This window comes from Coregonus lavaretus (assembly GCF_964263955.1).
Source record: "Coregonus lavaretus genome assembly, chromosome: 4".
NCBI lineage: Eukaryota > Metazoa > Chordata > Actinopteri > Salmoniformes > Salmonidae > Coregonus > Coregonus lavaretus.
Window position 1 is genome coordinate 73058791 of NC_139991.1, and position 72089 is coordinate 73130879.

A 72089-nucleotide genomic window follows, 5' to 3' on the forward strand; every position below is an offset into this window, starting at 1 on the left:
GAAAGCAGCTCCAAGTACAGATTGGAGAATGGAGATGGATTTGCAAGGGGTAAACAATAGTATAATTCCAAGGGCACCTTGTGTGCCTGACCCACATACTTTGTTGAACTAATTGAAACCCGAGAATGCTTATTTTACAGTGATAGATCTAGCTAATGCATTTTTTTAGCATACCGGTACATATACATTTACATTTACGTCATTTAGCAGACGCTCTTATCCAGAGCGACTTACAAATTGGTGCATTCACCCTATAGCCAGTGGGATAACCACTTTACAATTGTTTTTTTTGTTGGTACACCCAGATAGTCAAGGCTGGTTCGGCTTTACCTTTCAAGGTCAGAAATGGAAATATTTGCGTCTCCCCCAAGGATTTTCGGGGAGTCCCACGATATTTAGTCAGGCAATAACCCGGAATTTAGGCCAGTTTGACCCTCAGGAGGGCAGCCAAATGTTGGTATATTTGGACGACATATTAGTTGCGAACCCCACCCAGGAAGGTTGCAGGGCTAATACCATAGCACTGTTGCTGTTCTTGGCAGAGCAGGGTCGCAAAGTCAGTAAGAAAAGGTTACAACTGTGACAGGAGGAAGTAATCTATTTAGGACATACGCTAACTCAGGAGGGAAGGATTTTGAATGCCTCTAGGAAGATGGCTATCTTAGAAGCTCCAAAACCTATTAACAAGAAACAAATGATGAGTTTTCTGGGTATGATTAACTACTGCAGGGCTTGGGTGCCACACTTTGCATTACATACGGGGAAGCTAAGTGGACTGATCTATGGAAAAGCAATGGCTGCTAAGGATAAGATCGAGTGGACAGAGGTGGCTGAGGTACAGTTTGCTAACATAAATAAACTATTAACATCAAATACAGTTCTAGCCTTCCCTAGATATGACCGCCCTTTTACACAAACTGTAGATTGTAGACAGGGGTTTATGACATCAGTTCTTACACAAAAACATGGGGGGAAAAATAAGCCCATTGCATATTACTCCTCCAGATTGGATGAAGTGGCTCAAGCTATGCCTTTATGTTTACAATCTGTGGTAGCAGCAGCCCAAGCAGTGGAGGATTCGGCCTCAGTAGTACTTTACCATGACTTAACGTTAAAAGTACCACACGCAGTGTCCATTTTATTATTAGAGCATAAAATGGCCTATATGTCACCAGCTAGACACTTATCTTGTATGATCATTCTGTTAAACATGCCCAATTTGACCATAGAACGATGCACAACTCTCAATCCCTCTACTTTGGTTCCCATTGCAAAAGATGGGAGCCCTCATGATTGTGTAACCGAAACTGAGAAGCTTGTGTTGCCAAGACCGGACTTAACAGACATAGCCTTGCCCGATGGAGAAATAACTATGTTTGTAGATGGCTCATCCAGAAAAAACCCTGATGGCACTAATGCTACAGGATATGTGGTTGTAACAGAGAACAGACGTTCTAGAAGCTGAATCTTTACCTAGAAATTATTCTGCACAACAGGCAGAAATAGTGGCTCTCACTCGTGCATGTCATTTAGGTAAAGTAAAACGGGTTACCATTTATGCATTTAATACAGTCCACGTATTCGCTGCACAATGGATAAATAGGGGAATGGTAACTACTTCTGGCAAACCTATAACACAGGCTCAATTGATTTTAAACTTGTTAGACGCTGTTCTCTTACCAGACAAGATAGCTATTTGCAAGTGTGACGCTCATACTAAAGGGAAAGACAGTATTAGCAATGGTAACCTGGTAACCGGAAGGCAGATGAGGAAGCGAAGAAGGCAGGCAGCAAACCCCAAACCACTCAGCTACATCTGAAAGAGGAAGTGAGTATTGACACAGACTTACTGAGAGAAAGTCAGTTAAGAGCCTCAATGAAAGAAGTTACTAAATGGGAAAAGCTAGGAGCAGTTAATAAGGAGGGGATTTGGTATCAAGGTAAATTACCCATATTATCAACATCTCTGTTTAGATATGCAGCAATTTTGATACATGGCTAAACCATTTATCAACAAGAGGGATGGTAGAAATAATTAGAAAACACTTCGTAGCCTATGGGATAACAAAATTACTTTTAAAAAAATTGTTCAAGGTGTGTTATATGTGCACAAAGTAATCATCAAGGGAGACAGAGAGCACCAAAAGGGGAATATCCTAAGGCAAGATATCCATTCCAGCAGTTGGAAATTTACTTCATAGAGCTTACAAGAAGTGAAGGAAATAAATAGTGTTTGACCATAATAGACAAGTATACTAAATGGGTAGAAGCATTTCCAACCTCCTCTGCTGATGCACTAACAGTAGCGAAGGCTTTATGCCAAGAAATAATCTCTAGATTCGGATTGCCGGAAACTATATACTCCAATCAGGTAATAGATAATATTGGACAGAAGTTACATATTAATATGAAGAAACATTGTTCATATCATCCGGAATCAGCTGGTTTGATAGAACGCACTAATTATTCAATTAAATTACGCCTGAGAAAAACGCACATGAGTACAGGGAGAAATTGGATACAATGTCTACCGATAGTGTTAATGACGATTAGGATAACTCCAGATAAAGAGGGGCTATCCCCCTTTGCAAAGGTTTTTGGAAGACCATATAGAATGCCCGAGCTAGGAAGACTAGAACAGGCAGACATAGAAGTAGAAGACACTTTGGCAGAACATATGAGGAGACTGTTCGTTAACCAAACACGTATGTCAAAGATTTTGTGCCCAACAGGAGAACTAAAGGAGAAGGTAACCCACTCTATCCAACCAGGTGACTGGGTGTGGTTCCAATCCTTAAAGAAGAAAGACTGGAAGCAGCCCCGTTGGGAAGGTCCATATCAGGTCCTGTTGGTGACGGCCTTCGCTGTAAGAATCGCCGAAAGATCCACCTGGGTGCATGTCACACACTGCAAAAAGGTAAACCCAGCTACACCCGATGAACAAACACAGAGTTAGGAGAAAGAACCGATCACCATTGGGCTCGGGGGTTGGCTCCTTAACGAAGATTCCCCTACCCCTGTCTGATCATCCCTGTGTGAGTTCGATAGAAGGTGAAGCAATGGGTTGGCCTCTGGCGTCTGACATGTTCGCAGGGCGAGGGTGTGGATTCACAGGTCTCCTGATGGTAGGTAGCTGTCTGATTGTGGGGGCCATACTTCTAGCACACTCAAACCCGCCCGACCAGCCAGAAGTGGTAGTTAACCTAACTCAAGTCAGTAAGGACATGCCCGAGGAAGGCAAGAGCAGGCAAAAAAGGCAGCTTGACGCAGGGAAAGGGGAAGTACTAGTTACTGTAGGAAAGGACATCACCTTTGAGGTTTTTGCGGACCAGTTGGGGAGTTGGGGACTACTGGCTGGTAATATTGTAAGGGACGGTAGGGATATACAGTGAGGGAAAAAAGTATTTGATCCCCTGCTGATTTTGTACGTTTGCCCACTGACAAAGAAATGATCAGTCTATAATTTTAATGGTAGGTTTATTTGAACAGTGAGAGACAGAATAACAACAAAAAAATCCAGAAAAAGCATGTCAAAAATGTTATAAATTGATTTGCATTTTAATGAGGGAAATAAGTATTTGACCCTCTCTCAATCAGAAAGATTTCTGGCTCCCAGGTGTCTTTTATACAGGTAACGAGCTGAGATTAGGAGCACACTCTTAAAGGGAGTGCTCCTAATCTCACCTTGTTACCTGTATAAAAAACACCTGTCCACAGAAGCAATCAATCAATCAGATTCCAAACTCTCCACCATGGCCAAGACCAAAGAGCTCTCTAAGGATGTCAGGGACAAGATTGTAGACCTACACAAGGCTGGAATGGGCTACAAGACCATCGCCAAGCAGCTTGGTGAGAAGGTGACAACAGTTGGTGCGATTATTCCCAAATGGAAGAAACACAAAAGAACTGTCAATCTCCCTCGGCCTGGGGCTCCATGCAAAATCTCACCTTGTGGAGTTGCAATGATCATGAGAACGGTGAGGAATCAGCCCAGAACTACACGGGAGGATCTTGTCAATGATATCAAGGCAGCTGGGACCATAGTCACCAAGAAAACAATTGGTACCACACTACGCCGTGAAGGACTGAAATCCTGCAGCGCCCGCAAGGTCCCCCTGCTCAAGAAAGCACATATACAGGGCCGTCTGAAGATTGCCAATGAACATCTGAATGATTCAGAGGAGAACTGGGTGAAAGTGTTGTGGTCAGATGAGACCAAAATCGAGCTCTTTGGCATCAACTCAACTCGCCGTGTTTGGAGGAGGAGGAATGATGCCTATGACTCCAAGAACACCATCCCCACCGTCAAACATGGAGGTGGAAACATTATGCTTTGGGGGTGTTTTTCTGCTAAGGGGACAGGACAACTTCACTGCATCAAAGGGATGATGGACGGGGCCATGTACCGTCAAATCTTGGGTGAGAACCTCCTTCCCTCAGCCACGGCATTAAAAATGGGTCGTGGATGGGTATTCCAGCAATGACCCAAAACAATGACCCAAAACACACATGTGAATCTCCATACACAGTACAAGCACAGGTGGAGTATCGTGAAAGTAGGGAATTACCAGGGATGGCAGTGCGACCCATACAAGGGTAAGTACTGTCTGAAAGTCCGAATCACGCTAAAACAGGTAAAGGCTACTGATGTGGGTTTGTGGTATATTGGATTTGACTGCAAATGTTGTGAAGATCCATTAGTGGCTTTCCGGGTAGAGATCAACCCAGCGGATGTTACAGTCCTGACTAGTGAAATATCTCCTTCAACTGAGGTGAGTGAGACTGGGGCCGTGGTGAAGATCTGAAGGAAGTAGTGGAGGTGGAAACTGGGTATAGCGATCTGAACCTATGGTTGGAATGGATACAGTATACGGCAAGAACTATGTCCCAAGAGGACTGCAACGCCTGTGGGACAGCCAAACCTAGATTAACCACTACTCCGTTCCCCTTGACGGGCCTTAACTCTCCGTCAGGTTTATCTTGCATAGTTAAATTGTTAAAGTCACCTGGGAATGTGGTGAAGGAGTCTTGTATTAACTTGCACTATCTGTATCCCCCGGTAATGAAGTCCCCCCGACCTAGATTACCTCTGTTTGAAGTCTCAGGGGAATCTTATTATTGTTTTTATAGGATTGACAAGATAGGATACGGGGTAGGGCATCTTAGCTCCTGCTCCCACATTGAGAATGTCACAACTAAAGAGACCATGACCAATCGCTCCTCTTTGTGTCATGATTTAACTGGATTTGAACCCAAATGCAGACAACTACACCAAGCCAGAGAAGGTTTAACAGGTTTATTTACAATGTTCAATTAGTCCAGGTTTCCAATAATAGGGGAAGAGCAAGTCCAGGTTACAGGGAGGGTAACAGATCCAGGTCAGGGCATGTGTGGTACCGTAATGTCCTAGTGTCCGTGGTGAGTCCAAAAGGGAGGTCCGGTAGTGGAAAGCAGGATGGTGGTGGCAGGAGTGAAGCGGAGGCAGGAGTCAGGTTCCAATAATCTGTGGCACAGGAGAAAAGTAAATAGAACAGGCCAAAAACACAAAGAGCGAAAACAAACAGGTTGAGTCGACAGCGAGACTAACATGGTCGTCTTGACTATGATCTGACGATGAGTGACAAGTTTGACCGGGTCTTAAAGGCTGAGGTGATTATGGTGAATGAGCTGCAGCTGGAACCCTGACTCCCGCACACCAGACTTCACTCCTGCAATCAAGGACAGACAGAGGGGAGGGGGAGAGCAGAGAGAGAGCTACCTAGCAGCAGTAGGCCTAACAGTACCCCCCCCTCTACGGACGCCACCTGGTGGCCGACAGGGTTTATCAGGATGTAACCTATGAAACTCACGGACCAGAGCAGGATCCACAATGAAGCTCCTGGGCACCCAGGAACGTTCCTCAGGACCATAACCCTCCCAATCCACCAGGTACTGGAAACCACGACCCCGGCGGCGAACATCCAGAAGTCGCCGGACAGTGTAGACCGGACCCCCACCCACGATCCTGGGCGGAGGAGGGGGACGAGAGGGCGGGCACAGAGGGCTAACCGACACAGGCTTAATCTGGGAAACATGAAAGGTGGAATGAACCCGTAGGGAGGCAGGAAGCTGTAGCTTAACCGCGCAGGGGTTAACAATAGACAGTATCTTGAACGGTCCTATAAAACGAGGCGCCATCTTCTTAGACTCCACTTTCAATGGAAGGTCACGTGACTTAAGCCATACCTCTTGACCAGGAGAGTAACCGGGAGCCTGGGACCGGTGACGGTTGGCTTGCCTCTGCATGTACGCCGAAGCTCGGGACAGAGCTACCCTGGCCTTCCTCCAGACCTTGAAGCAGCGGCGCATGTGGGACTGCACCGAGGGTACCGCCAGTTCCCTCTCTTGAGAAGGGAACAGGGGAGGTTGATAACCCAGAGCACACAGAAAGGGAGACAAACCAGAGGAAGCGTTAGTCAAGGTGTTATGAGCATATTCCACCCAGGGGAGCATGGAGCTCCATGACCCAGGGTTAGACCCTGTGACACAGCGGAGAGCGGTCTCCATCTCCTGGTTCGCTCTCTCGGCTTGCCCGTTGGTCTGGGGGTGATATCCAGAGGACAGGCTGGATGTGATGCCCAAAGCTTTACAGAAAGCTTTCCATACCTGGGAGACAAACTGGGGACCCCTGTCAGAGACAATATCCGTGGGTAGACCATGAGAGCGGAACACATGTTCAACCAAAATATCAGCCGTCTCTCTGGCAGTGGGCAGTTTAGGTAGGGCCAAAAAATGAGCAAACTTAGAAAAACGATCAATCACAGTAAGAATGACAGTCTTTCCAGACGAGGGGGGAAGTCCAGTGACAAAATCCATAGCAATGTGCGACCAGGGCCGGCTGGGTATAGGTAGAGGTCGTAGATGACCAGCGCTGGCCTGGGTGGAGTTCTTACTTCGTGCACATACCGTACAAGCAGCAATGAAGGCTCGAGTGTCCGCCTCCATCGTGGGCCACCAGAACTTCCGTCGCACAAAGTCAAGGGTCCGCGAAACTCCAGGGTGACAGGTAAGGGGAGACGAGTGAGCCCACTGAAGTACCTGGGAGCGAGCAGACTCAGGGACAAACAACCGGTTAGGAGGACCCCTCCCAGGGTCAGCTTGATGATGTTGAGCCTGTCTAACAATCCCTTCGATGTCACATGTGATGGCCGCAATACTGAAGGTAGGAGGCAAGATGGGTTCAGGGTTACTACCAGTATCAACAGCCGAATGAACACGAGACAGGGCGTCAGGCTTGACGTTGCGTGACCCAGGACGGTAAGACAGAGAAAAATTGAATCTCCCAAAAAATAGTGCCCACCTGGCTTGACGGGGGTTGAGCTGCGTCGCTGACTGGATGTAAGCCAGATTCTTATGATCCGTCCAAACGATGAAGGGTTGTTCCGCCCCCTCCAACCAATGTCGCCACTCCTCGAGAGCCAGCTTAACGGCGAGCAGTTCACGATTGCCAACATCATAATTCCTCTCTGCCTGAGAAAGTTTCCTTGAAAGAAAAGCACAGGGATGCAGTTTGTTATCTTCAGGAGAACGTTGTGACAACACCGCACCTACCCCAGTGTCGGATGCATCCACCTCCACGACAAACTGGCGGTCGGGGTCCGGCTGCATCAGAATGGGAGCCGAGGCGAAGCGATGTTTCAGTTCTTCGAACGCTGATTCGGCCCCTTCATTCGAAGCGAACGGTCGTGAGATGGAGGTGAGAGCGGTGAGTGGCGCCGCAATGCGGCTGTAGTCCTTGATGAACCTCCTGTAGAAGTTCGCAAACCCCAGGAATCGTTGAAGTTGTTTGCGGGTGGAGGGGGCTGGCCAGTCCGTGACAGCAGAGATCTTAGCTGGGTCCATGCGCAACTCCCCCTGAGCTATGATGTAACCCAAAAAAGAGGTCTCAGACACATGAAATTCACATTTCTCCATCTTCACAAACAGTTTGTTCTCCAACAACCTTTGCAACACCTGGCGCACATGCAGTTCATGTTCCTGGGAGGACTCTGAGAAAATCAAGATATCATCCAGATAGACAAAAACAAACCGATTCAACATGTCCCGAAGGACATCATTGACTAGTGCCTGAAAAACAGCAGGGGCATTGGACAACCCAAAAGGCATAACTAGATACTCAAAATGTCCCAAGGGTGTGTTGAAGGCAGTCTTCCATTCATCACCTTTACGAATGCGCACCAGGTGATACGCATTTCGTAGATCCAGTTTGGTAAAGATAGTTGCACCATGAAGGAGGGGAAAAGCAGAATTAATTAATGGCAGAGAATATTTGTTCTTAATGGTGATGTTGTTAAGTCCACGGAAATCAATACAGGGTCTGAGGGTCTTATCCTTCTTAGCAACAAAAAAGAATCCCGCTCCTACAGGTGACGAGGAAGGACGAATAATACCTGCCGCTAAGGAGTCCCGAATGTAGTTCTCCATAGCCTCCGTCTCCGGGCGGGAGAGATTGTACAGGCGACTGCTGGGGAGCGGGGCTCCTGGCTGGAGGTCAATGGCGCAGTCGTAAGGCCGGTGAGGAGGAAGAGAAGTAGCTCTGTGTTTGCAGAAAACAGATGCCAGGTCATGATACACGTCAGGGACAGCAGAAAGATCAATGGACTCCAGTGGAGGTTGAGGCACAGTGCTGGCAGGGGTCTGAGCAGAACACAAACAATTCACATGACAAAATGTGCTCCATGAAACAATTCTACCTGTCACCCAATCAATGTGTGGATTGTGTCTTATGAGCCAGGGGATACCAAGGACCAGGGGGGTCTGTGGGCAGTCGATTATATGGAATTGAATGTTCTCCTGATGATTACCCGACACTCTGAGACAAACAGGAACAGTCTGATGAGTAATACGGGTCAACAATTGTCCATTTAGACCCTTAGCCTGCAGCGGACAGTCCATAGGAACAGTCTCCAAATCCATTTGTTGAGCCCACTCTCTATCCAAAAAGTTTCATCGGCACCAGAGTCAACCAGCGCACTAACAGAGAAATTCTGGGACTGCCACTGGAGGGATGCCTGGAGCAGAATGCGGGGAGAAGAGGAAGAATCCGCTGCTCGGCTCACCAAAACTTCTCCCAATAATGATGAGCCGGCCCTTTTCCCGGACGAACTGGGCAGGAAGGAACGAAATGACCAGCTTCTCCACAATACAGGCAGACCCGAGCCTGAATACGACGTGCACGCTCCTCTGAGGACAACCGTGCACGACCCACCTCCATGGCTTCGGGTTCAGTGCTCCTCGTATCGACTCGGGAAGACACGGCTCTCTCTGTAGGGAAGATGCGGGGAGGAGTTTGTTGACGACAGACAGGTTGCTCGGAACTAACACTCCTCTCCCGGCGGCGCTCCCGAATCCGATTATCCAACCTGATGGTGAGTGAAATAAGATTATCCAGCGTAGGCGATTCATCATATGACACCAATTCATCTTTTAAAGTCTCAGACAAAGCATTGATGAACACTCCTTGTAATGCCTCGTCATTCCAACCACTCACTGCCGCTAAAGTCCGAAACTCCACTGCCATCTCCGCCACACTGCGAGCCCCCTGCCGAAGAGAAAACAACCGTTTCGCAGCCTCCTTGCCCCGTACGGGGTGGTCAAAAACCTTCCTCATCTCAGTGGTGAAGGCAACGTAAGCGTTGCAAATGTCCGACTGACTCTCCCAGACAGCGGATCCCCAGGCACGAGCGGAACCACTAGTAGAGTTGATAAGGTAGGCAATACGGGCTCTTTCTGAGGCGTAGGTGAGGGGCTGTTGTTCAAACACTAACGAGCATTGAGTCAAAAAAATCGCCACAGGTTCCCATGTTCCCGTCATAGCGCTCTGGAGCAGGAACAAAAGGCTCTCTGATCTGGGCTGAAGGGGTAGGAAAAACAGGTGGAGCAGGAGAAGGAGCAGTTTGTATGCCATGCCCGAGGGGTGCATTATTAACTTGGGTAGTAAGGGCAGACACTTGATTGGTGAGTAATTGAACCTGATTAAGCAGCACCTGACTGTTCTCAGCAATAGTCTTAAACAGGGTATCATGTTGGCCAAGTAAAATGCCCTGATTGACTATGGCAGTCCGAATTTGAGTGCACTCTGGGGTGGTATCCGAGCTACTGTCTGCTGGGTTCATGTTGGTCAGATCATACTGTCATGATTTAACTGGATTTGAACCCAAATGCAGACAACTACACCAAGCCAGAGAAGGTTTAACAGGTTTATTTACAATGTTCAATTAGTCCAGGTTTCCAATAATAGGGGAAGAGCAAGTCCAGGTTACAGGGAGGGTAACAGATCCAGGTCAGGGCATGTGTGGTACCGTAATGTCCTAGTGTCCGTGGTGAGTCCAAAAGGGAGGTCCGGTAGTGGAAAGCAGGATGGTGGTGGCAGGAGTGAAGCGGAGGCAGGAGTCAGGTTCCAATAATCTGTGGCACAGGAGAAAAGTAAATAGAACAGGCCAAAAACACAAAGAGCGAAAACAAACAGGTTGAGTCGACAGCGAGACTAACATGGTCGTCTTGACTATGATCTGACGATGAGTGACAAGTTTGACCGGGTCTTAAAGGCTGAGGTGATTATGGTGAATGAGCTGCAGCTGGAACCCTGACTCCCGCACACCAGACTTCACTCCTGCAATCAAGGACAGACAGAGGGGAGGGGGAGAGCAGAGAGAGAGCTACCTAGCAGCAGTAGGCCTAACACTTTGTTGCAGCCAGAGGATTTTAGGAACCAAAATCAGGCCAGTGCTGACATCTGGTGGTTGTGTGGTGGTAACAGACTATGGGCTAACCTACATGCGAATTGGACCGGAACCTGTGCGTTGGCCCAGCTGGTAATGCCTTTCACTCTCATCAAACGATCCAACATGTCAGAAACTGGTGGGTTGTCACGTAGAAGGCGAGACCTCCTCCCAGGATCCTTTGATGAGAGAGTGTATATCGATGGGATAGGAGTACCTCGAGGGGTTACAGAAGAATTCAAAGCTAGGAATCAGATCGCAGCTGGTTTTGAATCAAGTATTTTCTGGTGGTCAACAATTAATAAGAATGTGGATTGGATAAACTACATCTACTATAACCAACAGAGGTTTATTAACCACACACGTGATGCAATAAAGGGATTGGCTGAGCAGACAGCGGCAACTAGCTTAATGGCATGGCAGAATAGAATAGCTTTAGATATGCTTTTGGCTGAACGGGGCGGGGTTTGTGTTTTGTTTGGATCTATGTGCTGTATTTTCATCCCCAATAATACAGCACCTGACGGGTCAGTGACCAACGCTCTCCAGGGACTCTCCACGCTGGCAAACGAACTGGCTGAGAACTCTGGCATTGACAACTCACTAACTGGTTGGTTTGATAACATGTTTGGAAAATGGAAACAGATTGTGGCAACAGTAGTGGGGGCAGTTCTGGTGGGAATGTTCAGTTTGGTGTTATGTGGATGCTGCTTAATCCCGTGTGTGCGAGGTCTTGTGTTAAGGTCTTTGGAAAAGGCAGTATCCCTGCAGATGGTGAGGTGTGGATCCGTTCCAAACTCAGATTGATGGAATGATGATCTATATCCTCCTGCTTTGGTGAATGATGTGGAAGATTTCAATCCTGAGGAACCTCAATTGAATGAGACTATTTTTAATGTCTAGTGTACTGTCTTTTTAATGAAGATCGTAACGAAAATCCTAACCAGAAGTGTTATGATTGGAAGAGAAAAAATTGACAGTATGTCAGACAATTTTATTTTTTGTAGTGTTGTTATGTACTGGTGATCAATTTCATATGTAAATCAACTTATATGCTTCGATATGTGTGTGTTTCATTTTATAACCATGTATGTTTTAGGGGTATGTGTGTAATATTTAGTCAAAGAGTGGATTGATAGAAGAATTTAGAAGTGACTAATTATTACACTCCGAAAACTGTGTGAAATGTGTTGGAATCCTAAAACTGTAAACTAGTAGTGTGTGTGCGTAGGACAAAGTTAAGATGAGGACATTGTGTTACTGTTTAGCAGTGTGAGTAGGAGTTAGGCTAGACAATGAAGGGGAAGGAGGACTGTCTACAGACAACTTGTGATAATGGTGAAACTAATAACAGGATGTAGGCCCCCCAACCCAAGGAGGGAAAAAAACATTAGGTTTGGAGGAGATTAGGGAACATGTTGCAGAATATGACAATGATTTTTATGTGTACAATGGGAAAATACAGCCCGCCTAAAGTGGGGTGGGATTCTTTTGCTGATGATTTGTGTGTATAAAAATGAATGTGCACCCATTCAAGGGCAGAACGTTCTCATGAATAAAACCTGATGATTGTATGCTGGGCGACTTGGTCTGATTATTAGAGATTTACAACCTCTGGGATACAGACTGAGTAATAAGTTCATTTTTGAAACATTGAGATAGAAATTCTCGTGACAGACGGAGGTTCACCTTCCAGCAGGACAATGACCCTAAGCATACTGCTAAAGCAACACTCGAGTGGTTTAAAGGGAAACATTTAAAAGCCCAGACCTCAATCCAATTGAGAATCTGTGGCATGACTTAAAGATTGCTGTACACCAGCGGAACCCATCCAACTTGAAGGAGCTGGAGCAGTTTTGCCTTGAAGAATGGGCAGAAATCCCAGTGGCTAGATGTGCCAAGCTTATAGAGACATACCCCAAGAGACTTGCAGCTGTAATTGCTGCAAAAGGTGGCTCTACAAAGTATTGACTTTGGAGGGGTGAATAGTTATGCACGCTCAAGTTTCTGTTTTCTTGTCTTATTTTGCATCTTCAAAGTGGTAGGCATCTTCAAAGTGGTAGGCATCTTCAAAGTGGTAGGCATCTTCAAAGTGGTAGGCATGTTGTGTAAATCAAATGATACAAACCCCCCCAAAAATCCATTTTAATTCCACGTTGTAAGGCAACAAAATAGGAAAAATGCCAAGGTGGGTGAATACTTTCGCAAGCCACTGTATGTCATTTAGTTAAGCATGTACTGTACCCAAGTAATGGATAAGAATGGCACACTTCATTTAGAGCTGTTGATGTCGTGAAAGTGGATTTGATAAGCTCCCGAGTGGATTTTAGTGGATTTTAGGCCTCCCGAGTGGCGCAGCGGTCTAAGGCACTGCATCACAGTGCTAGAGGCGTCACTACAGACCCGGGTTTGATCCCGGGCTGTATCACAACCAGCCGTGATTGGGATTCCCTATGGCGACGCACAATTGGCCAAGCGTTGTTAGGGGAGGGTTTGGCTGGGGGGGGGCTTTACAAGTAGGCTGTCATTGTAAATAAGAATTTGTTCTTAACTGACTTGCCTAGTTAAATAAAGGTTCAATAAAAAAAAGAAGCTAGCTAACGGTACTTGACCAGTTTCTCAGGAATTAATAAGCTCTATTACCACATTACACCCAGAATGTTCATACAATACCTTAACAATTTGTCACGCAACCAGTACATGTCTAGAAGGTATTGTACGTAGCTATGTCCATGGACAGTGTGTCATGGTAGATTAAAGTATTATAGACACATGAATCAAAGTCACCTCTGGAATCTGCCTGCTTGGCTCCTATAGGCCTGTCCTGTGCATGTTCTTTTGGGAGTTACAGAACAATGTGCAACACTGTCAGGCTTTCCTTTGGCACGCCACACGTATCCTCAGAGTAATGGAATGTGCTGGAGTTTTTAAAAAACACACAGGAAGCTAGAGAGGTTCTTTGCTGAGTTATAGCTACTGAACAGGCCACATTAATTCCATGAAGTAGCCTAAAGGTTAGAGAGGCGGGCCAGCATCCAGAGGGTTGCCGGTTTGAATCCCAGCTCAGACGCGGAAAATATAGTGCAGCGTGAAATGGCAACCGGAGGGTTTGTGGTTTCATCATCCTACATTCCACCTTCTGTTATTGAGCCTAACTGGTCCTGTAGCCCTTAGCTGCAGCTGGCCCTTAGCTGCCAGGCCCTCGGGTTCTGTGTGAGCAGAAACACACATATCCGTTCTCAAGATAATGGGACAATAACGTTTTCTTCATATTGAATTCTTCCTTTGCCTATTTTTGTAACTTCAAATCCTCTCTCATAAATAGCTTCACCTAGAGAAGCTTTCATTTTCAAACTATTCCAGGCTACTTGGAATGGTTTTGGAGATGGTGACTGAAGGAGCTGATTGAGTTTTGACACGTTCAGTGGTTTAACCTCAGCTGTGAGCATGGAGACAAAAACACCACTTTTAGAATCTTACAGTATCTTGTTCCAGCATGACTTTCCATGTGGTCCTAAAACAGAGAAGATGGACAACTCACACTCTGGCTCAGTTCTTGTAAAACAATAATATATATATATATATATATATATATATATATATATATATATATATATATATATATATATATATATATATATACAGTTGAAGTCAGAAGTTTACATACACCTTAGCCAAATACATTTAAACTCAGTTTATCACAATTCCTGACAATTAGTCCAAGTAAAAATTCCCTGTCTTAGGTCAGTTAGGATCACCACTTTATTTTAAGAATGTGAAATGTCAGAATAATAGTAGAGAGAATGATTTATTTCAGCTTTTATTTCTTTCATCACATTCCCAGTGGGTCAGAAGTTTACATACACTCAATTAGTATTTGGTAGCATTGCCTTCAAATTGTTTAACTTGGGTCAAACGTTTCAGGTAGCCTTCCACAAGCTTCCCACAATAAGTTGGGTGAATTTTGGCCCATTCCTCCTGACAGAGCTTGTGTAACTGTCAGGTTTGTAGGCCTCCTTGCTCGCACACGCTTTTTCAGTTCTGCCCACATATTTTCTATAGGATTGAGGTCAGGGCTTTGTGATGGCCACTCCAATACCTTGACTTTGTTGTCCTTAAGCCATTTTGCCACAACTTTGGAAGTATGCTTGGGGTCATTGTCCATTTGGAAGACCCATTTGCGACCAAGCTTTAACTTCCTGACTGATGTCTTGAGATGTTGCTTCAATATATTCACATCTATTTTGTGAAGTGCACCAGTCCCTCCTGCAGCAAAGCACCCCCACAGCATGATGCTGCCACCACCGTGCTTCACGGTTGGGATGGTGTTCTTCGGCTTGCGTACTATTGTTTGTACAGATGAACGTGGTACCTTCAGACGTTTAGAAATTGCTCCCAAGGATGAACCAGACTTGTGGAGGTCTACCATTTTTTTTCTGAGGTCTTGGCTGATTTCTTTTGATTTTCCCATGATGTCAAGCAAAGAGGCGCTGAGTTTGAAGGTAGGCCTTGAAATAGATCCACAGGTACACCTCCCATTGACTCAAATTATGTCAGAAATAATCTGTCTGTAAACAATTGTTGGAAAAATTACTTGTGTCATGCACAAAGTAGATGTCCTAAACAACTTGCCAAAACTATAGTTTGTTAACAAGAAATTTGTGAGGTGGTTGCAAAACAGGTTTTAATGACTCCAACCTAAGTGTATGTAAACTTCCGACTTCAACTGTATATATATACATATATATTTGTTATATATATATATATGTTTTATTGTCACATACACTGGATAGGTGCAGTGAAATATGTTGTTTTACAGGGTCAGCCATAGTAGTACAGTGCCCCTGGAGCAAATTAGGTTTAAGTGCCTCCCTCAAGGGCACATCGACAGATTTTTCACCTTGTCCGCTCGAGTATTCAAACCAGCGACCTTTCAGTTACTGGCCCAACGCTCTTGTGTTTAAAGTGGATAAATAGGAAACCAAGCGAGCTTTCCCATACATTGGACTAGCCCACACTATGGTTGCATCCCAAATGGCACCCTATTCCTTATAGTGCACTACTTTTGACCAGAACCCTATGAGCCTTGGTCAAAAGTAGTGCACTATAGAGGGAATAGGGTGCTATTTTGTATGCATACAATTAAACCATGAATTAATCAATGCCCTTTTGTCCTTAGAGGAAATTAGTCACAGATTGGGTTCCTATAGAAGATTAAACATATTATACAATCTGAGGAGTGGAACCACGAGCCTCTCTTGTCCCTGGCTGGCTGGTTGGTTGGCTGGCCTCTCTTGTCCCTGGCTGGTTGGTTGGCTGGCCTCTCTTGTGCTTGGCTGGCTGGCTGGCCTGTCTTGTCCGTGGCTGGCTGGCTGGCCTCTCTTGTCCCTGGCTGGTTGGTTGGCTGGCCTCTCTTGTGCTTGGCTGGCTGGCTGGCCTCTCTTGTCCCTGGCTGGTTGGTTGGCTGGCCTCTCTTGTGCTTGGCTGGCTGGCTGGCCTGTCTTGTCCGTGGCTGGCTGGCTGGCCTCTCTCGTCCTGGTCCCTTTGCAGAAAAACAGCCCCAAAGCATGATGTTTCCACCCCCATGCTTCACAGTACGTATGGTGTTCTTTGGATGCAACTCAGCATTCTTTGTCCTCCAAACACGACGAGTTGAGTTTTTACCAAAAAGTTCTATTTTGGTTTCATCTGACCATATGACATTCTCCCAATCCTCTTCTGGATCATCCAAATGCACTCTAGCAAACTTCAGACGGGCCTGGACATGTACTGGCTTAAGCAGGGGGACACATCTAGCACTGCAGGATTTGAGTCCCTGGCGGCGTAGTGTGTTACTGATGGTAGGCTTTGTTACTTTGGTCCCAGCTCTCTGCAGGTCATTCACTAGGTCCCCCCGTGTGGTTCTGGGATTTTTGCTCACCGTTCTTGTGATCATTTTGACCCCACGGGGTAAGATCTTGCGTGGAGCCCCAGATCGAGGGAGATTATCAGTGGTCTTGTATGTCTTCCATTTCCTAATTAATTGCTCCCACAGTTGATTTCTTCAAACCAAGCTGCTTACCTATTGCAGATCCAGTCTCCCCAGCCTGATGCAGGTCTACAATTTTGTTTCTGGTGTCCTTTGACAGCTCTTTGGTCTTGGCCATAGTGGAGTTTGGAGTGTGACTGTTTGAGGTTGTGGACAGGTGTCTTTTATACTGATAACAAGTTCAAACAGGTGCCATTAATACAGGTAACGAGTGGAGGACAGAGGAGCCTCTTAAAGAAGAAGTTACAGGTCTGTGAGAGCCAGAAATCTTGCTTGTTTGTAGGTGACCAAATACTTATTTTCCACCAGAATTTGCTAATAAATTAATTAAAAATCCTACAATGTGATTTTCTGGAGAAAAAAAATCTCAATTTGTCTGCCATAGTTGACGTGTACCTATGATGAAAATTACAGACCTCTCTCATCTTTTTAAGTGGGAGAACTTGCACAATTGGTGGCTGACTAAATACTTTTTTTCCCCACTGTACATGGTCCATGCCAGCTGGGGTTCATGTTCAGCTGACATTCCCAACTCTTCTCTAAGACATTCACACACACAGGCACCATATGTTGTCTATTTGATTCCCTGATCATACTGCGTATGTCTATATAAATGGTATGTGTAATACAGTAGATTATTTTTATTTTTTTAATGTTTAATACATAGAGGAACCGTAATATGTATAACAGTATAGGCATTTTACTGATGATTGACCCACCTAACAAAATCACACACTATTTTATATGACTTAATTTAACCACCATTTTGGTAGATTTGTATTGCACATAGTTAATAGATGGCATATGAGACAGACTTTATAAGAATATGACACATTAATTGTACATTTCAAGGTCCAATTGCACATCAGTATACACCATTGTGGAGAGGTGAGAAGGTAAACTACAAAACAACTTAACAGTATTAGTGACGAGTGTGAATACATTAGGGCATATATAGCAATAACAATACAATACTCATATAAAACACTTCCTGCATGATATCCAACACATACAATACAGCATAACACTTGCAGCTCTAGTACTTGTAACCAAGTGAACACCCTGGGAAAAAGTGATTTGACTTTCTTAATTGACAGTAAGTCAATTGTATTGGAGTTAGAACATTGACGGGTAGATTGTATTCATGAACATTTTTGAATTTTAACACCACAATTTTATAGAACACATTGTATACATTCCTACTTGTGGTAACTATAGCTATTATTCTGTACATACCATATACACATATTACATAGTTAAACCAACAAAAGACAAGGACATTCATTCTGAGCAAATGTCAAACTTGGGTTGAGCAATATGAATTCTCTTTCATCAATGTTTTAAAGACACGCTCCGGAACTCTGCCGACTACTAAGCATTTTTTAAACATCCCACATTGGGCTGGATGTGTCAATGTGTAGTTCATACATTCATAATCTATGAGCAGAATGACTGTCTTACCTCAATTTTCCATGAAATCCCTAGTTTGAAAAGCTGTGCTGGTCCATTTTCCCTACACGTGGGACAGTTTGATTTCAACCAATGAGCTTCAACCCCTCGCCATATTAGTGACAGCTAGCAAGAGGCACATCATGCACCACAGCAGAGCGATGACACGTTGCGCATACAGCATCTGCACATGAACTGACATAGTATGCCATTTTCTGGGACTTTTGGCTTGTGAGAGCTACTTTCAGAACTACTGGCTAAAAGGTATACAAAAGTACTGGAGAATCTCTTTAATTATTATTGAAAATAGTTTGAATATGGAATCTGAATAGGAATCCTTTCCAGTGACATCTATGCCTCTTCTTTAGTTGCTGGTTTGTAGATAACGTTCTGTCTGGAGTCCTTTTTGATACTGCAGAGAAAGGAAATACATACACTTAGTCTACAACACATGTACCTGCAGCCTGTGTCCTCTGCTTAACTCAGTGGCATAAGAGTGTACTTGTAGCCCGTATGAATGACATAACAATGGTCAATATTGACCAGTTTATATACACTGTATGTGTACGTATAGCTGTATGTATAGTATGCAGAGGGTCCAATCGTTAGAAAACATGACGAATCCCGGAATCAAGGGAACAGAGGGTCACGATACGACTTATTCTTATTTAAACAATCTTTGACAAAATACATTTTGGTCTTTGACAAAGGACATTTGGTCTTCAGCAATAAACATACGTTGCACACCAAAACAGAGGAATCTTTCCATGGATATTTGGTTTTATGATTGGACAGGCCAGCCAAAGACTGTCTTCATTCTGGAAAATGCCGGGAACAACACCAGAACTCATCATTCGTCAGAAATGAGAAGAACAGGAGTCTTACTTACACAGAGTATTTTTTACGCTGTTGGTATGCGTAGAGCGTGAATAGCAGCAAGGTGACGGCAAAGAGAGCTCCAAAGGCTATGGCCAAGATATCTCCTGTAAATCAAGAGATACATTTGATGTTTACCATGTAGATGTTACTTATGAACCTACCTTAATAGGGCAGTTTCAAACCAATTCTGAATTTTTAAAGTTTAACATAATCAGTAATCAATTACATATTCAGTGTTTAAATTCATTTAAATACTGTGTAAAAAGTGAATAAATTGGAAAGTATTTAGACCGTTTAAAAATGTATTTCTTAGATTTAGATAGAAGTTGTGCATGTTGGATTTGTATTACTGTTGAGCACAGCTTACCTCTTGCCAGGCCCTCTTCAGGAACATGAAAAAGAGAGGGACATGTATATTAAAACATGTAAAACTGACCTTACCCCCACAAGTAAACTGTCCTACACATAAACAGTCTGTGTTCTTGCCACACAGGTAAGGTCAGCATGGTGAACATATAACATCAGCTCAGAGCACAAGGCCTTGTTTAACTGATACGTACAATCTACATCTAAAGTTTCCCCTAGGCACAGATCTAGGATCAGCTTTCCCTTCCCCAATCCTAACCTTAACCATTAATGGGGGAAATGTAAAACTGGCCCAAGATCAGCGTCTTGGAGCAACTTCACTCTACTCCGATAACAGTGTACCTTTACAACTCAAAGCCAGTGACATCGATCACGTCAATAATGAAAAGTCAAGGTGCTGTGTACACACTACATAGCACACACAGGACTCCAGTTATCTGCATGGCAAACAGCCTAAGAGCATGTTCAATGAAACATTAAGACAAGGGAGCATGGCTACCATGTGCCACCTGCCCTTATAAAATCCATGTACGTCCAGACAATCCTTTTCCTATGCACCACCAGCGTTTTAGCTTGGTCCCAGATCTGTTTGTGCACCACCAGCGTTTTAGCTTGGTCCCAGATCTGTTTGTGCACCACCAGCGTTTTAGACTGGTCCCAGATCTGTTTGTGCACCACCAGCGTTTTAGACTGGTCCCAGATCTGTTTGTGCTCATGTCAGCTACTTGTTAACTCCTTGTCACTCTTTGTCATGCCAAACAATGTTGAAATGATAGCACAAACTGATCTGGGATCAGGCTACCATCTTTTTTTAAAATGGATGACAATTGGTGCCTGCATAGTCAACACGATTATCAAATCAAATCACATTTTATTTGTCAAGTGCCGAATACAACAGGTTATCCTTACAGTGAAATGCTTACTTACAAGCCCTTAACCAACAATGCAATAAAATAACAGTAGCGAGGCTATATACAGGGGGTACCGGTACAGAGTCAATGTGCGAGGGCACAGCTTAGTTGAGGTAATATGTACATGTAGGTAGAGTTAAAGTGACTATGCATTGATAATAAACAGACAGTAGCGCTTGCCGTGCAGTTGCAGAGAGAACAGTCTATGACTAGGGTGGCTGGAGTCTTTGACAATTTTTAGAGTCTTCCTCTGACACCGCCTGGTATAGAGGTCCTGGATGGCAGGAAGCTTGGCCCTAGTGATGTACTGGGGATTATTAGCCCACATTTAAACGAAATGGTTGTCCTTACATTTCTAGTCTCTCGGTGCTCCGCATGACAGCGGCTGTGAGAAGGGACTATTGTACATCATATAACTCCAGAGTCGTCAGAGTTGGACTTTTTAAAATCATACTAAAAATAGTCTTTGGACTTATAATACTTTGCTTACTGGATGGCCCAGTTGATGGCCCTTCACTGTTAGAGGCATCAGTCTCCGACAAGGTGTTGATAGAGATACTTGGACGTCCTGCAACTGCAAGCAAAAACAATGACTTATCTCAATGTCAACGGGAATAGATAGAAAGTACAATAATAATAATAATATTAATAACAATAATAACAATACTCTATCAATGTGAAAAGTGTAGTGGTGAGAAGAACATGAATGAATGAATAAATTACAGAATTCCCTAGATTCGACCACCTGTGGCCTCTCATGCAACCGTCACACCAATAATATGAGATGTATCATGTAGAAGGAATTTTCAGATTTTCTTGTGAACTGGTGCCGAAGGTTGTGTGTTATCACGCAATACCTCTGCCTTTGAGTGGTGAGTTTGTCTCTGAAAGATAAGTACTCCCAACCTTTACAAGGTCATGCATGAACCCACGTGACATGAAGTATGTACCTGACAGCGAGGTTGCCTAAGGTGGAACACACGTCAAGTGTACATAGGGGGGGACGATGTTTACTAACCGACTATGGTGGGAGTGTCCGTGAACGAGGCGAGGACGTGTCTCCCGTGTAGAAGCTGAGGTGCTCTGAAGTTCTTGGTCAGGTGCTGGTGTTGGCCTGCTTTCAGGGTGTCCTCCAGAGCAGCCAACTGGAGAACAACACAACATGGACACCGTCAACATGGAGATCCATTACCAGATTGTAGATTGAAGATAGATTCTACTGTTATGTTCAGCCCACATGACCCACACAGTTTTCAAACAGATTACCAGATCATTGAATTGAATAAATGACTAGAACAAATTAAAACAGTATCTAGTAGTGCTCTTTCTAAATGCTCTGTCTAAATCTCTCTTGTTTGAAGATCTATTTTTAGACATGAAAATACAGACATACAGTACTTGTAGTTGTGGATCGCTTGTACTCTCCAGGAGGTATACATGATGCAAGTCAATCTGTAACTCTCCAGGAGGTATACATGATGCAAGTCAATCTGTAACTCTCCAGGAGGTATACATGATGCAAGTCAATCTGTAACTCTCCAGGAGGTATACATGATGCAAGTCAATCTGTAACTCTCCAGGAGGTATACATGATGCAAGTCAATCTGTAACTCTCCAGGAGGTATACATGATGCAAGTCAATCTGTAAATCAATCTCCAGAGTCATAGTAGGTTGGTGACCGACCTGCCTCCTGGACACTATGGTGGTATCATTACTGACCTGCCTCCTGGACACTATGGTATCATTACTGACCTGCCTCCTGGACACTATGGTATCATTACTGACCTGCCTCCTGGACACTATGGTATCATTACTGACCTGCCTCCTGGACACTATGGTATCATTACTGACCTGCCTCCTGGACACTATGGTGGTATCATTACTGACCTGCCTCCTGGACACTATGGTGGTATCATTACCGACCTGCCTCCTGGACACTATGGTGGTATCATTACTGACCTGCCTCCTGGACACTATGGTGGTATCATTACTGACCTGCCTCCTGGACACTATGGTATCATTACTGACCTGCCTCCTGGACACTATGGTGGTATCATTACCGACCTGCCTCCTGGACACTATGGTGGTATCATTACTGACCTGCCTCCTGGACACTATGGTGGTATCATTACTGACCTGCCTCCTGGACACTATGGTATCATTACTGACCTGCCTCCTGAACACTATGGTATCATTACGGACCTGCCTCCTGGACACTATGGTATCATTACTGACCTGCCTCCTGGACACTATGGTGGTATCATTACTGACCTGCCTCCTGGACACTATGGTATCATTACTGACCTGCCTCCTGGACACTATGGTATCATTACTGACCTGCCTCCTGGACACTATGGTGGTATCATTACTGACCTGCCTCCTGGACACTATGGTATCATTACTGACCTGCCTCCTGGACACTATGATATCATTACTGACCTGCCTCCTGGACACTATGGTGGTATCATTACTGACCTTCCTCCTGGACACTATGGTGGTATCATTACTGACCTGCCTCCTGGACACTATGGTATCATTACTGACCTGCCTCCTGAACACTATGGTATCATTACGGACCTGCCTCCTGGACACTATGGTATCATTACTGACCTGCCTCCTGGACACTATGGTGGTATCATTACTGACCTGCCTCCTGGACACTATGGTATCATTACTGACCTGCCTCCTGGACACTATGGTATCATTACTGACCTGCCTCCTGGACACTATGGTGGTATCATTACTGACCTGCCTCCTGGACACTATGGTATCATTACTGACCTGCCTCCTGGACACTATGATATCATTACTGACCTGCCTCCTGGACACTATGGTGGTATCATTACTGACCTTCCTCCTGGACACTATGGTGGTATCATTACTGACCTGCCTCCTGGACACTATGGTGGTATCATTACTGACCTGCCTCCTGGACACTATGGTGGTATCATTACTGACCTGCCTCCTGGACACTATGGTATCATTACTGACCTGCCTCCTGGACACTATGGTATCATTACTGACCTGCCTCCTGGACACTATGGTATCATTACTGACCTGCCTCCTGGACACTATGGTGGTATCATTACTGACCTGCCTCCTGGACACTATGGTATCATTACTGACCTGCCTCCTGGACACTATGGTATCATTACTGACCTGCCTCCTGGACACTATGGTGGTATCATTACTGACCTGCCTCCTGGACACTATGGTATCATTACTGACCTGCCTCCTGGACACTATGGTATCATTACTGACCTGCCTCCTGGACACTATGGTGGTATCATTACTGACCTGCCTCCTGGACACTATGGTGGTATCATTACTGACCTGCCTCCTGGACACTATGGTGGTATCATTACTGACCTGCCTCCTGGACACTATGGTGGTATCATTACTGACCTGCCTCCTGGACACTATGGTGGTATCATTACTGACCTGCCTCCTGGACACTATGGTGGTATCATTACTGACCTGCCTCCTGTACACTATGATATCATTACTGACCTGCCTCCTGGACACTATGGTATCATTACTGACCTGCCTCCTGGACACTATGGTGGTATCATTACTGACCTGCCTCCTGGACACACGCTCTTGTTGGCTGGTCCTCACTACATGTTCGTCGTCAAACCCACTGGCTCCAGGCCATCTATAAATCACTGCTAGGCAAATCCCCGCCTTATCTTAGCTCATTGGTCACCATAGCAGCACCCACCCGTAGTCTGCGCTCCAGCAGGTATATCTCACTGGTCATTCCCAAAGCCAACACCTCCTTTGGCCGCCATTCCTTCCAGTTCTCTGCTGCCAATGACTGGAACGAATTGCAAAAATCTCTGAAGCTGGACACTCTTATCTCCCTCACTAACTTTAAGCATCAGTTGTCAGAGCACCTTACCGATCACTGCACCTGTACACAGCCCATCTGAAATTAGCCCACCCAACTACCTCATCCCTATATTGTTATTTATTTAGCTCTTTTGCACCCCAGTATCTCTATTTGCACATAATCTCTTGCACATCTAGCATTCCAGTGTTAATACTATTGTAATTATTTTGCACTATAGCCTATTTATTGCCTTACCTCCATAACTTGCTACATTTGCACACACTGTATATATATTTTCTGTTGTATTTTTGACTTTATGTTTTTTACCCCATATGTAACTCTGTGTTGTTTTTATCGCACTGCTTTGCTTTATCTTGGCCAGGTCGCAGTTGTAAATGAGAACTTGTTCTCAACTGGCTTACCTGGTTAAATAAAGGTTAAATAAAAAAATAAAAAAAACACTATGGTGGCATCATTACTGACCTGCCTCCTGGACACTATGGTGGCATCATTACTGACCTGCCTCCTGGACACTATGGTATCATTACTGACCTGCCTCCTGGACACTATGGTGGTATCATTACTGACCTGCCTCCTGGACACTATGGTATCATTACTGACCTGCCTCCTGGACACTATGGTATCATTACTGACCTGCCTCCTGGACACTATGGTATCATTACTGACCTGCCTCCTGGACACTATGGTGGCATCATTACTGACCTGCCTCCTGGACACTATGATGGTATCATTACTGACCTGCCTCCTGGACACTATGGTGGTATCATTACTGACCTGCCTCCTGGACACTATGGTGGTATCATTACTGACCTGCCTCCTGGACACTATGATGGTATCATTACTGACCTGCCTCCTGGACAGTATGGTGGTATCATTACTGACCTGCCTCCTGTACACTATGGTGGTATCATTACTGACCTGCCTCCTGTACACTATGATATCATTACTGACCTGCCTCCTGGACATTATGGTGGTATCATTACTGACCTGCCTCCTGGACACTATGGTATCATTACTGACCTGCCTCCTGGACACTATGGTATCATTACTGACCTGCCTCCTGGACACTATGGTGGTATCATTACTGACCTGCCTCCTGGACACTATGGTGGTATCATTACTGACCTGCCTCCTGGACACTATGGTGGTATCATTACTGACCTGCCTCCTGGATACTATGGTATCATTACTGACCTGCCTCCTGGACACTATGGTGGTATCATTACTGACCTACCTCCTGTACAATATGGTGGTATCATTACTTACCTGCCTCCTGGATACTATGGTATCATTACTGACCTGCCTCCTGTACACTATGGTGGTATCATTACTTACCTGCCTCCTGGATGCTATGGTATCATTACTGACCTGCCTCCTGGACACTGTGATGGTCTCATTGAACATGGTCCAGTTGACTGTTTGGAAGCAGGGTGGAGTGGTAAGGGAGCCGTTATATCTGTAGAAGTGATCCAGCTTGTTTGGCAAAAGATGACGGACATTGAAGGCGGGGATCTCAGTGTTAGACTCTGGAAAGGTGTAAAACAGTTAATCAACTGTGTGGACCATGTGGGTCCTTAAGCTGCCATTTTGTTTCTCATGAATGTTTATGTCTCTCCTTTTGTTGTGAATCTCTTTTAACGCACTGCAATTTCTGTATGGAATACACATTTCTGTGAAAACTGACACTAAAGTACTATCTAACCTAATCTAATCAATAAGAACGTGAGAAACGCCATGGGGGTTCTTAGTCATCTGTTGTGGACAGACGCACATAAATGCTAACTCCCGTTCGCATAAACTGGTAGCATAGCTAGCATACAGAAATCGGTGGTGGTAGTCAAAGTCATTTTTAACTGTAATGCAGTTCGGGATCTTTCTCCCACTGCATCCATCTTTCCCCAACGCGTTTCCATGGCAATTTCCATTGTTTTGGTTGAGTTCCATTGACCTCTTTCCGCATCTATGGAAAGGGAAGCTTGCCACAAGAAGTGGAGGCAGTTGCAGGACAAGCTCGTAAAGGTAAATGAAGGTTTGAAGTGGAGATGCAGGTGGGAAAACTTTGCCGCCTTTTTACTTAATGCCATCTTGGCTGAGTTCCTACGTCAAGCACCAGGAAATGGACTCCAACATCTGAGAAAAGGTAAGGTCTTGTCTTTTCGTTTAGCCAGTTGCTCGTAATTAGCTGGATGGCTATAGAGATTAGCCCTGAATCTCTACGAGTGGTGCGGTGCAGACCAATTTATTGAATGCGTATGACAGCTCCCCGAAGCGCAAGAAGTATGACTGCTCTGACTTCTGCAGATGTCGAATCGCCGTAAATGCTGCACGGCCATAAATCGGCTGTGCACAGATTTCGCTGTCACTGATCTATTGGACAAATCACAATTTCACAGGTGTTCACATCTTTTCAGAAGGGGAGGGGACATTTGGCCATTGCTTAGGCTGAGAGTCAGGGCTGGGGTCAATTCCAATTCAATTCTTGAATTCACTCATGAAGTGGAGAATTTAATTTGAATTTAATTTGAATTTCAACAATCTTCAAGTTATGGAATTGGAATTAGACTGTTTGGACTGTTTGAATTGGAATTTAATTGGAATTCAATATTTGTAAATTTCCCAGTTAATGGAATTAATGCACTTAGTATCAACAATTTACTATAGGATTTGTTTTAAATAATTTCAACTTGTATGTATATATTTCCATTATAGCTAGGCTGTCTGAAAAGTAACATGATCAGCCTGAAAGCCTGAGGGAATTGAATTTGATCTAGAATTCATAGAATTGTTGGGGATAATACTAAAGTGGGAATTGAATTCTTGGAATTTACCTAACATTTGAATTGAGAGGAATTCAATTATCTCTGAATTCAAAGACTGACCTGGAATTTAATTGAATTAAATGGAATTTACATGGAGCGGGAATTGAATTAGAATAGAATTTGCAGAATTGACCCCAACCCTGCTGAGAGTTTCTGTTTAAGGGGGTGAAGACTTTGCTCATCTTGTTAGCATCTTTTCTCATATATCTCTGATACAATTATGCAAGATTTTAGTTCTGGGTTTCCGAGATTAGGTTCTCAGTAATAAAGTGCTATTTAATTTTCAGTAAATTCTCTTGCTATGTTCATTTGTGACCTAGAAAGCATAAATGAGAAAACAGTCTCCAATCTGTTGGAGACAACACGAGGACATTTCAAGAAAGGAGTATGTAAACTACATCTAGCGTTGGTAGTACACAATGTTTTGGCCACAAAACATTGTCTTTGGCTAGAGGCGTATCCCGGGGTTACCTTCAATGCTAACATCAGTGAGTGCAGACAGGATCTTTTCATAGTTGTCATTCTCATGAAGACCAATCTAAATAAAAAAGAGTCAGGAAGAATCCTATTAAAGTGATTACTTTTGTATAAAATATTTAATAATCTTGAGGATTCTCCTGATTAATGTCTGTTTTTAAGTGTGTGAAATTTAAAACAAATGTCTTATCCTAGAATCTTATCCAATAGTGGTGTATGAAAATAGACTAATAAAACTTCAAACCTTTGAGTCACCATGATGAGTTATTATGAGGGTACTGGTATACAGTGGGGAAAAAAAGTATTTAGTCAGCCACCAATTGTGCAAGTTCTCCCACTTAAAAAGATGAGAGAGGCCTGTAATTTTCATCATAGGTACACGTCAACTATGACAGACAAAATGAGAATAAGAAAATCCAGAAAATCACATTGTAGGATTTTTTATGAATTTATTTGCAAATTATGGTGGAAAATAAGTATTTGGTCAATAACAAAAGTTTCTCAATACTTTGTTATATACCCTTTGTTGGCAATGACACAGGTCAAACGTTTTCTGTAAGTCTTCACAAGGTTTTCACACACTGTTGCTGGTATTTTGGCCCATTCCTCCATGCAGATCTCCTCTAGAGCAGTGATGTTTTGGGGCTGTCGCTGGGCAACACGGACTTTCAACTCCCTCCAAAGATTTTCTATGGGGTTGAGATCTGGAGACTGGCTAGGCCACTCCAGGACCTTGAAATGCTTCTTACGAAGCCACTCCTTCGTTGCCCGGGCGGTGTGTTTGGGATCATTGTCATGCTGAAAGACCCAGCCACGTTTCATCTTCAATGCCCTTGCTGATGGAAGGAGGTTTTCACTCAAAATCTTTGAGCCCTTTGACAGCTCTTTGGTCTTGGCCATAGTGGAGTTTGGAGTGTGACTGTTTGAGGTTGTGGTCTTTTATACTGATAACAAGTTCAAACAGGTGCCATTAATACAGGTAACGAGGGGAGGACAGAGGAGCCTCTTAAAGAAGTTACAGGTCTGTGAAAGCCAGAAATCTTGCTTGTTTGTAGGTGACCAAATACTTATTTTCCACCATAATTTGCAAATAAATTCATTAAAAATCCTACAATGTGATTTTCTGGAAAAAAAAATCTCAATTTGTCTGTCATAGTTGACGTGTACCTATGATGAAAATTACAGGCCTCACTCATCTTTTTAAGTGGGAGAACTTGCACAATTGGTGGCTGACTAAATACTTTTTTCCCCCACTGTAATTCAACATGTCTGGAATAACTTACCCCGATGAAGCCCCCTAATACAGCCAGGCCATCTGATTTGGTGGCTGCCTCTGACAGATTTGCATATTTAGAGTTGTAATGAACAACGTGGATCTGGGAAGAGAAGCACAGGAACATGTCAGTCACTGTTTGGCACAGTATTATTTAGAGCCATGATTGCACGGAACTCCCTTCCATCTCCTATTGCTCAAGTGAACAGCAAACGTGGTTTCAAAAATCCGACAAAGCAACACCTCTCCCCTATTTGACCTAAATATTTTGTGTGCATGTACTGATATGTAGGCTATGTGTAAGTGATGGCCTAGATGCTACTGAATATAAATGTAATATATGAAAATGTAAATGTTAAAAGCCTAGAATAGTAGGCTTCTTTTCTCAGTATTGAGTCAGTACAGAACCTTTTTCTTGTTTTACATTTCTGTAGTTCTGTCCTTGAGCTGTTCTTGTCTATGTTCTGCATTATGTCATTATTCATGTTTTGTGTGGACCCCAGGAAGAGTAGCTGCTGCTTTCACAACAGCTAATGGGGATCCTAATAAAATACAAAAAATGTTGTGTTGTCGTGTCAGTGTTGTCTTGTTGTCTTGTCAGTGTTGTTGCTTTTAGTATGTTGACTATCAGCCACATGCCAAAGACAATTTCCCATCTTTACATATACATTTGATGGACAATGAAAGGATTTTGAGTTGAAACTAATTGAACCGGCAATAATTCTGGGCATTTTTCATTTCCGCAGTATTTCTGACTTCCTCACCTCCGCAGGGAAATGGACTTTATCTATGGTGTGTTCAGATCCTGGCACCTCTTTGGTCCCCCAGTGGAAATGCAGTTGGGCGGCCCGGAACTCGTTGTCAAACCCACTGACGATGCGCATAGTGTTGGGTAGAATCAGCTGCACTGGAGACACACACAGACCACAACACATCAAGCAACATGGAACTACTTCCGTCTGTTTAGCCTTTCCTGTGTAGAACCCTCTGCAAAGCCATCCACGTTTTAGTACAGCTTTATTAGGAAAAAATGTTGCCTAATAGATGTTGCCCGTACCTTCAATATAATGCATATTAGACAGCCAGGAACTTACAGGTATGGCCGTTGTTCAACAGTGTCAATGCTGAGCTATCTGTCAGATCGTAGCCCTCCAGTGTTATGGGTGGCAGGCTACGGTCATAGACGGCTCTCCTGGTATCAATGTCAATGGGAGACTGGGATTTTCCACTGCAGTGCAAGAACTCGGAGGACCAGGCCGCTTGATCTGTCAATAGGATGTGGGGAAATGATTAACAGAACAATGACCCTTCGGCAGTGTGACTTAGTTAATGATAAGACACAGCTCTCTTCTTATGAATACAAGTTTTTTGCACATGGGATTTACACAGTAAATCACGGAAGACAAATATGCATGACACTGCAAGTGTCACTGAAACTACGAACACCAGCAAGAAAGAGTTAGTAGTAAATCATGAAATAGTGATGCCCACCAGTAAATAGTGATGACCACCAGGAAATAGTGATGCCCACCAGTAAATAGTGATGACCACCAGGAAATAGTGATGACCACAAGGAAATAGTGATGAACACCAGGAAATAGTAATGAATAAGCTGTATACCGTCTTATTTAGCTCCAGTAGGATAATATTTGATTAATGATGTGGGAGTATTAATGTGTTTGGTTCAACACCTGTAACAAGAGGCTATAAATTAAAGTTCATGATCACAACCAGTCATGAAGAGATCAACAATAGCAAATACAATTATTATTATTATTATTATCAATAAACTGTTTTATAACTATCAAGCAATCTTAAGTCACTCTAATTTCACTCATTCAATTACATGATGGCTTGTTCTCACTGAGTAATACCAAGCAACAGGTACAAGATCGATCATGGAGGTGGACATTAACAGTGGGATGTTCCACTCATATCAATGAAGACTAGATGCTAAGTAAGGTGTCTTGAGTATTGGTAGAGTTCGCACCTGTGACTCACATTATGATCTTATTTTACCACCGTAACTAAAGCAAAACATGCTTATCTCCTATTACAGACTTGATAAGCCTTTCTTTGAGCGATAGAAAAAGAAACTTGTGTTGGTAACTGATAGTTGGACTGATAAAGCAGATGACCCTGTGCAGAGAGAAGGATACAGTGCATGTACAGTTGAAGTCGGAGATTTACATACACCTTAGACAAAAACATTTAAACTCAGTTTTTCACAATTCCTGACATTTAATCCTAGTAAAAATTGTCTTAGGTCAGTTAGGATCACCACTTTATTTTAAGAATGTGAAATGTCTGAATAATTGTAGAGAGAATTATTTATTTCAGCTTTTACTTCTTTCATCACATTCCCAGTGGGTCAGAAGTTTACATACACTCAATTAGTATTTGGTAGCATTGCCTTTAAATTGTTTAACTTGGGTCAAACGTTTCGGGTAGCCTTCCACAAGCTTCCCACAATAAGTTGGGTGAATTTTGGCCCATTCCTCCTGACAGAGCTGATTTAACTGAGTCAGGTTTGTAGGCCTCCTTGCTCGCACACACTTTTTCAGTCCTGCCACACATTTTCTATAGGGTTGAGGTCAGGGCTTTTTGATGGCCACTCTAATACCTTGACTTTGTTGTCCTTAAGCCATTTTGCCACAACTTTGGAAGTATGCTTGGGGTCATTGTCCATTTGGAAGACCCATTTGCGACCAAGCTTTAACTTCCTGACTGATGTCTTGAGATGTTGCTTCAATATATCCACATATTTTTCCTTCCTCATGATGCTATGACGAGGTGTGAAAGAAGGAGTCAGGCGCAGGAGGTAAAATCCAGAGTCCAGAGTTTAAACCGTTTGCATAAATCAAACGCCCCAAGCGTCAAACGAAACTGTACAAGGGAAAACATCCACCTTGGCAATAACACAGTGAAATGTAGTTCAACCGAGCTACACGCACGCACTCACAACAAAACAATCACTCACAAAGACAAGGGGAACAGAGGGAACACTTATACACATACTAATAAGGGGAATGAGCACCAGGTGTGTGTGATTGACAAGACACGACAAGTGGAGTGATGAGAATGGGATCGGCAGTAGCTAGTACTCCGGTGACGACGAACGCCGAAGCCTGCCCGAACCAGGAGGGGGGGCAGCCTCGGCGGAAGTCATGACAGTACCCCCCCCCCCCCCCCCCCCCCCGATGCGCGGCTCCAGCAGTGCGTCGACCCCGGCCTCGGGGACGGCCAGGAGGACGCGGAGCAGGGCGAGTTGGATGGCGACGGTGGAAATCCCTCAACAGGGAGGGATCGAGGATGTCCCGCCTTGGGACCCAGCACCGTTCCTCCGGACCGTACCCCTCCCACTCCACGAGATACTGAAGGCCCCCCACCCGACGCCTCGAATCCAGGATGGAATGGACCGAGTACGCCGGGGCCCCCTCAATGTCCAGAGGAGGCGGAGGAACCTCCCGTACCTCAGACTCCTGGAGCGGACCAGCTACCACCGGCCTGAGGAGAGACACATGAAACGAGGGGTTAATACGGTAATCAGGGGGAGTAACAACCTGTATGTCACCTCGTTTATTCTCCTCAGGACTTTAAATGGCCCCACAAACCGGCGGACTCAGCTTTCAGCAGGGCAGGCGGAGGGGCAGATTCCGGGTCGAGAGCCAGACTCGATTCACCGGTACGAACACCGGGCCTCCCAGCATTGGCCTTCTGACGACGCACAGCGCACTGGAGGCGAACGTGGGCAGTGTCCCAAGTCTCCTCCGCACGCCGAAACCAGTCATCCACCGCGGGAGCCTCGGTCTGGCTCTGGTGCCACGGTGCTAACCCAAAACACATTGGAAGAGTGTTAGGTTAGTGGAGGAGTGGCGGAGAGAGTTCTGAGGATATTCTGCCCATGGCAGGAACACCGACCACTCCCCCGGCAAGGTCCTGACAGTAGGTCCGCAGGAACCTACCCACATCTTGATTCACCCTTTCCACCTGCCCATTGCTCTCGGGGTGAAAACCAGAGGTCAGGCTGACCGAGACCCCCAGACGTTCCATGAACGCCTTCCAGACTCTAGACGTGAACTGGGGACCTCGGTCGGACACTATATCCTCTGGTACCCCGTAGTGCCGGAAGACGTGAGTAAACAGAGCCTCCGCAGTTTGTAGGGCCATGGGGAGACCGGGCAGAGGAAGGAGACGGCAGGACTTTGAAAAGTGGTCCACAATGACCAGGATCGTGGTGTTACCTTGGGAGGGGGGAAGATCAGTGAGAAAATCAATACTCAGGTGAGACCATGGTCGTTGTGGAACTGGTAAAGGTTGTAGCTTACCCGCTGAGAGGTGCTTGGGTGCCTTACTCTAGGTGCACACTGAGCATGAGGAAACATACACCCTCACGTCCTTAGCCAAGGTAGGCCACCAGTACTTCTCGGTCAGGCAGCGCATTGTACGACCGATACCTGGATGACCAGAGGAGGGTGACATGTGTGCCCAGTAGATCAGACGATCACGGATAAGCGCAGGCACGTACTGCAGCCCAGCTGGACACTGCAGTGGAGATGGATCTGTGCGTAATGCCTGCGCTATATCTGCGTCCATCGCCCATCCTACCAGCGCCACAATGCATGAGGCCGGGAGTATGGGGGTGTTGTCTCTGGTGCTCTCCTCTGTGTCATACAGCCGAGACAGTGCGTCTGCCTTCACGTTCTTCGTACCCGGAATGTATGAGAGTGCGAAATCAAACCGGGTGAAGAAGAGGGCCCACCTTGCCTGGCGAGGATTCAGCCTCCTCGCTGCCCGAATGTACTCCAGGTTACGGTGGTCTGTCCAGACGAGGAAAGGGTGTTTCGCCCCTTCGAGCCAATGTCTCCACACCGTCAAAGCTCAGACAACAGCCAACAGCTCCCGATCACCAATGCCATAATTCTGCTCAGCCGAGCTGAGCTTCTTAGAAAATAAGGCACGGGGCGGAGCTCGGGTGGCGTGCCCGAGCGTTGGGATAAGACAGCTCCTATCCCTACCTCGGACGCATCCACCTCCACTACGAACGGTAGTGATGGATCGGGGTGAGCCAGTACCGGGGCTGAGGTGAACAGACCCCGCAATCTACTGAATGCCAAATCAGCCTCAGCAGACCAGCGGAGCCGGGACGGCCCACCCTTCAACAAGGAGGTAATGACCTTGCCAAAACCCCGAATAAACCCTGAATAAACCTTCGATAGTAGTTGGCAAAGCCAAGGAAGCGCTGCACCTCCTTTACCGTGGTTGGAGTCGGCCAATTATGCACGGCTGCAATGCGGTCTCCGTCCATCTCCACTCCTGTGGTGGAATGCGATATCCGAGGAAGGAGATTGACTGCTGGAAAAACTCACACTTCTCTGCCTTGGCATAAAGATCATTTTCCAGCAGTCGGACCAGTACTTTGCGAACCAGGGACACATGCTCGGCGCGCGTAGCGGAATACACCAGGATGTCATCGATGTAGACCACCACACCACGACCAAGCATGTCCCGAAACACCTCGTTCACAAAGGACTGGAAAACGGATGGAGCATTCATCAAACCGTAGGGCATCACCAGGTATTCATAATGCCCCGAGATTGTGCTGAATGCTGTTTTCCACTCATCCCCTTCCCGAATACGCACCAGGTTGTAGGCACTCCTGAGGTCTACTTTGATGAAAAAACAGGCCCCATGCATTGACTCAATCACTGAAGGAATGAGGGGAAGAGGATAACTAAATCATACCGTCACATTATTCAGTGGTCGATAATCAATTCACGGGCATAAACCGCCATCTTTCTTCTTCACAAAGAAGAAACTCGAGGAGGCAGGTGAAGTGGAGGGACGTATATACCCCTGGCGCAGGGACTCGGTGACGTATATTTCCATAGCATCCGTTTCAGCCTGCGACAGGGGATACACAAGACTCCTGGGAGGTACAGCGTCTACCCGAAGGTTTATCGCGCAATCCCCCTCCCGATGAGGTGGTAATTTAGTCGCTTGCGTCTTGGAAAACGCGAGCACCAGATCATGGTATTCGGGGGGAATGCGCACGGTGGGGGTACCGTCTGGACTTTGTGGGGGTACCGCCTCCAGACCCAAAAGAACGTTGACTGCATCATAAGGTGGATTTTTCCTACGTGCCACCAGAGTGGCACTGTCGCTGTCCTCCTGCGCTCTCTCGACAGGCGGCTCCCCCCAGCTCCATCTGCTCGGGGTCAGAGTCGTCTGGAGTGGGAACGGGCAGACCCCTACCAGGACGTCCTCTGGCTGCTAGCAGATTGTCCAGGCGGATGGCCATGTCCACCAGTTGGGAGAACGATAGCATGGCATCCCGGCAGGCTAGCTCCCGTCGGACGTCCTCCCTTAGGTGGCACCGGAAATGGTCTATCAGGGCCCGCTCGTTCCACCCGGACCCCGCTGCCAGCGTCTGGAACTCCAGCGCGTAGTCCTGAGCGGTCCACGTCCCAGTCGTTCACCCTCAGGCTGGTGATCAAAAACGGCCCGAAAGAGGCGAGCAAACTCCCTGTAGTTATCCAACGTGGTACCACCTTCGTTCCATACCACGTTGGCCCACTCCAGGGCTCTCCCACAAAGGCAGGAAACGAGGACGGATACCTTCTCCCGCTCCCGGGGCTCCGGTCTGATGCTGGAGAAATACAACTCCAGTTGGAATAGGAATCCCTTACATCGCGCTGCAGTCCCGTCAAACGCCGGTGGCCTGGATATCTGGATCCCTCCAGGGGCTGGGGTGTAGGTGGCTGGATCCGGTTGAAGAGCTGGTCTCGATAGATCGGATCCTTTCCTCTCCAGGCATTCTACCACCTGTAGAACCCGATCCATCGCTTCCCCCATGCTGGCCAACATTGAGGAATGCTCCTGGACCCTTGCCACAACTCCAGGCATGCGGTCTTCTCCTGCTGTCTCCATATCGGGTGAGTGATTCTGTGACGAGGTGTGAAAGAAGGAGTCAGGCGCAGGAGGTAAAATACCGAAGTCCAGAGTTTAATCCATTTGCATAAATCAAATACCCCAAACTTCAAACGAAACTGTACAAGGGAAAACATCCACCTTGGCAATAACACAGTGAAATGTAGCTCAACCGAGCTACACGCACGCACTCACAACAAAACAATCACTCACAAAGACAAGGGGAACAGAGGGAACACTTATACACATACTAATTAGGGGAATGAGCATCAGGTGTGTGTGATTGACAAGACATGACAAGTGGAGTGATGAGAATGGGATCGGCAGTAGCTAGTACTCCGGTGACGACGAACGCCGAAGCCTGCCTGAACCAGGAGGGGGGGCAGCCTCGGCGGAAGTCTTGACAGATGCCATCTATTTTGTGAAGTGCACCAGTCCCTCCTACAGCAAAGCACCCCCACAGCATGATGCTGCCACCCCCGTGCTTCACGGTTGGGATGGTGTTCTTCGGCTTGCAAGCTACCCCCTTTTTCCTCCAAACATAACAATGGTCATTATGGCCAAACAGTTCTATTTTTGTTTCATCAGACCAGAGGACATTTCTCCAAAAAGTATGATCTTTGTCCCCATGTGCAGTTGCAAATCGTGGTCTGGCTTTTTTATTGGCGGTTTTGGAGCATTGGCTTCTTCCTCGCTGAGCAGCCTTTCAGGTTATGTCGATATAGGACTTTTGTACCTGTTTCCTCCAGCATCTTCACAAGGTCCTTTGCTGTTGTTCTGGGATTGATTTTCACTTTTCGCACCAAAGTAAGTTCATCTCTAGGAGACAGAACGCGTCACCTTCCTGAGTGGTATGACGGCTGCGTGGTCACATGGTGTTTATACTTGCGTACTATTATTTGTACAGATTAACGTGGTACCTTCAGGCGTTTGGAAATTGCTCCCAAGGATAAACCAGACTTGTGGAGGTCTACAATTCTTTTTTTGAGGTCTTGGCTGATTTCTTTTGATTTTCCCATGATGTCAAGCAAAGAGGCTCTGAGTTTGAAGGTAGGCCTTAAAATATATCCACAGGTACACCTTCAATTGACTCAAATGATGTCAATTAGCCTATCAGAAGCTTCTAAAGCCATGACATCATTTTCTGGAATTTTCCAAGCTGTTTAAAGGCACAGTCAATTTAGTGTATGTAAACTTCTGACCCACTTGAATTGTGATACAGTGAATTCTAAGTGAAATAATCTGTCTGTTGTCACGATCGTTACCGGATGAAGCGGACCAAGGCGCAGCGTGATAAGCATACATACTTTATTTGTACTGACACGAACAAAACAACAAACGAAACGTGAAGTCCTAGGTTATACAACACAAACCTTAACGGAACAAGATCCCACAAAACTAACATGCCAAAAGGCTGCCTAAGTATGGTCCCCAATCAGAGACAACGAGCTACAGCTGTCTCTGATTGGGAACCACCCTGGCCAACATAGATATAAACGATCTAGAACGAAAAACATAGAAAACTAAACAATGAAAAATCCACACCCTGGCTCAACATTTAAGAGTCCCCAGAGCCAGGGCGTGACATCTGTAAACAATTGCTGGAAAAATTACTAGTGTCATGCACAAAGTAGATGTCCCAACCGACTTGCCAAAACTATAGTTTGTTAACAAGAAATTTGTGGAGTGGTTGGAAAACGAGTTTTAATGACTCCAACCTAAGTGTATGTAAACTTCCGACTTGAACTGTATTCTCATACTACCAACGGTTGTGTATATTTACCTTCGTAGCCCCAGTGTCCACCATGAGGGACACCTGCAGAAAGGAGGGAAGAGGATTAATTAATCAGTGATTTGTATTGAAAGGCAGCAAAATAATATGAGCTGTGTGAATATGTGTATTTTAATTTGTGAGCTTATATTTGTACTGGTTACTAAAAAAGTGGCCTCTAAAAAAATTGAAATTATTAGAGAATAATAATTCAAACTTTTTAGTCTGGTAGTGGTTAAAGCTTCAGGTCAACAGGTTGTCTCAGGATCAGATATGTGGGAGCAAATAGCGGATCTTTACATATGTTGTCTATTAAAGTTTGTTGCAAATTATGCTTAAGCAATATCAGGCTATTGCAGCAACCAAACAGAAATTGACAAATGCATTTATCAAAACAATCAGTCAGCCACCAATTGTGCAAGTTCTCCCACTTAAAAACGAGTGGCTTCGTAAGAAGCATTTCAAGGTCCTGGAGTGGCCTAGCCAGTCTCCAGATCTCAACCCCATAGAACATCTTTGGAGGGAGTTGAAAGTCCGTGTTGCCCAGCGACAGCCCCAAAACATCACTGCTCTAGAGGAGATCTGCATGGAGGAATGGGCCAAAATACCAGCAACAGTGTGTGAAAACCTTGTGAAGACTTACAGAAAACGTTTGACCTGTGTCATTGCCAACAAAGGGTATATAACAAAGTATTGAGAAACTTTTGTTATTGACCAAATACTTATTTTCCACCATAATTTGCAAATAAATTCATTAAAAATCCTACAATGTGATTTTCTGGATTTTTTTTCTCATTTTGTCTGTCATAGTTGATGTGTACCTATGATGAAAATTACAGGCCTCTCTCATCTTTTTAAGTGGGAGAACTTGCACAATTGGTGGCTGACTAAATACTTTTTTCCCCCACTGTAGGCTTACCCAATACATATCAATTTACGAAAGTACATATTTAGGCATAACCATACAATTCTGGTCAACCATTCAGGATGTATTTCATCAGTGTATGTGCCTTAAATGGTTAACAGGAAGCAGCCAAATTCTAATCCAAGTTGAAAGAGCCATGTATCTGAGCACTTTGGTTTTGGATGACTCAGATATTTGCTTTTACTCTTTTAGCCACACACACAATCCCCACTGTATGCTCTTGTGTGAACGTGTCCATTATCAATCCCCACTGTATGCCCTTGTGTGAATGAGTCTATTATCCAGCCTGCCAGTAAAGGCGTCAGAAAGCTTCAGCTCGTCTGGCGCCTTGCGGAGAACCGAATGAGTGTACTCGCATACTCCCTTAAAAGACTTTCACTTGAAATACGTGAAAAAAGCGGCAATAGTACTGTTTGTCCATTTTGAGACGCCGTAGCTAGTATACACTTTCCTTAAAATAGTCAGAATTAATCTAAGATAACTAAAAAAATCTGTCATTAATTTTGACGTTTTTGCAGAGGAGATCTTAGTCACGAAATTTTACATCTAACTAGGATGTTTGGTGCAGTATTTCTCAATGAAATAATTTGCATGAAAACGAATCGTCTCTCGTTGAATGACAACAAATACTTTATTGAAGAATCCCTACTGTTGACCAATCACCGATGAAGGGGCGTAGACTTCGGCTACCGATTTCAGCTTGCCTCTAGAAAAATGGTTGTGTGCCCGAACAGCCGCAATTATTATTTTTTGAATCCAAAACTTCAAAGTGTCATAATATATGCACGAATAATTTCGAACTGTTTTGGCTGAGAAACACGCGGACACCTTAAGCCTTGCTCAGGGGGATCAGATGGGACAGAGAGCCATGTTCCTAAGAGGGCAGACGGATCCAAACAGCCTGATTGTAAAACTCTGGGTCATTGTTGCGTTACATGGCCCCTGAGCCACCAGGGAGACCGAGGGGACAGACTGGGCTCCATTATAGCTCCTCCGTCAGTTTCACCATTATGAGCATGTCATCACCTAAAGACATGCCTGATGATGATATCATCAGAATGCTGACATCACTAAAACCATGATTCAATTTGGAATACAGTTATCCCCCTTCAAGAATAGACCATAGGACTGGACTGAGGAATCTTAGTGAGAAGTTTGATGCATTGAACAACTGGCAGTGAGACTGGACTATGAAAACCTCACTGTGTCTGTCAAATACATACTTTAGGGAGGGAGGTGACCCTTAATTTAAGAAACCGGTAGTTCTGTGATGTGACGTGTTCAGACTTGATTTAGAAACGGGTGAGAAGTCACCCACTGCACACAGCCAGACTGAGTTGACTTTCAGTTTGATATAATTTTCTCAAAAGGTTTCAGTTTTTTTATTTTCATTTCAGTTTACTCTCTTTTTCCCCCTAGTTTTAGTTTACTATAACAACCTCGCCAACAAGTTTGGAGGGAACGTTCAGTTGATTCACCTGTCTGTTTGACTTACCACCCACTGAGAAAAGCCACAGGCAGAACCCCATGTTTAACACTTGGTCAGTAAATCATGAATTCAATATTTTACCCGAACATTGGTGATGCCTCTTTTTAATTCTACAGCCACCATGCTATTGGTTTGTGTGTTTCTGTGGTAGGTAGCCACACAGAAGACAGGAGTGTATTACTGGTATTGAGTCTGACACATGGTGGAAGGATTGGCTGATGAAATGCTGGACTGCACATTCTGAATCACTGCACCTTTTGCCAGGGCCAGGGCCTCTACGTGCCTTGGAAAACGTACAGTCAGGTCTTGTGGCAGAATGTGATGTGTGTGTGATTCGGAATGTGCAGTCTAACATTTAGTACGTCATTTCTTCCACAGTGTGTCAGTAGAACTAAAACCCTGATCCTGATGTCAGTATATATGAGTCATTTCAAATACATTTGACCTTATTAGTCCACCTCATCAGAGATCATTGCATTATTACGCCAAAAGATGGTAAAGAAGCATGAATTTGCTTTTATTTTTGGTAAGCTGTAATTTGACTTTTTTATTGCCCATAAGGTGGATGAACTAAGGTAATTCTGGAAATGATTAGTTAGGCTACAATGGTTAACATTTAATTGGGTGTAAATACTTTTCTATAAACGACTTTTCCAAATCCCACTGCATCTGATTATTGTATCAAAAGAAAGATAGTGTTGGAAATAAAAGTCCTTCCTATTCATAACAAGGATGTGTTAAAGTAAATGTTTAACCTTTCTTTAGACAGTTCAAAATACCAGCCAAATTTAGTTTCAAACAGCCACCATGGAAGCATGTCTCTGTGTGAAAATAAACAGAAGATGTGCTTGTTCTCACAAGTGCTTAATATGGATTAGTACACTCACTGTTTTGGTATTTGTAAACACTGAAACCCTAATAAGTTTGTTGGGCAACTTCCATCGATGCCAACAATCTTGTTTTAAAAGAGCTAAAGGATTCCTTGTTTTTGTCTTCAGGTATTTTCAAAGGTCTGATTATTTGTATGAAAGAATTGAACCGTTTCTTTTTTTTCTCTCACATGAGGCATGGGATGTTCTATCCAAATTGTCTGTCTATTTAGCAAAACACAGCATGTCCTTTAGGGACAGCTATCTTTTTGACATCCCTATTTTGCTTCATAAATCCAGTTAGAGAATGTTCATCCATAATCTTTACAAGGTTTTAGTTTTAGTCTTGTTCTTCATGAAAACCTTTCTCAGTCACATCAAAAACGTGTGTATAAAATCGTATGTATAATATTGACTAGATCCAATATTTGGGACCAGATGCTGCCAAGTCAAGTGTGTAGTCTACAGTGTCAACACTAGTCTTATGAGTGGAGACATGGTGTATAGAACGTGTCTTGCTGTCCCCACTTTGTGATTTCCTGTCAAAGACAGAGTGAGACAGCCACGATGAAACATATCTTTAGTTTAGTTATCAGTACTCCCAATACAGCACGTAGCCCAGTGACTGTGCCCGTATCCCCCACAAAATACCACAGAAGCCAACACCGTCGGCTGAGGAAAATCCTACTCGGGTAACTTTTTTCTGAGGTATTTTCTTTGGGGCCGAGCACTTAATTGTAAGCTGTCAGTAGAGTACAACTTGATGGAAATAGGTTTTACAGTGACAAAATTAAATCGTTTTAATTTAGAAATTGGGCTGCCATGGCATATTCATAAAGAGCCAACAATTGAACTTTACATGCCATGAGAAAAATGAATGTAAAATATGATTTTGAATCTTGAAATCCTTACTTTGATGAATCATGTATGCCTTTTCATGATGGAACATATCAAATCAAATCAAATGTTATTTGCCACAACAGGTGTGGACCTTATAGTGAAATGCTTACTTACAAGCCCTTAACCAACAATGCAGTTTTAAGAAAAATAAGTGTTAAGTAAAAACTAGTTTAAATCAAACAAATGGTACAATAGAATGGTTAAATACTGTATATTGCCTAATGTTATAATCTCAGGTGTAGGCTACCCCCTGTTGAAATCAAAGACATTGAACTAGGAAGCACTAAGTCGTCACTTGTTGGAATATAGTACTCTTGGTTATGACTCGCCATAAACAATATCCTCAAACTATTTGTTGAAATTTAAGATAATACTGTAGGTTATAACAAAATATATACACCTATCCCTGTCCCTGTATGTCTCATCCATTGTCCAAAGTCTAAAGGAAGGACTTGTTTATCTAGGTGGTAATTGCGTCTGACACATTTAGGAGACTTATCTGCACTGGGAAATTAACTTGAAGTGATCTGGAGGAGTGATTATGACAGTGGTGAAAAACACTGGCTCTATTTTCCTCGTGTTAAAACGCTTACCCACACACATCCGCAGCTTTGCCTAATCACTCTTACGGGCTTTAAAACACATGTTTTGGGTTAAAAAAATTGTTTAATTAACTGTAATCAAAACCAGTTTTATAAGACTTGCATAAAGGTGAAAAGTATTGCTGGAAAGTCTAGCTTTTGAATACAAACATGAGTAGCAGTCTTCATTGAGATGTTACAATAAAAAAAGCATTATTTAAAAAAATAAAAATACATGTATATCTAACCAAGTATTCAAATAAAAAAGTGAATCATGAATGAATCTCGAAATGAAGCGATGATGCAATACCAAAGACCTTGTCTGAAGGAACTGAAACCAGGTCCACTGTCCATTCAACACTTAGCCAATGTCTTCTGAAGCACCAAACACATCACACTACTACACACTACACACATCACACTACTAGTCCCCAAACATCGTAAAACATCCCATCTGACCAGTTGAAATAACACCACCTTGCTAGGGCAGTAGCAGCAACAACAACACTCACCTTTAGGATGATGCTCCCCGCTCTCCTTCTCACTGCTCCCGCCATCCTCCTCTTCGGAGGATGAGGAAGAGGAGGATGCATTTAGCACCAGACCATGGAGGAATAGGAGGGTGAGGAAGATCTTGAGAATCATCTGGTCAAGGTATTGTTGGTAGGATCTCCTGTGTCAAACAAGCACTGTGGCAGTTCTCTGGAAATGGTCTGTCAGGTCTACAGTTAAACTATGCAGGTCTACAGTTAAACAGGTCTACTGTCTGTCTGTTAGGTAGTCTACAGTTAGACTATGTAATGAAGTCTACTGTCTGTCTGTGTTCAGTCAAACAGTCTTTAGTGAGACAGTACCCAGCTAGTTATCAACCAAACACTCAATAATAATGTTGTCCTGAATAGAGAAATATTCAGCTAGGCAAGAGAGCAGGTTTCAACAGAGCACACTTAGCAATAAGGTAGAAGGAGTACGGTTGTCTTCAATATGCCGAGCTTCAGTCTTCAGACTCTTTCTCCACTCATTGACCTGTGTCTCCTCTACTTCTCCGTTACTGGATCCAGGGCCAGGTCATCTGTGCTGGGCTTTTTAAAGGCAACTCGGAGGACAGCCCAGCCACCAATCAGGAACCCAGGAGCTGCTCAAGGTGCCCGGTACATTCCCTGTTCTCCCCCACCTCTCTCCCTCCCTCTCTGCTGGACTAGACCCACACACAGGCACGGTCGGTCACACACACACACACAGACACACACACACACACACAGACACACACACACACACACACACACAGCCCCTATCTAATCTCCTGCCTTGTCACACTCTCTCTTTTTCTATCTCTCAGTCCCGATAGCTGTACAGAGCGAAGTCCAGAAGACTGCCCAGAGGAGGTGTGAGAGGGGGAGTTTGATGGAGTGAGGAGAAATAAAATAAAATCAAAATGTATTTGCCACATGCGCCAAATACAACAGGTGTAGAACTTACAGTGAAATGCTTACTTACAAGCCCTTAACCATGAATGCAGTTTTAAGAAAAATAAGTGTTAAGTAAAAATTGATAAGTAAAAGATAAAAGAGCAGCAGTAAAATAAAATAACAGCAGCGAGGCTATATACAGGCGGTACCGGTACAGAGTCAATGTGCGGGGGCACCGGTTAGTTGAGGTAATTGAGGTAATATGTACATGTAGGTAGAGTTATTAAAGTGACTATGCATAGATATGCCTCCTGTAGCTCAGTTGGTAGAGCATGGCACTTGCAACGCCAGGGTTGTGGGTTCGATTCCCACGGGGGCCAGTATGAAAAATGTATGCACTCACTAACTGTAAGTCGCTCTGGATAAGAGCGTCTGCTAAATGACTCAAATGTAAAATAATAAACAGAGAGTAGCAGCAATGTAAAAGATGGGGTGGGGGGACAATGCAAATAGTCCGGGTAGCCATGATTAGCTGTTCAGGAGTCTTATGGCTTGGGGGTAGAAGCTGTTAAGAAGCCTTTTGGACCTAGACTTGGTGCTCCGGTACCGCTTGCCGTGCGGTACCAGAGAGAACAGTCTATGACTAGGGTGTCTGGAGTCTTTGACAATTTTGAGGGCCTTCCTCTGACACCGCCTGGGTCCTGGATGGCAGGAAGCTTGGCCCCAGTGATGTACTGGTCCGTACGCACTACCCTCTGTAGTGCCTTGCGGTCGGAGGCCGAGCAGTTGCCATACCAGGCAGTGATGCAACCAGTCAGGATGCTCTCGATGGTGCAGCTGTATAACTTTTTTAGGATCTGAGGACCCATGCCAAATCTTTTCAGTCTACTGAGGGGGAATAGTCTTTGTTGTGCCTTCTTCACGACTGTCTTGGTGTGTTTGGACCATGATAGTTCGTTGGTGATGTGGACACCAAGGAACTTGAAGCTCTCAACCTGTTCCACTACAGCCCCGTCGATGAGAATGGGGGCGTGCTCAGTCCTCTTTTTTTTCCTGTAGTCCACAATCATCTCCTTTGTCTTGGTCACGTTGAGGGAGAGGTTGTTATCCTGGCACCACACGGCCAGGTCTCTGACCTCCTCCCTATAGGCTGTCTCATCATTGTCGGTGATCAGGCCTGCCACTGTTGTGTCGTCGGCAAACTTAATGATAGTGTTGGAGTCGTGCCTGGCCATGCAGTCATGGGTGAACAGGGAGTACAGAAGGGGACTGAGCACGCACCCCTGAGGGGCCCCCGTGTTGAGGATCAGTGTGGCAGATGTGTTGTTACCTACCCTTACCACCTGGGGGCGGCCCATTAGGAAGTCCAGGATCCAGTTGCAGAGAGAGGTGTTTAGTCCCAGGGTCCTGAGCTTAGTGATGAGCTTTGAGGACACTATGGTGTTGAACGCTGAGCTGTAGTCAATGAATAGCATTCTCACGTAGGTGTTCCTCTTGTCCAGGTGGGAAAGGACAGTGTGGAGTGCAATAGAGATTTCATCATCTGTGAATCTGTTGGGGCGGTATGCAAATTGGAGTGGGTCTAGGGATTCTGGGATAATTGTGTTGATGTGAGCCATGACCAGCCTTTCAAAGCACTTCATGGCTACAGACGTCCCCACAGTGACCGTAAGTAATTAACTTATTTCCTAACCTGATTTGAATTTAAACCAACTTTAATAAGCTACAAGAAGTCAGGTCTCTAAAACAATCTTAGATAAATACTAATACTAATATTCATTCACAGTAGTTATAGTTGTCCAGGGAGGGGTTTGACTCTGTCTACTTGACCAAGCTTCAGATCAGGTGTGGCTGAGTTAGGTTCTGTTCGTAACTGTCTGTACCTTTGTGCAGTCACAAAACCTCTTTCAATGTTTACATTTTAGTAGACGCTCTTATCCAGAGGGACTTACAGGAACAATTAGGTTTAAGTGCCTTGCTCAAAGGCACGTCAACAGATTTTTCACTTAGTCAGCTCAGAGATTCGAACTAGCAACCTGCCAGTTAATGGCCCAACACTCTTAAACGCTAGGCTACCTGCCGCCCAATGTTCATGTCATTTCCTTGTGGTTCTGTGGATACCAAAATGGACATAGTAATAACAAAGCATAGTGATCAAAGCAGAATTACACAATCATTCATTTGTAACGCTGGATATCAGAAATACTCGTTGGCACTCCATGTGTCCTTAGGAAAAAGAGAATGTAAGGTTTTTTGGAAGTTTCCGTGACTTTTCACTGTAGCAGTCTGGTTCCTGGGTGTCATCCAGGGCCTACAATCTGCATATCTCTTTGTTGTGCAAAAGTTGAATAGTCTTCCATTGAAAGCTACTTCCTTTTTTGTTAGACTGGCGTTGCAAGCGCCATGCTCTACCAACTGAGCTAGGGGACCTGTAGCTCAGTTTCTGTAAACATTAGCATTTCGCAACTGGCCTGAGTAATGGAATTTCAGTAGAGAAAATGAATCATTCTTACCCTCTATGCTGTGGAAAACACTATTATGTGGAATACACATTCACCCTCTATTCTGTGGAATACACATTCACCCTCTATTCTGTGGAATACACATTCACTCTCTATTCTGTGGAATACACATTCACTCTCTATTCTGTGGAATACACATTCACCCTCTGTTCTGTGGAATACACATTCACCCTATATTCTGTGGAATACACATTCACCCTCTATTCTGTGGAATACACATTCACTCTCTATTCTGTGGAATACACATTCACCCTATATTCTGTGGAATACACATTCACACTCTATTCTGTGGAATACACATTCACCCTATATTCTGTGGAATACACATTCACCCTCTATTCTGTGGAATTCATCCCCTCGGTATTGGAATGATCAGGTGACAATTCTAGTCATAAAATAAGGTAGACAGGGACAGATACAGTGTCTTTATAAAATAATAATGTGCATTGCAAATGGGTAACTGTTTGATGACTCTAGGTCTAGGACAATCCAAAACCATGTTTTATCCCCCCAAAATTCACGTGATACTGTACATCCGAAAACCGTGTGTTTCGGTGATATCGCACGTGTACTTTCACTGTAACGTTGATTTAGAGCTGGGAAACCAGGTGTGGGACATCCCCAGGTGTGGGATGTCTTTAGCGCCCCTCACCCCCCTACTCTGGCCCTCGAGGGCTTGAGCAGACTCTATCTCCAGCTGGAGGTCATCAGGGATCGGTATGATCACGTCTCTCAATAAATCACACATACAGATGAATTCCTTAGATAACTGATCCTACTCCAAGATCACAGTACATGAGGCTGTTCATATTAATCTCCTGTTTAGGCACTTATATATAGAGGTAGCATGCTGCATTCATCAATCAAATTAATTAACTTCTAAACTGGTTTTCAAAAGTATTGACCGATAAATCATTGGGAAAAAAACATTTATATCTGCGTAGAGAGGTATCTATAAAAAGCCAATACTACTTATTCCTCCATAATTATTGGTATTGAGGAGTCACTGAGTGTGCAGGCATTTGGGAGATCAACACGAGGAATACATGGGATAGGATAAAGTAATCCTTCTACCACCCCCCCCCCCCCCCCCCCCCCAAAAAAAAAAGTGTAAAGTGGTTATCCCACTGGCTATAGGGTGAATGCACCAATTTGTAAGTCGCTCTGGATAAGAGCGTCTGCTAAATGACGTAAATGTAAATGTCACCCCTGGATGATGGAAGCTGATAATGGATGCATGGAAGTCAAATGGCAGTAAGTAGGTAGCCTTGCCTCATAGGAGCAGTAACCTATCTCTTGTTTCTGTAGCATGAGGGAGCTTGGTGTACGACTACACCACCTGGACAGGACGCCAGTCTATCTCAGGGCCTTACCCCCAAGCCATCTCCCTTAATGCTGAGTGCCAAGCAGAGATGCCTCGGGTCCCATTTCTACAGTCTTTGGTGTGACTCAAGTTTCAAGTTTTAATGTCACATGCACAAGTACAGGTGAAATGCCTTTCTTGCAAACTCAAAACCCAACAATGCAATAATCAATAACAAAGTATTGATAGAAAAAAAAACAAAACAAAAAAAAAACACGAGAAATAAGAATAATAAATATACAATAAAGTAATAAAGTATATTATATACAGGAAATATTTAAAAAGTCAGTTCCAATACCATATATGCAGGGATACTGGAGTGATGGAGGTAGATACAGTATGTATTGGATGAAGGGAGCTAGGCAACAGGATATATGATACACAGAGTAGCAGCAGTTTGCATGTGAGTGGGTGTGCGGGTGTGTAGAGTCAGTATAAATGTATGTGCATATTATGTGTGTGTGAGAAAATGATGGGGTGAGTGTTTGTGTGTGTGTGTGTGTTGGAGTGACAGTGTGTGTGTGAGTGTGTAGGGCCCTGTGAGTGTGCATAGAGACAGTGCAAATACTGAAATAAAAGGTCAATAAAGATACAAGGTGAACTCGGTCCGTGTAGCTATTTTGTTAGCTATTTATCAGTCGTATTGCTTGGGGATAGAAGCTGTTCAAGAGCCTGTTGGTGTCAGACTTGATGCACCGGGTACCTCTTGCCGTGCGGAAGCAGAGAGAATAGTCTATGGCTTGGGTGGTTGGGGTCTTTGACGATTTTCCGGGCCTTCTTTTCACACCACCTGATATAGAGGTCCAATCACATGGTGGACACTCTAACCACGAGGCTGCATTGTTGGACAAATGCAGGTAATCCTCCTGAATCCCAATGGCGACCAGTCCCCCCTAGTGGCTTGTTAGACAGGTGCAGCCAGACACCTAGACCGCTTTCCTAGGATCTGCTTGTGAGGGGAAAAAAAGTTATTTAGAGTTTGCAATATACTTTGTTTCTTCATCACACAATAGCTTCCCACTGGGCACACACTGGTTGAATCAACGTTGTTGCCACCAACGTGGAATAGACATTTAATTGAGGTCTGTGCCCAGTGGTTTACTTTCTGACACCGCCCTCGTCCACACCGTCTGGCCAGGAAGGACACCTTCTCCCAATCTGCATCTCCCAATCTGCATCTCCCAATCTGCATCTCCCAATCTACAAATTAACACTAAAATGGAGAAGGCCGACCAATCTCCAAAGTCACAGATGGAGACACCTCTCCACCAGGAAGGAGGACCCCATTCTACTTCAATGGTTTCACCTTATCCAGGAAGGCGCCCAGCTGAGAACCCTTCTCCCCCCTGCATTCAAATGGAGATTAGACTGAGATTAAACTGAGATTCGAATGTTGCCAAATGGCCTGGTTGGATAAAAAAAAGGAAGTAGCTTTCAATGGAAGACTATTCAACTTTTGCACAACAAAGAGATGTGCAGATTGTAGGCCCTGGATGACACCCAGGAACCAGACTGCTACAGTGAAAAGTCACGGAAACTTCCAAAAAACCTTACATTCTCTTTTTCCTAAGGACACATGGAGTGCCAACGAGTATTTCTGATATCCAGCGTTATAAATGAATGATTGTGTAATTCTGCTCTGATCACTATGCTTTGTTATTACTATGTCCATTTTGGTATCCACAGAACCACAAGGAAATGACATGAACATTGGGCGGCAGGTAGCCTAGCGTTTAAGAGTGTTGGGCCATTAACTGGCAGGTTGCTAGTTCGAATCTCTGAGCTGACTAAGTGAAAAATCTGTTGACGTGCCTTTGAGCAAGGCACTTAAACCTAATTGTTCCTGTAAGTCCCTCTGGATAAGAGCGTCTACTAAAATGTAAACATTGAAAGAGGTTTTGTGACTGCACAAAGGTACAGACAGTTACGAACAGAACCTAACTCAGCCACACCTGATCTGAAGCTTGGTCAAGTAGACAGTCAAACCCCTCCCTGGACAACTATAACTACTGTGAATGAATATTAGTATTAGTATTTATCTAAGATTGTTTTAGAGACCTGACTTCTTGTAGCTTATTAAAGTTGGTTTGAATTAAAATCAGGTTAGGAAATAAGTTAATTACTTTTTGATATTCGACCAACCCCGCACGTGCATCCGCATTTTGTCTATCCCCACCAGACGCGTTCATGACAGGCAGATTAAAATATCAAAACCAACTGAGAACCAACTATATTCATTTGGGGACAGATTGGACATTTAGCTAGCTAGCTGTTGATAGCTAATTTGTCCTGGGAGATAAACATTCTCAGAAGACCAATTTTGTCCAGTAACGGACTGGTGTCCCGATTTCATAACTTCTAGTAGTAACTTGACACTGCTTTACACTGATATAAATAGGATTAAAAGCTATGTTCGCCGTTGTAATCCCTCATTAAATTCACGCTTTCCTGAAGGAAGTTTTAATGAATAACTCCTGTCTTTCCAATTCCCCGTGGACTGTGCAAGGCTTCCGCTTGACTGAGCCGACCCAATGCCTTTACAGGAGCAACAATGCGGCTGGTTAATGACGTTAAATAATTGTCATAAATGTCTCAGGCGAGTAGCATACTTTTTAGTAGGATTGCAAAGAGGTGGCCTCCCTATGTAAGTAGTGACAAAGGCATTTGTGACTTAATTCAAATGCATTCAGTTTAAATGTTCCTCTCAAACTTTCCAAATAAAGCAACCAAAAAATAGCCGTTTAAGTACTAAGCAGTTCAATTGAAACAATTTCCCCCCTGGGGAATCATATACAGGTTTTTGGATGATAACAGTGAGTGGAAGTACATTCATTAATTGTTCTCGAATTGGCATACGGTTGAGACTAAAGCAGGTAGCCTAGATGTTGGCCAGTGGTGGATGGAACAGTGTTGTGTCAAGTAAACGTTGCTAATTATGCTGTGAAACCAAGGAGTCCGCTTATACTGTACTTTGATTATAAGTTTTATTTATATCACAAGATTTCAGCATAAGTTTACAGACTTCTGCAGCATCTGGAGAACAGTGTCCCAAAATAATATGTCTGTTCTGATCTTCTTTGTCTCAAACCAGTACTTATAATCTTTACCAGGATATGGGTGGTTTCCCATACTGACCAATCACCTGTCTCCACACAACAGACTTACTCAGTTCTATGGGGTGTCCCTCTAAAACTGCTCCCCCTAAAACTGAATAAACATCCTCTCAGGTTCCACTTTGAAAACATTAGCAAAGTCATAATCCCTGAGACACTACAACAGCCTAGCTTTAGAATAACCCTCTGCTATAGGAGTGATGTTGGTTGACCAGTGGAAGGCAGGTCTTTATTCTTTAAGCTCAATTGTGGATAATTGCAGAACATAGACATTCTATCCCAAAATGCATGTGCCGCCTCCATTTCTACGAGCAAGATACACTACATGAACAAAAGTATGTGGACACCTGCTCATCGAATAGCTCGTTCCAAAATCATGGGCATTAATATGGAGTTGGTGCCCCCTTTGCTGCTATAACAACCTCCACCCTTCTGGGAAGCCTTTCCACTAGCCCTTGAGCAAGGCACTTAACCCTAATTGCTCCTGTAAGTCGCTCTGGATAAGAGCGTCTGCTAAATGACTAAAATTTTAAAATGTAGATGTCGGGCACTGATGTTGGACGGTTAGGCCTGGCTCGCAGTCGGCGTTCCAATTCATCCCAAAGGTGTTCGATGGGGTTGAGGTCAGGGCTCTGTGCAAGCCAGTCAAGTTCTTCCACACCAATCTTGACAAACCATTTCTGTATGGACCTTACGTTGTGCACGGGGACATTGTCATGCTGAAATATGAAAGGGCCTTCCCCAAACTGTTGCCACAAAGTTGGATGCATAGAATCGTCTAGAATGTCAAAGACCAGTAACCCAGTCATAGACTGTTCTCTCTGCTACCGCACGGCAAGTGGTACCAGAGCACCAAGTCTAGGATCAAAAGGCTCCTTAACAGCTTCTACCCCCAAGCCATAAGACTGCTGAACAATTAATCAAATGGCCACCCGGACTATTTACATTGCTGCTACCCGCTGTCTATTATCTATGTATAGTCACTTTACCCCTACCTACATGTACAAATTACCTTGACTAACCTGTACCCCCGCACATTGACTCGGTACCCCCTGTATATAGCCTCGTTATTGTTATTTTATTGTGTTACTTTTTTTATTTATTTTTACTTTAGTTTATTTGGAAAATATTTTCTTAACTCTTTCTTGAACTGCATTGTTGGTTAAGGGCTTTTAAGTAAGCATTCCACGGTAAGGTCTGCACCTGTTGTATTTGGCGCATGTGACAAATGAAGTTTGATTTTATTTGAATGTCATTGTATGCTATAGTGTTAAGTATCCCTTCACTGGAACTAAGGGGCCTAGCCCGAACCATGAAAAACAGCCCCAGACAATTATTCCTCCTCCACGCAACTTTACAGTTGGTACTATGCATTGGGGCAGGTAGCGTTCTCCTGGCATCCGCCAAACCCAGATTCATCTGTCGGACTGCCAGATGGTGAAGCGTGATTCATCACTCCAGAGAACGCGTTTCCACTGCTCCAGAGTTCAATGGTGTTGAGCTTTACACCACTCTAGCCGACTCTTGGCATTGCGCATGGTGATCTTAAGCTTGTGTGCGGCTGCTCGGCCATGGAAATCCATTTCATGAAGCTCCCGACAAACAGTTATTGTGCTGACATTGCTTCCAGAGGCAGTTTGGAACTCGGTAGTGAGTGTTGCAACCGAGGACAGACGATTCTTACGCGTTACGCGCATCAGCACTCGCCGGTCCCGTTCTGTGAGCTTGTGTGGACTACCACTTCGCGGCTGAGCCGTTGTTGCTCCTAGATATTTCCACTGCACAATAACAGCACTTACAGTTGACCAGGGCAGCTCTAGCAGGGCATAAATTTGACTAAATGACTTGTTGTTGGAAATTTGGCATTCTATGACGGTGCCATGTTGAAATACACTGAGCTCTTCAGTAAGGCCATTCTACTGCCAATGTTTGTCTATGGAGATTGCATGGCTGTGTGCTCGATTTTATACACCTGTCAGCAACGGTGTGGCTGTAATAGCCGAATCCACTAATTTGAAGGGGTGTCCACATACTTTTGTATATATAGTGTATCTCTGTGCATCGCTTACATCGGAACTTATCAGCAGTTATGTTTTCCTTCAGACAACATATCCTGATAGGACTGTAACTGTAACGTAACGTGGTCCTCTGTAGCTCAGCTGGTAGAGCACGGCGCTTGTAACGCCAAGGTAGTGGGTTCGATCCCCGGGACCACCCATACACAAAAATGTATGCACGCATGACTGTAAGTCGCTTTGGATAAAAGCGTCTGCTAAATGGCATATTATTATTATTATTATTAAACTCTACTCTCACAGCAGCTAATACAGATATGCATCTGTTGTTCACAGATACTGATACCTTGAAAAAAATGGGCCTCACAATGGGCCGTAGGATCTCGTCACGGTATTTCTGTGCATTCAAATTGCCAATCGATAAAAAGGCAATTGTGTTAGTTGTTCGTAGCTTATGCCTGCCCATACCATAACCCCACCGCCACCATGGGGCACTTTGTTCACAACGTTGACATCAGCTTGGGTTTTGCAGTTTACTGTTATTCTATCATTAATGTGTAGGCTACCTCGTGCATGTACTGGTAACTGCCAAAATAAAGGAAACACTTGAGTAAATGTATATTGAAAGCAGGTGCTTCCACACAGGTAATTAAGATATTAACATCCCATGATGCTTAGGTTCATGTATACAAATGCACAATTTCCCATTATTTTGGCTACCATGGCCAGAAGAGATCTCAGTGATTTTGAAAGAGGGGTCTCAAAGGAGCATAGGGGTTTTAAAGGGTGGGTGTCAGTCACCAGATCTCAACCCAATTGATTCTGGAGCGGTGCCTGAGACAGCGTTTTCCACCACCATCAACGAAACACCAAATGATGGAATTTATTGTAACATGGTATTGCATCCCGCCAATAGAGTTCCAGACACTTGCAGAATTTATGCCAAGACGCATTGAAGCTGTTCTGGCGGCTCGTGGTGGCCCAACACCCTATTAAGACACTATGTTTGAGTTTATTTTAGCAGTCTCAGTGCCTTCGGAAAGTATTCAGACCCCTTGACTTTTTCCAAATGTTGTTACGTTACAGCCTTATTCTAAAATGGATTAAATAAATAAAAATCCTCAGCAATCTACACACAATACCCCATAATGACTAAGCGAAAACAGGTTTTTAGAAATTTTAACACATTTATTAAAACAAAAAACAGAAATACCTTATTTACATAAGTATTCAGACCCTTTGCTATGAGACTCGAAATTGAGCTCAGGTGCATCCTGTTTCCATTGATCATCCTTGAGATGTTCCTACAACTTTATTGGAGTCCACCTGTGGTAAATTCAATTGATTGGACATGATTTGGAAAGGCACACGACTATCTATAAAAGGTCCCACAGTTGACAGCGCAGTTGACAAAGCCATGAGGTCGAAGGAATTGTCCGTAGAGCTCCGAGACAGGATTGTGTCGAGGCACAGATCTGGGAAGGGTACAAAAAATGTCTGCAGCATTGAAGGTCCCCAAGAATACAGTGCCCTCCATCATTCTTCAATGGAAGAAGTTTGGAACCACCAAGACTCTTCCTAGAGCTGGCCGCCCGGCCAAACTGAGCAATCGGGGGAGAAGGGCCTTGGTCAGGGAGGTGACCAAGAACCCGATGGTGACTCTGACAGAGCTCTAGAGCTCCTGTGGAGATGGGAGAACCTTCTAGAAGGACAACCATCTCTGCAGCACTCAACCAATCAAGCCTTTATGGTAGAGTGGCCAGACGGAAGACACTCCTCAGTAAAAGGCTTGGAGTTTGCCAAAAGTCACCTAAAGACCTTCAGACCATGAGAAACAAGATTCTCTGGTCTGATGAAACTAAGATTGAACTCTTTGGCCTGAATGCCAAGCGTCACGTCTGGAGGAAACCTGGCACCATCCCTACGGTGAAGCATGGTGGTGGCAGGATCATGCTGTGGGGATGTTTTTCAGCGGCGGGAGACTTTTCAGGATCGAGGGAAAGATGAACGCCGCAAAGTACAGAGAGATCCTTGATGAAAACCTGCTCCAGAGCGCTCAGGACCTCAAACTGGGGTAAAGGTTCACCTTCCAACAGGACAACGACCCTAAGCACACAGCCAAGACAACGCAGGAGTGGCTTCGGGACAAGTCTCTGAATGTCCTTGAGTGGCCCAGCCAGAGCCCAGACTTGAACCCGATGGAACATCTCTGGAGAGACCTGAAAATAGCTGTGCAGTGACGCTCCCCATCCAACCTGACAGAGCTTGAGAGGATCTGCAGAGAATGGGAGAAACTCCCCAAATACAGGTGTGCCAAGCTTGTAGCGTCATACCCAAGAAGACTCAAGGCTGTAGTCGCTGCTTCAACAAAGTACTGAGTAAAGGGTCTGCATACTTATGTAAATCTGTTTTTTTTTTAAGTTATAAATTAGCAAAAAAATCTAAAAACCTGTTTTTGTTTTGTCATTATGGGGTATTGTGTGTAGATTGATGAGGGGGAAAAAACGATTTAATCCATTTTAAAATAAAGGCTGTAACGTAAAGGTCTGAATACTTTCCGAAGGTACTGTATCTGTATGTTGTAGATATTACATTTACATTTAAGTCATTTAGCAGACGCTCTTATCCAGAGCGACTTACAAATTGGTGCATTCACCTTATAGCCAGTGGGATAACCACTTTACAATGTGTTATTGTTTTTATTTCTTTGGGGTGGGGTAAGGGGGGGTAGAAGGATTACTTTATCCTATCCCAGGTATTCCTTAAAGAGGTGGGGTTTCAAGTGTCTCCGGAAGGTGGTGAGTGACTCCGCTGTCCTGGCGTCGTGAGGGAGCTTGTTCCACCATTGGGGTGCCAGAGCAGCGAACAGTTTTGACTGGGCTGAGCGGGAACTGTGCTTCCACAGAGGTAGGGGGGTCAGCAGGCCAGAGGTGGATGAACGCAATGCCCTTGTTTGGGTGTAGGGACTGATCAGAGCCTGAAGGTATGGAGGTGCCGTTCCCCTCACAGCTCCGTAGGCAAGCACCATGGTCTCGTAGCAGATGCGAGCTTCAACTGGAAGCCAGTGGAGTGTGCGGAGGAGCGGGGTGACGTGAGAGAACTTGGGAAGGTTGAACACCAGACGGGCTGCGGCATTCTGGATGAGTTGTAGGGGTTTAATGGCACAGGCAGGGAGCCCAGCCAACAGCGAGTTGCAGTAATCCAGACGGGAGATGACAAGTGCCTGGATTAGGACCTGTGCCACTTCCTGTGTAAGGCAGGGTCGTACTCTCAGAATGTTGTAGAGCATGAACCTACAGGATCGGGTCACCGTCTTGATGTTAGCGGAGAACGACAGGGTGTTGTCCAGGGTCACGCCAAGGCTCTTTGCACTCTGGGAGGAGGACACAACGGAGTTGTCAACCGTGATGGCGAGATCATGGAACGGGCAGTCCTTCCCTGGGAGGAAGAGCAGCTCCGTCTTGCCGAGGTTCAGCTTGAGGCGGTGATCCGTCATCCACACTGATATGTCTGCCAGACATGCAGAGATGCGATTCGCCACCTGGTTATCAGAAGGGGGAAAAGAGAAGATTAGTTGTGTGTCGTCTGCGTAGCAATGATAGGAGAGGCCATGTGAGGATATGACAGAGCCAAGTGACTTGGTGTATAGCGAGAATAGGAGCGTGCCTAGAACTGATCCCTGGGGAACACCAGTGGTGAGAGCACGTGGTGCGGAGACAGATTCTTGCCACGCCACTTGGTAGGAGCGACCTGTCAGGTAGGACGCAATCCAAGAGTGAGCCGCGCCGGAGATGCCCAACTCGGAGAGGGTGGAGAGGAGGGTCTGTAAAGCATATACAGTAAAACTATGTCCACCACCAATTAAAAAGATGCTGACAAAAAATTGTATTGTCAACATTTGAATCCTCTAAACTAACAGAGACATAGGAGGTTATCCAGTTTCACATGAGAAGTGATTCCCATCAGATCAGGTAGACTCTATAAAAGCCTGATGTTGTTTCGCTCCATTGACAGACACATCAGATGTTGTTAATGGGGGCGGGGGGGGGGGGGGGGGGGAGAAAGAGGTCATTCTGACTGAAGAGAACAGTGTCTTTAATGAAAAATAACAATAAACAGTCGGAGGAGATTACTTCCGGGGACGACAGATGAGACAAGCAACTTGTACAATAAATGAATTTTTTTACCCACCAAAAGCATGATGGACTGCTTTTCTTAATTATCTGACTGCATTTACTTCACAATTTCAGTAAAAACTATTGCCAGATCTACTTTATGCAAAAACAGGCTTAACAGTGTTTGATAAAGACTTCATAACCCATACATAAAACATTCATAAGCAGTGCATGCTTATGTCAACAATAACAAGTAAATAAAACACAGTATAAGTGACGTTACTGTGAAATAATGAACAGATAACATTGTGGTTGTTGACATAGCCATTTATGAAATGAATGTGTTATGAAGTCCTTACTAAGTACACTTTCAAATAAAGTGTTACCCATAAAGTATAGCGAATGGTTGAGAGAAATGATTTTCTAAATGAAATTGAGCTGCAATTGACCATCTTACAAAAAACTATTCAACTTTCTTTAACAAAACTACAGTACAGTATTTAAAATAAAAGCTTATGATCTCAAAATAACAATGAGCATTGAAAACACGAGTTACACACGAAGATAAAGGAGGACGTCCTGCTTACAGTGCTTTGCAAAAGTATTCATCCCCCTTGGCGTTTTTCCTATTTTGTTCCATTACAACCTGTAATTTAAATGGATTTTTATTTGGATTTCATGTAATGGACATACACAAAATAGCCCAAATTGGTGAAGTGAAATAAAAAAAATAACTTGTTTCAAAAAATTAAAAAAAATAAATAACGGAAAAGTGGTGCGTGCATATGTATTCACCCCCTTTGCTATGAAGCCCCTAAATAAGATCTGGTGCAACCAATTACCTTCAGAAGTCACATAATTAGTTAAATAATAATAATAATATGCCATTTAGCAGACGCTTTTATCCAAAGCGACTTACAGTCATGAGTCCACCTGTGTGCAATCGAAGTGTCATATGATCTGTCACATGATCTCAGTATATATACACCTGTTCTGAAAGGCCCCAGAGTCTGCAACACCACTAAGCAAGGGGCACCACTAAGCAAGGGGCACCACCAAGCAAGCGGCACCATGAAGACCAAGGAGCTCTCCAAACAGGTCAGGGACAAAGTTGTGGAGAAGTACAGATCAGGGTTGGGTTATAAAAAAATATCTGAAACTTTGAACATCCCACGGAGCACCATTAAATCCATTATAAAAAAATGGAAAGAATATGGCACCACAACAAACCTGCCAAGAGAGGGCCGCCCACCAAAACTCACGGACCAGGCAAGGAGGGCATTAATCAGAGAGGCAACAAAGAGACCAAAGATAACCCTGAAGGAGCTGCAAAGCTCCACAGCGGAGATTGGAGTATCTGTCCATAGGACCACTTTAAGCCGTACACTCCACAGAGCTGGGCTTAACGGAAGAGTGGCCAGAAAAAAGCCCTTGCTTAAAAAAAAATTTAAGCAAACACATTTGGTCTTCGCCAAAAGGCATGTGGGAGACTCCCCAAACATATGGAAGAAGGTACTCTGGTCAGATGAGACTAAAATTGAGCTTTTTGGCCATCAAGGAAAACGCTATGTCTGGCGCAAACCCAACACCTCTCATCACCCCGAGAACACCATCCCCACAGTGAAGCATGGTGGTGGCAGCATCATGCTGTGGGGATGTTTTTCATCGGCAGGGACTGGGAAACTGGTCAGAATTGACGGAATAATGGATGACGCTAAATACAGGGAAATTCTTGAGGGAAACCTGTTTCAGTCTTCCAGAGATTTGAGACTGGGACGGAGGTTCACGTTCCAGCAGGACAATGACCCTAAGCATACTGCTAAAGCAACACTCGAGTGGTTTAAGGGGAAACATTTAAATGTCTTGGAATGGCCTAGTCAAAGCCCAGACCTCAATCCAATTGAGAATCTGTGGTATGACTTAAAGATTGCTGTACACCAGCGGAACCCATCCAACTTGAAGGAGCTGGAGCTCATACCCCAAGATACTTGCAGCTGTAATTGCTGCAAAAGATGGCTCTACATAGTATTGACTTTGGGGGGGGGGGGGTGAATAGTTACGCATGCTCAAGTTTTCTGTTTTTTTGTCTTATTTCTTGTTTGTTTCACAATAACAAATATTTTGCATCTTCAAAGTGGTAGGCATGTTGTGTAAATGAAATTATACAAACCCCCCAAAAATCCATTTTAATTCCAGGTTGTAAGGCAACAAAATAGGACAAATGCCAAGGGGGGTGAATAATTTCGCAAGCCACTGTGCTAGTCAATGGTGTTCAGATGTACACCACTAATGCAATTCTCCAATCAACAGAGGAAGTGCAGAACGTTGCAGATTTAAATGTAACGAATAGAGCTAACATGGTTCTCTATTCTGTGACAGACCATCGTATCCATTCTGCACAATACATTTCTATTCCTCCTGAACAGACCCCAGATCTCATAGGTATGTGTTACAGACAAATGAAAATGACCCATACACAGCGAATACAACACTGTTAAATCAGAGGAAAGTCCTGCTTTTTCATAGTCCCGCGGGTTCATCAGCATACCATACCTAATACCAAAACTCTTATCCCATTTGTTCTCAGCAGGCACATGGGTTAACTATGGTTCAAACGCTAAGGGCCACAAAATGTCTTGACTTATTGCAAGACAGAAGACAAAACACTGCCTCGAGCAGACAGACGAGAGCATGTGGTTATGGACTCACACAGTGACTAATTCTAGGACTAGAAAGTAGCCTACTATTTGAGCTATTCGTAAGACAGCAGTGAGACTCTATTTTAAAAGCAGCTATTCCAATAAAAGTGTGATGAAGCTACAGGACACTTCTGACCAGTATAAAATTATTCATTTTCAGAGCTTGTTGCTGGAAAAGCTGAAATCCAAAAATACACCCCAACACACCTGGGCTCATTAGCCTTTATCAGTGCAGAGTGCCGACCACCGAGACGGGGAAATGACTGCCCTGTTAGCAAGGGCCACCAGAACAAGATCAATGAGTGTTTCTCCTAAGAGGGGCTGTGCATTTCTTCTAACATCTCCAACAGGTTCCTGTTGAGACTGTCTCCTACTCAGATTGAATCATGGGGCTGATTCCGTGGTTTGCAACGTAGGCATGTAATGATGAAGAGTCTTGATTCTACATTAAGTGTGTATGTTCTACACAATACATTTCTACGTAAACATTCTGTAATGTTGCGCCCTCCTGAACGAGAAGCCCATGTTTCATGTACTGTTGAATAACCACCTCTATACAGTTTGTAACGCTCTACTAACTTCATGCCAGCAGGTATGACGCTTTGTTACTTGTTATAAGCAGGTATGAGCAGGTATGAGCCCTTCCAATGCTTCAGACAGAAAATAGCGGTGACTTATTAAGGATCATTAAGAGATGATACTTACTAAAACATAGTGGGGTTTCATATATGCTTATGACAAGTATTACATGCATTATAACCACAACGCATTACTTAGCATTAAGTCAAGTGTTACCTTTAAGCGCTCTAAAAGAACTACCGTTGACTACATGCAAGTTCAATCATACATTACATTCCAGTCACAGATGGGGGGCTCTATGACTTGCTGACATCAAAAACATTGAGTATAGTAGCCTAGCCAGCACGGTACTATGATTCAGAGGTCTGAAATACTTCAAACAAGCATATTGTATACGATTCAAGGGTAAATTGATTTTATTCATAGTTGTATGCCAGTTAGCAGTATGCTTTGTACCACACGTATTGGGCCAAATTAACTAAGCCTTTGCACCTGTGCTTTTAGTTTTGAGTCAAGGCAGAACAAAACACAGGATACTGCTTTTATTTGGGTTTTATCTTAGGATTCTATCCCCCTTACGGTTCATGTTACCTAGTGTAAAAGGTGGTGTCTTATTGCGTGTGTAGAATAGGTGAAGATACTTAGTTAACCAGGCCCGTTGTGAAAGAGATGTGTTTTGCACAGAGGAATCTTAACAGAAGCCATTTCAGAGTCTTACAACTCCGCCATCTGCCTCTGAAGTCAGGCTAGCTACAGACCCCAGACAAGAAATAAAATAGGACACGTTCCAGGTTGTCTTTATTGCAGCCGCGCTGCGCAGATCACATTAACATTGTAGAAACCACATTCGTATCATATAGCAATCTTCTGAGATGGGCGACTGCAAAAAAGGTTGACCTGGAACGCGGCCATTGGAATCACAGTTAGGAGGACAAGTCTACTTGGAGCTGACACTGCTTGGAGATAAAAGCATAGCAGCACAATGTACCGTAGTCTGTGCTTAGCCTCACATCAGTTCACACCAGCTATACCCTAAAACAGCGGTTCCCAACCTTTTGTTTACTGTACCACCAACTGAATTTTACCCTGTCCGGAGTACCACCTGAAGTACCCCCTCATGTGCATTTTACCAGTAGGCCTATGGTCTCATGAGTCTTCTAAAGTAACCCCCCAGGGGTCTTAGTACCCCTTGTTGGGAACCACTGCCCTAAAACATATAAAAATCGGGAGCTCAGTTGGTAAGGCGGTGAAACTGACCAAATTGGACTATGTCGTCCATTAAATTACACAAAAACACTTAACTGGGCAAGTTATGGCGCCGACTTCACTGGCCAGATTTACTAAACATATGCTTTGTTCACGTCAACAGGGGATGAAACCCCAAAGTTAAAACACTATCTTTATCTACCTTCACTGTGTTTCTTCTCAGAACCTTGTATTTGACCTTTTCGTCCTCTACTTTGTGATTAATTCCCTCTATAAAAATACAGGTACAAACTTTGCACCTGATGTACATGCTTAGTAAATCTGGATCATATGGGGTGAATCCTAAATAGAGATCTGTGAACACTAACCTTTCCTCCCTATTTTTGCCATTGACATCACTGCATGACTTCCTGGAAGCGAAACCAAGTTACTAAGAATCCTCAAGTAAGGATTCAGCTCTGAATAAACAAACAGCGGCAACTAGTTAACCTTTCTGTGCTTGACAAAATTAAACCTACGACAGAAGGCATATATATATATATACAGTTCTCTTCATCTCAACCCTAAGGTTGAGGGGCTGCCGTTCCATAGAACTGAAGTATCTGCTAGTCTGCCATTCCAGGGTCGTGTTCATTAGGGCATACAACGGAAAGCAAAAACATTTAATTTCTTAAAATCGACAAGTCCACGTAGGCTCTCTCCGTTTCAATTAGTTTACTTCCTTTTGGTCCCTAATGAACACGACCAAGGTGTCCGTCGGCTATTTCAGGAGTCAAAGCATTTCATGATGGCCTCCCTGTCGAACTTGAAGTTGAGGAAGGACCTGGAGGAGAGCTGTTCACAGTTGCCGTTACAGACCGCCTGCTGCCCATTGTTGGAGCTGCACGTGTCAGATGGCAATGCTGCATCTACGAAGATAGAGAGAGTAGTTTTACTCAGAAGGCCAGTGGACAGTGAAAACATCAACTTTAAAAGGGAGAGTTCATCTCAACATAAGTTTCCCCCCCCCCCAGACGTTTTGAAAAATGTCTGACTGATGTTGAAGTGAACAATAACTTTAAAATTCTCACCTCAGAACTACTCAACTAATCCAGGTGGCCAACCCTCTTGGAGAGCTACCCTCACAACAATTTTGTTACAAACTAAAACAACAACAACCTAAACTAACAAAATATTATTCTACTCAGGATCTTGATTAACTGAATCAGGTGTGTTAACTGTAGGGCTGAGGTAGTTAGAAGTCTCCAGCAGTCTCGGCCACCCCTGAGCTATTTAAAAGTGTCTATAGTGAAAGAGGGACCCAAAACAGTATGTGTCTGAAAAAAATGAATGTATAGTTGCTTCATACAGCATTTAAAAAGCTGTTACATATCTACTGAAATCTGTCTCATTCCTAATCTTCACTTTGTGCAATACCTGTGTCGAAGTTGTCCTGTAGTCTCCTGGGCTGAAGTCTCTTCTCCTCTTTCTGGAAGAACAGTTTTACCATTTTAAATGCATCGCTAGTGAAAACAAGTATGTCCATGATAAAAATCAACAGACTATGATCAAACATCATGCAAAAAAAACAACAACAGCTGAACACATGAATATAATTGAAATTTAAAATGTAAAATGGGAGACCGATTTGTATTAAATTAGGTAATAACTAGAAAACCTTTAGAAAATGTGTGTACTTGCTTCAGGTATTACCAGTTCACTTGTTTTCGATCTAGTTTAATCTTGGGGACACCCAGAACTAAAATATTGCGTAATTGTGTCAGATGCTCGATTGAGTTCTGGGGGGAGACATGTTAGAAAATGTACTAACGAGACTAGCGAAGTCTCCACCCCTCTCAACGGAAACTATCAGTCAGTTTCGGGCAAGTCCCTTCTAAAAATTGGAAAGACGCAAATACCTGCAAAATCAGTGACAGGAAAATCAGCGTACTGGAACAAAAAATTCCTCGTTAATCGTCGCATGCCACAGTCTGTTCGACAGATGCTACTACCATTTTATGTTACCTGCATCTGTCCACAAGAAATTAGATCTAGTTAGATGTGCTGTTAGTATCGGTCTAGATTACATCTAACCTGGGCCCAGATCTGTTTGTGCTCTTGCCAACTTCACTGCTGTTATTGTCAAGCTGAGTGACATGACAATGAGTGACAAAGAGTTGGCGTGAAAAGACTGGCATTCAGTCTTTCTACAATCTAGCTGGTCTTAATCCATGTTCTTATAGTTGGCCACGATCTTAAGACTAGTTGGTCTAGATCCTGGTCTATACTTTAGACTAGTTAGATGTCTAGTTTGTATAGTTGGTTGTATTTACGGAGCGGTTTAGTTGGTCTGTAAAGGGTCTAGGTATGTTATAGTTTGATGTCTAGTTGATCTAGATGTAAAATGTAGTTTGATACCTAGTTATAAAGGACAGATAAACATCTCCTGGAGTACAGCCAGCCAGTCCACTGATTTAAAAATAAATGAGGGGCTTGATTATATGGTGACCATTTAAAAATCAGCTGTGCTAGTTCTGGAATACATTAATAAGTGAACTGGCTAGGGGTACTGGAGTACAGGTTTGGGAAACACTGGTCTAATGCATAAACAACAAGAGGAAAGGGAGACAGAGACCGAGGTTGTGTTCCGATTCCCTACACTTCTCCTATAGGGTGCGTAGAAGGTTTTGCATATTGCAAGTTTGATACATGACAAAGGAAGTAGTGACTGCAGCAGTAATGTAGTGGTGGTAACGGTAGAGGTTATAGTGAGCTATTTTGGGGTGGTTTGTAGGTATGGCGTTATTATAGTGGATTTAGACAGTAGGGTAGTGTGAGTACTATTGCATCAGAAGCAATAGAATGTGTTTTAAGCTCTCAAAATGTTTTAGTTTGAACATTCTGCACCAGTGATTTAGAATTTGGAAGTGTGCATTCCCCTATTGACATGGGGGATACAGGACGCTGTATGGTTTTACATCTACAGTCATTTTAGCACTCTTATCCAGAGCAACTTACAGTTAGTGCATTCATCTTAAGGTAGCTATAAAAAGGCTTTATTGATGCAATCTAAGTAGAGACGGCCCGCACTTGTCAACGTCAGTTTGGTGTTTGTAGCGCAAACGGTTGAAGACCAGTGGCAAATCCAAAATGGATGGCCTATGGGGCTTCAATTAAAACAAATGGTAATAGTTTCTAATATTACTAATGGTAACAGTATACACAAAATCCAAAAGCTTTTAGCAAGCAATGCAAGTTGAGTCAGTATCATACTAAAAAAAGATATATATATATATATATATACACACATATACATACACACACAGTGGGGAAAAAAGTATTTAGTCAGCCACCAATTGTGCAAGTTCTCCCACTTAAAAAGATGAGGCCTGTAATTTTCATCATAGGTACACGTCAACTATGACAGACAAAATGAGAAAAGAAAATCCAGAAAATCATTGTAGGATTTTTAATGAATTTCTTTGCAAATTATGGTGGAAAATAAGTATTTGGTCAATAACAAAACTCTCAATAGTTTGTTATATACCCTTTGTTGGCAATGACACAGGTCAAACGTTTTCTGTAAGTCTTCACAAGGTTTTCACATACTGTTGCTGGTATTTTGGCCCATTCCTCCATGCATATCTCCTCTAGAGCAGTGATGTTTTGGGCCTGTCGCTGGGCAATACGGACTTTCAACTCCCTCCAAAGATTATCTATGGGGTTGAGATCTGGAGACTGGCTAGGCCACTCCAGGACCTTGAAATGCTTCTTACGAAGCCACTCCTTCGTTGCCCGGGCGGTGTGTTTGGGATCATTGTCATGCTGAAAGACCCAGCCACGTTTCATCTTCAATGCCCTTGCTGATGGAAGGAGGTTTTCACTCAAAATCTCACGATACATGGCCCCATTCATTCTTTCCTTTACACGGATCAGTTGTCCTGGTCCCTTTGCAGAAAAACAGCCCCAAAGCATGATGTTTCCACCCCCAAGCTTCACAGTAGGTATGGTGTTCTTTGGATGCAACTCAGCATTCTTTGTCCTCCAAACACGACGAGTTGAGTTATCATCAAAAAGTTCTATTTTGGTTTCATCTGACCATATGACATTCTCCCAATCGTCTTCTGGATCATCCAAATGCACTCTAGCAAACTTCAGACGGGCCTGGACATGTACTGGCTTAAGCAGGGGGACACGTCTGGCACTGCAGGATTTGAGTCCCTGGCGGCGTAGTGTGTTACTGATGGTAGGCTTTGTTACTTTGGTCCCAGCTCTCTGCAGGTCATTCACTAGGTCCCCCCGTGTGGTTCTGGGATTTTTGCCTCCCGTTCTTGTGATCATTTTGACCCCACGGGGTGAGATCTTGCGTGGAGCCCCAGATCGAGGGAGATTATCAGTGGTCTTGTATGTCTTCCATTTCCTAATAATTGCTCCCACAGTTGATTTCTTCAAACCAAGCTGCTTACCTATTGCAGATTCAGTCTTCCCAGCCTGGTGCAGGTCTACAATTTTGTTTCTGGTGTCCTTTGACAGCTCTTTGGTCTTGGCCATAGTGGAGTTTGGAGTGTGACTGTTTGAGGTTGTGGACAGGTGTCTTTTATACTGATAACAAGTTCAAACAGGTGCCATTAATACAGGTAACGAGTGGAGGACAGAGGAGCCTCTTAAAGAAGAAGTTACAGGTCTGTGAGAGCAAGAAATCTTGCTTGTTTGTAGGTGACCAAATACTTATTTTCCACCATAATTTGCAAATAAATTCATTAAAAATCCTACAATGTGATTTTCTGGATTTTTTTTCTTCCAATTTGTCTGTCATAGTTGACGTGTACATATGATGAAAATTACAGGCCTCATCTTTTTAAGTGGGAGAACTTGCACAATTGTTGGCTGACTAAATACTTTTTTCCCCCCACTGTATATATACTAAAAAAATATATACCACACGGGATTAGTGCTAGCCTGGACGTTTTAAAGTAGTTTTGGTGTTACGGTTTTGGGGCTACAGGTGGCAGAGAAAAGCAAATAATGAGAAGTAGATTTCAGTAGTTGTTTTTGCTTTCAGCAAGCACACCTAACAAACTATGGGTGAGGCTTTACACACAGCTTCAGCCAAGTTAAGTTTCACCTGCTGGTTGCCGACTCCATTGGTCCTTTTCTTCAGGTTGGGAGAATCCTGGTGCTTCTTCCCATTGACTTTCACATTGGGGTTCTGCAGACAGGAGCATGTGCCATAGAACCAGGACTCATACTTTGGACATTCAAAAAAATATATATATTGAGAAGCCACTGATGCAGTTCAACTACTCCAGTGTCTTCTAAACAACATGGACAATTTGGATTTTGGTTTAGGGGTCGGTTAGTTTTGATTAGAGGGTGCTGTCAGAAAAGCGGGAATTATTGATTTAAAAAAATCATAGCAGGCTAGACAGAAATATTTTAGCATTCTACAAGGCCCGATTCTGAATAAGGCCAAACTGGGAAGACCAAGCCGACGTCGCCCTCTGCTGGTGACAGAAAAAAACAAACCAAAAACAGACCTTTTGCCGTTGAGTGAATTGATGCTGGATTACAATTGCTGCATTGTTTTGCTCAGGCTAAGAGATATTGGTATGCTACAGTATCCTAGCACAAAGTAAAAAACACACTCAATGTTGCCTCTGCCATTAATTAAAACACTCCAAATAAAGAATATGGCTTTGCCCGAGGAAGACGGATAGGTTGAAACACATTGCATGCTCTCTGAGTGTTCGTCATGCCTTTGATAGTTGATCTGTTGTAGTATTTTTGAAGATGTACCACAGACATTTCATACATCTATTCCCCCCCCCCCCAATCTTGTATTTGGTCTAAACTAAATGCGTCAGCAGCAGTAGGCCTCAGCACTCTGAAGTTAAATCTGTGGATACCTGCCCAAAAGTATCCAATTTATGGAGTCTGCTGAAGCAAGTGTGGGGTACCTGAGCAGTAACATTTTCTGATACGGCCAGATTCAGAGTTGAGATAAGTCCACGCAACCGACTTTCCCATAAGTCATTTATTCATGTCAATGGGAGACTTGAGAAAAAAAATTGAGTCAAGCACGCGTGAGCATCTCGTCAATATATACCGATCTCTGAACGGATACACTGCTACGCCTGCTACGTTAGGTTAGTTACACAGAGCGCATGAGAGGAATGTACTCAACACAATGACAAGAGGGACAGAGACGGTTCGTGAAAGTGTGCCTTATCTACTTTGAAGAACAAGTAAAATGATTGTCAGACAGCTCTGCAGCATACTTAGGCAGGCTAGCTAAATAGGATGACTAAAGACAGTACAGTATGGGGATAACAGATTACGTTGTCTGGCTGGCTGCCTGTTACTGCCCGAGCAGAGATTATGACTTTAAGGAACGACAAATAACAAAGTAATCAAGTAAAAACTAAGTAATGTAATCAACTGAAATATTGTATTATTTCATAGTAATTTCCTATTGATGTCTACCCAATGTGGACCTGACAGAGACAGAATATTTTCTATGTTTTGGCAATTGAATGTTCACTATTGTTTGCTTAGGAATTTCCATTAGAAAGCTCAAAAAAATAAAATAATTTTAATGTCATTACTTCATAATGCATTTAATGTTTTTATTTTGTTATTATCAAAACAAAAATCGAAAACAGTGATAATTTTTTAAAATTATCTAACCTAAACAGACCTCAAAAAGCACCAATCTCTCAGCACTACCCCCAACAGACCCTTCAAACAGCAGAGACCAACCAACCTTGGCTTTCAAGAGTTCCGAGAGCTCGTATTGGCTCAGCTGTCCCAGAGGCTTGGGTTGCTTCTGCTTCCCCCAGCCCTCTCCTGGAGACGCCTCAGGCAACAGCTGGGCCCGCCTATGCTTGGAGCTAGAGAAGAAGAAATTATTCAATTCATTTTCAAAAAGCTTTATTGTCCACCAAATGTATAAAAAAATTGTCTTTAGCATGGGCATAAGTGTCTTACCGGGCTTTGTCCAGAGGTTTGCATGGAGTGCTGCCGTTGGATGCAAAATCCTCATCACTATCTGTAGACTCTCCTTTACGCTTGGCAATCCATTCTCGGAGTGGTCTGTGGAGGCCAAAGTAGACATGCTAGAATCAATGACTGAATTATTAATGGTATTAAAAACTGATGTCAGCTTTATACACATAGGATAGAAGGTTACACAATAATACTGTCAAAGTTGCTACAACTATAGGCGGCGCATCCATTAGGTTAGCGGATGCTAAGCTTCCCCTAAAGTAAATTGATTCAAATTGCCTACTCCCGTCTTCACAGAAATAAATACAATCATTCAAAATAGGCTACCACACCAGAAAGCATGATTTGGCCACAGAGGATCATTTGCTTCTTTGCAAAAAAATAAGCTGCAGACTGTTTTCAATCGCATTGCCTACAGTCGGAAGGGCAATTTTTTAAACCCCTTTTCTCCCCAATTTCGTGATATCCAATTGGTAGTTACAGTCTTGTCCCATCGCTGCAACTCCCGTACGGACTCGGGAGAGGCGAAGGTCGAGAGCCATGCGTCTTCAGAAACACGACCCTGCCAAGCCACACAGCTTCTTGATACACTGCTCGCTTAACCCGGAAGCCAGCCGCACCAATGTGTCGGAGGAAACACCGTACAACTGCCGACCGAGGAGGAGTCGCTAGAATGCGACGGGACAAGGACATCCCGGCCAGCCAAACCCTCCCCTAACCCGGACGACGCTGGGCCAATTGTGCGCCGCCTCGACCCGGGTCTGTAGTGACGCCTCTAGCACTGTGATGCAGTGCCTTAGACCGCAGCGCCACGTGGGAGGCAGAAGCGCGCAATTTGGTCAGCGCCCGCTCTGCAAATACCAAATAGACGATTGTCGGGTAGCGACTCTCAGTGAAAAGTAGAGAGGCCCAGTCAGGCATATCGCAATATTTCAAAATACAATCTCTGGAAAACATAGTTTTGGGAAGCAAATGGCTATTGCTGTAAAGAGAAGACAATGAAAAGACTAATCTGTCTTTTAGTTATCAAAATTCTCAACTTACTTAAGCGAACAACAGTATAGCCTATCTTATTGGGACCAGCGGAGAGCATCGGTCATGTCCCCGGTGAGTGTACATATTCACTCTATCATTGTTGGGTCAGTGCCACTTGAAAGTTAGTTTTTGGACAATAATATGTCCTCCTCCAGGTTAGATGGACTTCACATTGTCTGTGTCTCTCCCCTACCTGTAGGCCTATTATAAATATGTTTGTCAGTATCAGCAGAGTAGACTACCCTGTCAATTCCATTGCAGGCTATTAAAAAGTGTAGTAGAATTGCATGAAATAAGTTTATATAAAAGGCCACATTTTTCCCATGCAAAAGGAGAAGAAACGTATCGGATATAGCCTCTATGCCACTACACGCTCAGCCATGCAATGAACTGTCTTTTTTGCGAACAGTGATCGAGTTATATTATTAGCCTAAACTATGACTATTCAATCTACTCACCACATTAGGAATAGTAGGCCACCTTACATAAGTCTGCAAATGAGGTGATGCATGGAATGCTTTGTTAAGAAGGTGAATTTTTACGGTGAAAATTAGCTTCCCCAAACTAGAAACTCAGGCGCCGCCTATGGCTACAACCTAAACGTGCAATTGTTTTACCATTTTGTTATTCATGCTGCGCTGAAATTACAGGTTATATTTGACAAAAGTGAAAAAGCAACGCTATGGATTATTTCACTGTTGACTAGATACTCTTTATCACATGCGGTTTGCTGTCACCCAAGTCTTTCAGAAATGGGCATTTTTAATCAGTGTGAAGAGCAATAAGACACTGACCTGACAAAAGGAATGGCCATGAAAAACTTGTTGGGGGCGAGTCCAAGTTTAGACTTGGGAGTCATGTCGTTCCTGTGACATGGTAGTTTCTCAATCGGGAACCACTCGATGTTCTATGAGAAACACAGCACAACAGCCAGTCCTAGTTGTTCTCTTTATCGGCATTGGAAATACAAATTATATAAATACAAATTGTAAATAGGAACAAAAGATGAGGAAGTTAAGGGGTAACCGTACCCTTATTTCCTTCCTTGTTTTGGGGTTGAACTTCGTCTCCTTGGGTACCCCAGGTATTATGTACAATCGGGCCAACTGATCAGTGATTTTCTGCTCGATGAACGTGTCTTTGCAGATGCGATCTTTGATATCGAAACCCGTCTCCTCCATAACCTAAGAGAAGACAGACATGGGTATGAGAAAGCATTATTGAATGAAACGTCATATATTGTATCTAGCCATTCTGTCTTGAGCAAATATTTACACTTGCCAAATCAGAATTGTAAGGAGTTATAAAACGGAGATAAGAGGCAATTACCTCTCGTACAGCACAAACATGGGGAGCCTCATCTTCATTCACTTTTCCCTTTGGAAAACCCCACCCGGACTTGGCCAAATAGCCCTGAACCAGCAATGCCTAAAGAGAAGAAATATTAGATATTATAAAGGACATACAAAAAACGTGACACAACTTAAGACATATGAAATGTTTATCGGGAAGTATTGCCACACACATCCAGTGTTATATTGTATGTACTATACTCACATTGTCAAGCGACTCATCTAGAATAATGGCACCATAGGTTGGAACACCCATCTTATATTCCTTCCACTGTTCTAGAACCTTCTGTACATCCTCCCCATTGGGCAGCAGGAATGGACAATGATTAAAAAGTAGCATGGAGTCAAGGAGAATATAAGGAACATTTGCAAAAAAATGAATATTGTGTTTAGTTGTTTGTATCGCTCCTCACAAGACGTTATTTGAATTGAAGGTGGTGTGGTCTTTACAAGTTCAACATGGAAATGTTAGGTGATGACATGTACATAACCATTCACACAGTGGGCCTATGGTCATAAAAGCTTCTTTTTTTTTTTTAAATCAGGAATTAACTAACCAAAGAAAAAAGAACAACATGATAACAACCCCCCACCCCCCTCTCTCACACGTCATTATTATCATGTAAGGATATCAGCCTTGGCAAAGTCCCTTATCCCGCACTGAGGTAATCCTGGTGCATTCTGCATGCAGAAGTCCAGGTAGAACCAATGGGCAAGCTCGATCTGGAAGCACACGCGGATAGCATTGTCCCTCTCTTCACTAGGGATGTGGAGGATGAATCGACTGTGGAGGAGAGAAGAGGCAAATCAGTACAGTAGCAGAACTACATGGACATAGTTAATTAGACAACATACTGTGGTCCATGTCGCGTTATGAAACTACGACACAGTATAATGAGGCACCATGACAGTAGCTAAGCCTGAGGTTCTGTGTATGCAACCACGGGGCGTATTCATTACCGAAACCGTTTACCGTTAAAGAACCAAACGGAAGCAAACAGAACAAAACGCGAATTTCTATTGATCAAATTCAGGTAGGTCCCTCCCCGTTTCGTTCGAGAAACGTTTTGTAACAGAATTGCCGGAATTAATACACCCTGAGAACACTAATGCAACGCACTTTCATTTAATCAACCCCATTGTCGTTCGAGACAGACTAAACTATCTAGATAGCTATCCACAACCAAGGTTACGACAAGCCACAAGCACAACAAAGACACTCCTCGTGATATAGTGCTAGTAAGAAATCAAAACGTGATATTTGATAACAAGTTAGCCACTTCTAACGCGGTATTTACCTGCAGAGGTCGTCCAATACGCCGTTGGGAATCTCCCCTCTTTTTGTCTCCATGTCGAGGATAAAAACATCCCGAACTCGCGAAACAATGAGGCGAAAAATAAACAGCGCAAAGCTAC

At 43.9% G+C, this 72089-nt stretch overlaps 3 protein-coding genes across 4 annotated transcripts in view; all 3 read right to left on the reverse strand.

Annotated features, from left to right (window-relative positions):
• Positions 1-17438: 17438 nt before the first annotated feature.
• Positions 17439-43378, reverse strand: ca9 (carbonic anhydrase IX). The gene is made up of 11 exons (XM_084160718.1): positions 42794-43378; positions 37530-37562; positions 29911-30081; positions 29581-29723; positions 28827-28919; positions 27538-27604; positions 25616-25773; positions 21412-21538; positions 20875-20967; positions 19127-19220; positions 17439-18649 (listed from the first exon to the last, which is right to left on the reverse strand). Exons 1-11 carry the CDS (start codon positions 42924-42926, stop codon positions 18589-18591), a joined length of 1173 nt encoding a protein of 390 aa, XP_084016844.1. The 5' UTR covers positions 42927-43378; the 3' UTR covers positions 17439-18588.
• On the reverse strand, positions 23201-25213 carry LOC311128535 (uncharacterized protein; the record flags this gene model as incomplete). Its single annotated transcript, XM_084160726.1, has 4 exons — positions 23201-23215; positions 23281-23871; positions 23905-23973; positions 24710-25213. The coding sequence occupies 4 exons, from the start codon at positions 25211-25213 to the stop codon at positions 23201-23203; spliced, it is 1179 nt and encodes a 392-aa protein (XP_084016852.1).
• Positions 43379-60877: 17499 nt separating the features above from the next.
• The window catches only part of dcp2 (decapping mRNA 2), an 11348-nt gene continuing 136 nt past the window's right edge, over positions 60878-72089 (reverse strand). Inside the window, exons 1-11 of one of the 2 annotated variants that reach the window (XM_084160318.1) lie at positions 71972-72089; positions 71306-71457; positions 70879-71006; positions 70651-70749; positions 70353-70505; positions 70116-70228; positions 68269-68373; positions 68045-68171; positions 66407-66490; positions 62719-62770; positions 60878-62210 (exon numbers count right to left, since the gene is read on the reverse strand). The exon at positions 71972-72089 is cut by the window's right edge and continues 136 nt beyond it. In XM_084160318.1, coding sequence (XP_084016444.1) covers positions 62068-62210; positions 62719-62770; positions 66407-66490; positions 68045-68171; positions 68269-68373; positions 70116-70228; positions 70353-70505; positions 70651-70749; positions 70879-71006; positions 71306-71457; positions 71972-72024 — 1209 coding nt within the window. In that variant the 5' untranslated portion in view covers positions 72025-72089 and the 3' untranslated portion in view covers positions 60878-62067. The remainder of the gene's footprint in view (positions 62211-62718; positions 62771-66406; positions 66491-68044; positions 68172-68268; positions 68374-70115; positions 70229-70352; positions 70506-70650; positions 70750-70878; positions 71007-71305; positions 71458-71971) is intronic. The other variant, XM_084160319.1, reaches the window with a different exon arrangement.

Excerpts from the sequence above, each read along its gene's own strand:
- ca9 (XM_084160718.1), bottom strand. The coding sequence starts at position 42,926 with ATGATTCTCAAGATCTTCCTCACCCTCCTATTCCTCCATGGTCTGGTG. Across the intron at positions 37,563-42,793 it reads CGGGGAGCATCATCCTAAAG|GTGTCCCTCATGGTGGACAC; the intron begins GTGAGTGTTGTT and ends TCCTTTCTGCAG. Across the intron at positions 28,920-29,580 it reads AAGTCCATTTCCCTGCGGAG|ATCCACGTTGTTCATTACAA; the intron begins GTGAGGAAGTCA and ends TTCTCTTCCCAG.